The sequence below is a fragment of the Lupinus angustifolius genome, chromosome LG06 (assembly GCF_001865875.1).
Source record: "Lupinus angustifolius cultivar Tanjil chromosome LG06, LupAngTanjil_v1.0, whole genome shotgun sequence".
In the NCBI taxonomy this organism is placed as follows: Eukaryota; Viridiplantae; Streptophyta; class Magnoliopsida; order Fabales; family Fabaceae; genus Lupinus; species Lupinus angustifolius.
The window spans coordinates 22,335,907-22,407,995 of NC_032014.1; the positions used below are offsets into that span (position 1 = coordinate 22,335,907).

Genomic DNA, 72,089 nt, shown 5'->3' on the forward strand with positions numbered 1-72,089 from the left:
AAAATATCATCATTCACATAACAAAGATAAGTTTGATTGATATTTTAGGATCACATGTCCCTAACCCTGTCTCATTCCCTATCTCAGGCTTATCACATTTTGTCATATGAATAAAAGAAAAATTCTAAAAACAAAAAATAAAAAAAAGTTACAATTTAATTGATTTGAGACATAAAATGAGACATGACAGGTGTCCGTTTTCCCACGTAATCACGTGAATCAATCATTAACTAAGAAGCCATAAGCATCAAAGTCTCATTAATAATTTGTGGGTTTTTATGGAAATAGAATGGTCACATATTGTGTTCCAAAATGTGAGTAAGTTAATGAATCTTATCATAAAATAGCATTATTTGCTAAGATAAGCAAATAATAATGATGCTAATCTTAACACAAGTCTTATCCTATCAAGCTTTAACTATGACCCCATGTATTCATAAAGATTATATATGCAAACAAAATGGATAGTCCCATTTGAGAATAGGGTATCAAATCATATATACATATAACCACACATTTCAAAAGTTGATTTCAAAAAGCTTTTATGGTGTGGTTAATTAAAGATATCTTTTTAAGTATGTGTACGGAAGAGTGAGGCCAATTATATGTGTTGTCTCTCTTGTATGCATTGTTGTTTTAACCTCATTTCCTATTTTGTAAACACATCACTATCAATTATTTGTCATAAAATAATGAGTTCAATAAATATGGCAAATATATTTTGAATTTGAGAACTAGACAAGAAGATTATAAGACAAAAGGACACACCAAATCGAGATGTTTTGCTCAATAACGTTAGGGATGATATTCCTTTTCATGTGGTGGATTCATCAATAATGTGGAAAGATACTCCAAAACCTAAATCGGGAGCACATCTGTTATCCCAAAAAGTGTGTTACTTCTTGTGATTGGTTAGATTACATTTTTCGAGACAAAATCTCGATTTATACCTAGCAAGAGAATAGAGACGATTAAAGGCAACAAAATAGACAACTCTTGGTTCGAGTAAACTTATTTTAAGCTTGTAGCTTGAATCAAATAAGTGCTAAAGATGTATTAGCATGATCGTGAAGCAACTATTTGAGTTAGGTGTATGTATATCTTATTGAGATGTTCAAAAGTTGATGGATTCTTTTATGGGTCAAGGCATGTTCTAGAAGAGAAGGAAGAAGAATGGTTATTTTTATACTTGAGTAAAAATGTCTTTACATTTATATCTAAATGATAAAAGTATTATAATACTATTTTTTTTCTTTATTGGAGAAGATTTCCATCCATTCTAGATAAACTAATAAATTTCCTTCTATACAGAATAACACACCAAAAATATAATTAGAAATACATTCTCTCTATTTTCAACCGAAACTATATATGCATTTAATCTTTCTGGAGTCTATTTCTTTCAACATTGAAATCAACATTCTAATTTTTTTAATGAAAATTGGCCAATAAGTAATTGAAACTTGACAAAACTAATAAAATTGGAACTAGATTATGTGTCCCTAAATGACTATGTTCTCATATCTCTACTCAATTAACTTTCTAATATAAAATTATAATTGTATTTTTAGAATTTTTATTTTCAATTAAATGACCATTTTTTATTAGATCAAAACTAGAAATTGAGATATGAATGAAAATATGCTATTCATAATTTTATTGATTCCACACAATAACTAGTGGAGAATGTAGTGGCTCCATTTCTTTTTTATCCCTTCTCTACATTTTTTATGTATATTATTAAAAAGAAGACAAACCTCCTTCTCATTTTGTCTTTGTTTCCTTTTAGGTGATATCATCATTATCTCCAATCGAATATAAGTAAAAAATGTTCAGTAATTATTCAATGCACATTAATTTACAGTGCAAAATTTTTACAGTAAACATATAACAAGATTCTTTTACAATGATTAACCACATGAAAAGCATGCTACCCCGATCGACACTACATCTTCTATTCCAAAAACTGATTGAAAAAAATATATTTAAGTTAAAAATTTAATAATTAAGTATATTTCTGACTAATCACAACACATGAAATATCACAATTTGTCTGGATAAAAAATGTACTCTTCTCCATGCCATGTTTTTTTTTGTTTCCCACAGGTATCCTCGCACTGGATGCAATCCTGTCCGAATCGGGAACATCCACAGGTACGTGGGGCTAACTCTTCATGTCATGTTGATAAAACTAGGCCCTGACTCATATACCACTTTTGTCATTTTCAATAATAAAACCCTATGCAATTGAAGGTGAAGCAAGCTCATTAGTGTTTCATTGAAAATGACACATTTTTGTTAGCATAAGTAAGATAATAAAACCATATATATATTTTTCTTCCATGGTGATCCTTAAGCTTGTGCAACATATGTAGTGGTATTTTCCACATCAAAGCTACACATGAACCTAAAACATTGTAGTTTGAGTGAGAGATTGGGGAAGAGAGAGAAAATGGGAAACATGAGAATTAGAATGTGACTCATATCCCTTCAACATTTTAATCAACATATATAATTCACAATGCTTGATCTTAATATACCTCATGCTCTATTATAGTTATAGTTGGGGAATAACATTTCCTTAATCATAGTTTGTGTCACAAACTTTTCATTAATAAAAAATATTAAATCATTAAATATCTGAGCAATATTTTTTAGGGTTAGTCTTGATGCAATAAGAAGATTGTTTGTCTTATAACATGAAGTTGAAATACTTTTTTCGCTTACTGAGGGTAAGATTATATACATTTATTCTCTCTGTATTCTATTAGGTAGGAGCCTCATACACTCAGTACCCATTTAAAAACATTTAATTCTATATCAATCATAATTCTTTTAGATATAGACAAACTATAGAATGATGGATGTTAATTTTTTAGTTATGAATTGATTATTGCTATATATATATATATATAGATATAGATATATAAGTCATATATATTGGCTTGACGTAAATAATTTTTCTCATTCTATCAATTCCAGAATATTGAGATTTTCAAAAATATTCCTTCTTCTTCTTCGTGCATTCGTGCTCTATCATGTATTTGGAAACAATTCTGATTATGACACAATCAAATAATTTAGTCAATCTTTATAAACCAAAATATCTGCAAAATGACGCCAATATTCCAAGCCACACACTCAAGATCCATAAAGATTCAATGTTTATCCACATGAATCTTGAACTTTATATTTATTGATTATGCTAATGTTGAAAAATAAACAAATAAAAAGTGAAAGTTATAGTGATAATAATAGCACTCACCTTGTATGCGTAGCATAATCAATTGCTAAGTTTTCCAAATGCTATAAGGTGCATTAGGAGCATAAAAATGAAAAAAATGATATTAATGATAAATATAATGTTAGTAATAGTGTTACTCACCTTCTATGTGTACCATACACAATTTGAATTGGCTTCTGGATTTTGAACAATTTCCAAATGATATTAATAAGGTGTTGCTATCAAGATGGCGAAGAAGGGCACATGAAGGACTAACTACACCTACAATTCATTACGTCAGAAATCGGATTTAAAACACTCATTCAACAATGATTACATGTTGAACGCTGCTAAACACAAAATAAAATGTACGACTCTCTTGGTTCGTAAGAGTTAGTATTGCACGTGCCCTGCTTCTCCATCTTGTTCAAACATTCACCTTCTCATGCTACACTAGCTAGTAGTTTAGGACTCTCACAAGAAAAAGAAGATAGAAGAGTAAGGAGCATAAGAATAAGAACAACTTGTTCAAGAAGAGTGTATTTATTTTGGTACTCCAATCTGCATCTTAGGTGCTCCAAACCTACTCATCTATATTACAAAAAGAGGAAAATGAGAGTGTTTTTAAAAGTTAAATGGGAGCAAATGAAATGAGCAAAAAAAAAATGTATATACTTATAATATATGTATTTTTTACGTTATCACTTTATCATTTATTATATTTAATTATACTAAATTTTCAAAAATAAAAATAAATAAATAGTAAATAATGTATTGATTGTATATAAACGTTTCTATTAATCGTGCATAAATATTAAATTCTTAAAAGGAAAGACTTAGTTGAGTGTGGGACCCTTTGAGTTTTTAACCTAAACAACTTATCAAAAGTCACAATAAATAGGACCACTTAGTCATCACTTAGCATACAGATTAAATTACTTATATACCCCCTATACGTTGTACCCATATTTAGGGTAAGCAACTTAATTTATATTATACTCCAAAACAAAATCTAACTTATACTTAATTGCTTATACCACTTGAATCATACCTGGACATTAAGTATTATATTATTAAAACATGTTGAGCATGTTGCTTTGGATTAGGAAGAAAACTAATTAAAAGAATAATATAACCCACTATTATATTATTAAAGGAAAAGTTTGGATCGCATATATATTTCTATAGTTTACAATTTTATATTTGGTTAGAGATTGATTTTACAACTCAAACCTATGATCTCCATTTACATGACAACACTCTATTTTAACTTAATAGTATTGACTCAATAAAATTAACGACTATTAGAGTATTTATGAAAATATATGAAATATCATGTCATATTCGTCCTAAATATAGAAATGACAAACTTGCGTGATACCACTATACAATTAAAAAATTACATCAAATTAAACAAAATTAAAAAATAATCTTATGTCATTATTACATATTTAAAACTACACATAACAATATATTAGTTCAAATAATTTAATATCAATATCCTCCAAGGCCAATAAAAAATCAAATCATAACACTTAATAATTAAGATCGTAATATTCACAAGCAGCTTGCCCTACTTGTTAGAAAAACTCTCGGCTAAAGCGGATATTTTGGGCTATTGAACAAATTTTTCATGTCTCGTCTTCCAAATAAGTGCAAGTTCCATGGATATAGCCCAAATTGCCTATTACAATGGTTAGAAACATAACATGCTCCAAGTGTGTGTCAATATCAGAAAGGTTGTCGTTTGAAGTTTGGAGACATTTTCATTCGTGAAAATAGTTTAGTTCAACGGTTGAAGCTTTTAAAATCACTTATGAAGACACAAAACGTGGTTTAGAATCTTGGCACCAACATGCATGCTTGACAATTTTATAACAAAATCATTTTGCATCAAAACCATGGTTTGAACTGAAGTGACAAAATAAATCTCTTGCATTAACTTGAAACTTTTACACACTAAAACTTGAGTCTAGAATAAAAACTTTCAAGTGTAAAACACTCAGCTTTAAATTCAATTGTAACTTAAATCAATTTCACAAAATTAATTAATTCAATATATCATGTTTCTCAAATGCTCACCCAACACTTATTAAGTGAGAAGAAAAACATGAAGTGGCAGAGTAACAAACCCACTTGTGATGCGGTTGCAGCAATCATTACAACCGTAATATTGCAGCCGTAAATCAGTGTGACATACTTAAATGTGCTTTCTGATTTCTAGGTCGCTGTATATTTCTATTATTGTCATAAGTTCTAGAAAATGGTTTGATTTAGATAAGAGTTTGTGCTATTCCACAACAACATGCATATATGTTAAGGGTTACACATATGTTATTTTATAGATTGTGCCACTCTATATATCATATATTTGTGATTGATCAGAAAAAATATATTTAAGTTAAAATTTAATTATTAAATATTTTTTTGACCAATCACAAACTTATGACACAATTTATAGGACATTAGATGTGTTCCCGATGTTAAGATTGTAGCTACTACAGCCATTATTCTTTTGGCTTCAAGAAAGAGCTATTGTGAGTGTAAAAGGCATTAAGGTGGGACATGTTCCCCATCATAAAAATAATCATAGAGGGCATGTGTGAATATTCATACTTAGCTGAGTGTTCATAAATATTCATACTTATGGGTCCTGCATTATTGCATGCTCTTACCAATAAATACATATTAAAATAAGACATTATTTGTATTTCTATCTAAATATTTCTTATTTACCTTTTTACCGTCTCTATGTAAATATAATGTAAAAATATAGAACAACAATCAAACTTTTATCTCATTGGACGGAGTCAACTAAAAAATGGCGATCCAATGCACGAGACTTTCACTTAGTGAGATATAAGAATGGTGGATTTATGTGATATACCCTACGAGCAGAAAGACTATTTCCAAGAAATTTACCATATCGAAGAAGGGGAATATACCCAGATTCTCTTAAAATCTCCCTTATTCTTCGATTTTCTCACTCGCACTTCTTTCACATTTTTGCAAATACACTAATACATGAGTATTTACAAGTGCTTTGGATACCTTATGATATATGCACTACGAGAATTATTGGAAAAATGGATGGCGAATTATAGAGGCTTGGACAAAAATTCCATTAAAAATATAAAAATAAAATGACATTTATAATTCTCCATTATTAATTTAGTATTTGGATGGTTACTACTTACTAATGGCATTTACAAATGGATTTTTAAACCAACCGAGTTGTATTATTGCTAATGGTATTTACATATGAATGGTTACTAATGTTGAATTCCTCGAATTTAGACGATCAACGCATGATGTGCGTTGAGCATGACTTTTCATGCGCTAAGTGCAACTATTAGATCTTGTCAAATTCTCATAGCGTGAATCCGGCGCTGAGCGTGGCTAAGCTAGGTTCATCAACTTGGATTTTTATGCTCTTTTGTCTAGTTTAAGTCTACAAAACTACTTAGTAGTAAACTTAGCAAATAAATCAAACTTTTAATCATGTATGAGTATTTTTCCAATAATTTGGATTGATTAAGTTGTAAAGTACCATAATTTATTTATAAATCAAATTAGCACTTAAGAATTATTGGTTTGTTATATAAACAAATAATCAACACACTCATCACATGACCACCACTAATCACGTCCAACAAAATTGTGACCACCCCAAATTGGCATGAATTTCTAAAAATATGAACACCATTTCAAACCGTCGGTGGTCAAAATCTATCGACCACTCTACCATTATTAGCAAACCACCCTAATGGTGGCTTGACTCTCATAACCCCGCAATTTATGTTACAAAATGTTGAGTATTCCAAGTGTGAATGAAGAAGTCTCACATTGGTTAAGAATGGATGAGTTAAAGAGTATGTAAGTGGATGAACACATAGATCTAATACCTTAAGGTTTTGGGTCAAGATGTGGTATCAAACTCACTTCTATGATTCTTTCACTTAACCCATAGAAAAATGTTATAACCCATGGATGAAGATCTCCCAACACAAAATGCCCACACGAGTGTAATTATTTGATTCTCAATTTCATTTCCCTTTCCTTGGTGTATTCACATGTGTTTCATGCATTTTGATTTTGATTTTGATTTCTACATCTTTTGTTGCACAATAGTCTACATTGTTTGTAGACACTCATAGATTGTTAAAGGCTAAAGGTAAAGATATGCTTAGAGGATAAAAAAGTATCATGGAACATACTCAAACCATCAATGATGATGTTATTGTGAGGACCAATTGATTTCATAAAAAATGTACTTTGGAGTGAAAATTGAATTGAATTTGAAGCTTACATTTAAATATATGTTTATTAGTTAAATTCTTCTATTTTAACAAATTATCGAATAGTAGTACTAACGGGCGTTGGTTCAAGTGGTATATGCTTGATTCCCAATCGAGTAGTCAATTTCCCTCATTCAACTTTGGAATTCTTGTACCATATAGTAGTTATTTATTACTCTATCACCACCTAAAATTTAAGATTTCTAGATTTACAACCGAATGTGAAAATACATGCATAGGAAAAATAACACAAATCTAAGAAAAATACATAAACATTAATTAATTAAGTAAATGTATCAACTTTAAATTTTTAACAAGAGCTACATGAAATACTGCTTTAGCATATTTTGATAGAAGTGTTAGTAACCCTTAATTGGGGTACATTGTCATTTATTAGGGAGAAAAGATGAAGTATTACATCTTTAAACTTCGACATGACTTTGGTTAAGATACATGAAATGAGAGTGTTGTGGTAGAAACACTAAAAGTGACTTACAACACATTCTCTCTCTTATTAAAAATGTTTATATTTAAAACATTTATCACTGAATTCAGACATTTTGGATTTTTGGAACCAACCAAGGCATATCATTTGTCAAATTCAATAATGAAGTCCAACCAGAGTGAATGGAGTATCATTACCACAATATTTTGTTATGACCAAGTTGGTTAGAATTATAGCTATCAATAAACTGAACTAATCTGATATTCATTCGAAACTTGATTCGTTATTTAGCTCAATAAACTTAGTTCATGAATCAAATGAGCTGAACTTGAGCTGGAAATTGAGCTCCATAAATAAATGAGTCGGACTTGAGTTGGATATAGTTCGACTCGTTAGGTTCATGAGTTAACTCGGTATATTTATATATTTATATATATATATATATATATATATATATATTTATATTTATATGTTTATTATGACTCATATATTATTTTTTATATTTATTGTAATTATATATATATATATATAAAAGATTATATTTTATATAAAACACTTTGTATTATTTTCAAAATTTAATTAATTATTTGAGTTGTCCAAATGAATCATTCGAACTGAATCAAATAGCTCACGAACTTTAACTGAGCGGGACTCGAGCTAAAAAAATAACTCGTATCAAACTCGAGTCGAGTTTTAAGTTGAGTCAATCTTTATCGAGCTGAACCGAGGTGACAAATATCTAGTCCTAGTTAGGATCTCTCTAATAATGAAGAGACAAATATCTAAAAACCAACATGAATAAAAATAATGCAATATGACACATTTATCCTTTAAATATAATGATATGGAAGAGAAAACTCTTTTCCCACCAAGCTATAATATAAATCATGAGTGACTTACCCATTATTATGTTAATTATATCCATATAGTTAAAAGTTTCAAGGTCCAACCATGTGAACTGCTTTTTAGGGTGGATGGTCCTAAAGTGTCACATGATTAATTATATATGTTGGTTGTTGGATGCAACTCTTTGATTTGGCATTCCACTCCACTATTAGGACCATTGATAATGATGTTAGTAGAAGACAATATTAACCAAATATATTATAATATAAAAGAATGGGAATATATATGAAAAGGAAGATACATTTTAGAACCCTTTTTAGGATTTACTAATATAAAATCTCACACACGTCTATTTTGTAAGCTACACTTGACATCACATGGTAAAAGAAATAGTTAATTAACTAAAAAATGAAATTAGTGGTTTATGTGGTGTTTATCAAAATGGGGGTTGGCCAAGGAAGCGTAGAATAATTGAGCCAATAATCCACCTTGTGTTATAGCTTTATTTTCTTATGGAACTTCAACAATAACCAACCTTCAATCTAGATTTGTAATAAAAAAATTATGGCTTAGTACATCATAATATAATTAGTTTATATATATATATAAAAAATTTGCTGATATGACTTGAGTATTTTTCATAAAGGATCATGTTAGCATTGTGTATCCAAATATTTGGACAAAAAACTAAAATTTTCAGACAATTTATATTATTTTTTAATACAGTATTATTTCTCTTCACATATGGTCCCACTTATTAACTACTTAACTTTTCTTCTTCATATATTATTCATCTTCTTCCCTAAATAACAAATGCACCATGTAAAATATTTGTAAAAACATGTCCATGAATATAAACAAGCATACGGGTATGAATGATTTGAGCTATTCATTAATTTACTTAAATAAATAAGATTAAGGTTTAGGGATAGCAACCGGCGCGAGCGGATGTGGGTAGTACTTTCCCGTTCTCAAATCCAAAATATTTGTGGGCATATACACGGGTAATGGATATTTGCAAGTACACAATGAGTTTTTAAATTTAATTATATATTTATCTATTTTGTAATAATCATTATATAAAAATAATTATTACATGAATAATATGATATTTATATGATAAAATTTGTATCATAGTTAAATATGTGTAAATTATTATGAAATAATAATAAAGTATATGATATATAATCTTAAAATAATAAAAAAAAAATTATTATATATACACAAATTTAATTATAAATTTGCGGGTCAAGATGAGTATCATAAAATTTGTTATCACCCATAAATTATTTTTACGAATACAAGTTACAAATATTTTAACGTGTACCCGCGACAGAGGTTTTTTGCCATCCTACTAAGGTTAAACCTGATTCAAGCTCAGCAAATTACTGATTGATTAGTTAGAAACGCCCAAAATCAATTATGGAAGATAACTATTAGTAGTTTTTAATTCCCCATAATTGATTTTTGTGTTTCCAACCTTTAAACCGATAATCTAGTATCTCAATTGAGTCAATGTAATTGAGTTGCGAGTAAATATCAATTGATACAATCATATCATTATTGTAGGGCAAGATCAAAGTCATGAAATCTACAATTATTTCTCAACATTGATGCCTTGCTGGACTATATTGATTAGAGACTAAGTTTAACCTCTATGTAGCTTTAATAGGGTAGGGGCATGATACATTTTCCTAGTGAAATGCATGATTGTTAATTTTGTCCAATCAAAGGGAGGAAACAAAAGTAGGAAAAGACTATTCAAATATCTTATTTCCCTTATCATGTCCCTAAGGAGATATTTAAATGTAAATTAGAATTATATATTATATGACATCATGAAGACATTGGTCTAGTGGTATAAGGCTTCGTTAAATCCTAAAAAGACTAAAAGATTAATAATTCGATTTTTTAGAATAATATTTATTTCTTAGTTTCTTACCGATAAAACTTTTGGAATTGGAAACCATTATATACATAAGGTATAAAATTGCTAAAGGTTTAATTGCATAATTCAATCAATACCTATCAATGTTGGAATGGTAAAAGGGGATACCTTTTAGAGTGAATTTGATGTTTGACCAAATTTTGCATAGGGCTTGGAAACTTGAGATTATTCTTTTTGACACGTTACATGGTGAATAATATTACTTTGAATTCAAAGTGAGAACTTCAATCATTTTATGTTCAATAAGAAATGCAAATGTGAGTACATTAATCAACTTTGTAATAATGAAATGGAACCCTCCATTCTTTTATTTGAAAGTGGAGCTTTGAATCAAATTCTCTAGTTTCTTGTTATAAAAAAGAAGAAAAAGAAAGCAAATCTTATACAAGGGAGAATCTTGGATTGCAAGCTCCCAACCCAAAATCGCATAAGCAATCCAATGGAGCCCATGTTTTTAGAATAAGGATCATCTTCAATATTGAATCGAGAAATTCTTGTTTTTATGTTTGATTTTAAGGATAAAAACATCATTTTATAGTAAATAAAAAAATAAAAAGTGCCATAACATATTACTTTTTATTTATATTTGATAACATTCCTCTGTCTAGTACTTTGTATAACAAATGATAAATCCCATTAGAGAATCTTTATCATCTTCATGACTGTAATTTCGGGATATACATCTTTTGTCTCACACTTTATGTTACTCCATATGTCATGAACTTGTGATTGGTCAGAAAAATATATTTAAGTTAAAATTTAATTATTAAGTATTTTTTTGACCAATCACAAACCCATAACACATAAAGTGACACAAACTGTGGGATAGCAGATGTGCTCCCTATCTCAGTAATGGTTGATAAGTCCTACTTTGCATGTGCAATGTTGTGCGTGGCCAAAATCAACATCTAAATTATCATCACTAGTGGTGACCACATTGATTTGTTTTTCTTCCATATTTAAAAGCTGGATATACATAATTCATATATGCATATACATAGGACATAAAATTTGTGGTCTTGCTTGATTACTTAATTAGTAGTGATCCATTTATTTCAAAGATTATGTCTTATTATGATTTTGATATAACACTTTAAAGTTGTACGTACAAAATTAAAATTATATGTCAAGCTTGGGTTTCTTTTTGTAACAAAGAATTGTAAACTTTGTATTTATTTCTATATACTATCACTTAGTTCCCAATATAAATAGAGTTTACGGGGTAACTAAGACTCATGGACCTTTCATTTGAAGGTATGACTCAATTCAAGTCTCTCATTTTCGAGTTCAACTCCTCTCCAATACCGGAGAATCGGTACTGGAATATCAGGATGAGAAATCGGTACGTTAAAAAAAAATATGGCACATGTTATCATCCTATCCAGCAGTGGACTCTCGAGTACTATAGAGGATCTTTTCCCTCATTTTCATGAAATTCTCTCAAGTTTAGAACACAAAAATTTGTATAAATAAAAGACTATAACATAAATATTGTGCGTTATGTAAGTTGGTTACAAAATATTCATGTTTTTTAATCATAATTAGAGATGATTAATAGTTGGGATTTTTTCCAGAATAAAAAATTGATTATCAAAATGCCTTTAGCCCAACATTCAGGTTAACCTATAGTGTCCCAATTTTGCATGTAGTGGTGTATTGTTAATTGGTGAATAAAAAATATCAAATCAAATTGTTACAAACAAGTATAAATAGTTATCATATTTACATGAATTTGAACGATATTAGATCGTTTAGCAACAATTATGGTCTTAAGCTAAGAGGTTCATGTTAATGATAATTCTCTTTATATATCTTGTATTCTCTTCGCAATCATAAGTAAGTAGTATTTTTTGTTTCTATGATGGGTACGTATCTGCTGTCCCACAAGTTGTGTCACTGCATGTGCCATCAACTATGATCGATCAAGAAAATAATTAACTATTAATATTTTAACTTCAATATATTTTTTCAACCAATGACAGACTAATGACATATGTAGTAGCATAATTTGTGGGACAACAAATGTGCTCCCTTACGTGATAGGGTTATGCCCTTTAATTTGGTCAATAATGATTAGTTATCATATTTTATTTCATTGAAAGTTGTGGTTTGGGTATTAATGAGATTATTGGTGTGAGTTCATTGGCCATAAATTTGCATCTCATGGATATATTGGGAAAATACTAGAAGAATCCGATTACTAAACCTAAAATAATCATTTTTAAATCTAATTTATAAGAGTAGTCTTTTGATTCTCATGAATTCTATTGGACTGTCATAGATCGATTGACAAGAAAACACAAGTAAAAGGTTCAAATGAATCTTTTATTATAAGAGTGAGTGCAGACTTTAATCGAAAACGAACTTTATGTCTTCAGAAAAAACAAACATTAACTACAATTGGGTGGCTTACCTTCCCAATTTATAGAACAACATTTTAACTAGGATTTGTGAAAGCTAACATAATAACTTATATCCTAAAAACATTTTCCATGTTTAGTTAAATTCATTTAATTAATTTTTTGTTTCACATTGATAGAAGATGGCATGTGTTACTTTTCTATGATATGAAGGGTTAATAGGCTAACTTTTAAGGAGGATATAACATTTTGAACCTAAAGATTTTCTTAATCTAAGAGGAAGTACCATGCCAACTTTATAGTGATCATTTTATTATTTTGTAGGAGAAGATTTAAGTTGACTTATAAATATAATATAATATTTTCATATATAAAAATGTATGTATATTAATAGTGAATATTTTGATATAAAAAATATTATAGACTTTTTAGGAATAATTAGATAATAAATTAGTTAGAAGTTTATAAGAATGTTACAAGCTTAAAAACTACCATTGCTTTCCAATTATTGGTTGAACATCGAATATACGACTTATTAGAATTGTCACCATATTTTTGTGGTCAATACATTGAAAAACTTTCTTATGGCCAAATATAGGAAAGTTTGATCTTTGAACTAGAACAAAATTTAAAAATTGATCATGAATCATGTAAGATTAAAGATATCCTCGAGCATAAAAATAAATATATCTAGAAGCTTTTTAAATCAAATAATTATTTATTAAAAATATTAATAAATAATATTATGACTTATCCTATTTAACTATTTTCATATAAGTTATTTCCTATAGCAACTAAAATTATGACTTATCATATTTAACTATTTTCTACAACAAAATTTCTAAAAACTAAAAAAAATAGGACATATATTATAATTTTAATGACTATAGAAGATAATAATTTATCTTTTGATATGAGGAGATAATATTTTATTCCCTTATAATTAATTATCTAGGCCATTGCTGATTGCAAGAACAAACAGCAGAACAAGGAGCTTCATTCAGATAGAAATTTAAGCCCACTTGCAAGATTTCTTCTTTCGAGGTTTTTTAGTATACCCAATGATATTCTCTCATCTTATGGATAAAGAATAAATCCCTTTTGGATTACTAATTATTCCTATTAGGATTGAATGAGGAATTTAAGAGCAAATATTTTAAGAAAAATAAATTAACTAATAAAAAAATCCAATTGGAAACACATTCAGTATAAGTAGTACCAATAGAAGATATGGGCTTGCTACTAATGGCCCAATTTATTAAAAACAAGTAAATATTAATCATTGAAAATAAATTGTGGCCCTTCCTCGTTATATAATCTTCAAATTTAATAGGAAAGTCGGTATCACTGTATCAAACTGAACATTATCTTTCCAATAATTGTTAAATCTGATCTTTGATTTAATACAATATTTAAGGATTTAGCGAAAACCTTGTATTACTGTATAAATTGTATTTACCATTTATTAATTAACACATTAATTATTTTATCCCTTTGCAGTTGAATAAGGTGATTTTTTGTTTCACATATGGCTAAACCAAACCTCAAGGGATTTAAGAATGGAGATATGTGTTTTTATTCATGTCTCGCTTGGTATTTCAAACCAATAAGAAAACACCATTCATTTAAAAAGAAAATTTATAAAATCAGAAATTAATATTTTAATATTATTTTGTAAAGTTTGATTGATTCGAGACACGAAGACAGGAAAATCATAGGACATGTAATCCTTGTACGCGATTTAAACCCATTAATGATAAAAAGAAATCCAATCCAATCAAATCAAATCTTACAAAATAATCCTACAAATCTTCCAAATTATAATCTTTTGAGGGCCTCAAAGTCTCTCCTATATAAGAAAGATTGAAATAATTAACTCTTATTACAACACACTCTCATATTCTCAGTCTCTTAAACTCTCTCTTTCACTCTCATTCACAATGTCCAACTTCATCACAAGAAGAACCATTCACCAAGTCATTGGAATTCAGCCTATGAATCCTATAGGAACTACAATAATAGATGATGTTTATGTCTTTGATTCCCTTTACATGAATCAAGTCAACAACAACAATAACAATAATAGTAGGGTCATTAGGGTGAACACTGCCTCTAAACATTCCATTGAAAATCTTGAAAGGTTCACAATTGAAGAAGCATCAAACTCATCAACTTCTTCATCTTTTTCTTCTATGGCTTTGTGTTCAATATGTCTTGATGTGCTTTTACTTGGATCACAAGCAACTCGCATGCCTTGTTCTACATTTATGAAGTGCAAGAGGTTGTGAGTTCGAGTCCCACCATCAACAAAAATGGGAGTTATAAGGGTGGTTTGATGATAGGGTGTAGAAGGTTGAGGGTGAAGTCTCACCCATAACAAAATACTAACATATTAACAACTAACATACTAACAATTGCCGATAAAAAAATAATAATCATTGTATCAATGAGTGGCTCAATAAATGTAACACATGCCCTTTGTGCAGAAGGGCAATATAGATTTTCTTGTAACACATTTTGTGTTTTTTATGTTTTCTTTTCTTGTTGTCCAAGAATGTTTTTCTTGTATAAAAATATTGGTTAGTGATTAGTTTCACTTGTATGTGTTCTTTATGTTTTCTTTTCTTGCTGTCCAAGGAATTTTTCTTTTGTAAGAAAATAAAATTGATTATAGTTTAGTATGTTAGTGAAAGAATTAATCCTTATCTTGTTATATTCTTGAACTTGGCAATTTCCTCTGTGTTCTTTCTGCTTGTATATTTTGGTTCTTTTTTCTGCTTGACTTAAAGTTTTTTTTTTCTCAGCTTTTAAAATATGTGAGTTCTTTAAGGAAAAATAAGTATTTTTTATCCTTTTTCATAAAGTCTAAAACTCTAGTGAACTTGTCAAATTTTCTTCTTTGCTGAATAAGCATAGTGAACACTTTGTTTCATAGAATTAGAATATATTGTGTGTAAAACAATTTCTGATTCTTGTAGTTGAGATATTCAAATCTTTGGATTAGTGGATTCTTTGAAATCTATTTGATATGATGAGTTGATAAGATGGTTGGTAGATTAAAGCAAAACTTTTAAGTCATAAGTTATTTTAAATAATATATCAAATACAAGTTTTTAAATCAGTAGTTTATTAATAAGCACATTTATCAACTGTACTATATTTTATTAAATAATCCACCAGAATTTATCCATACATACATCTACTTCAATACAAAGATATTAAGGGTGAGAAGTAAATGAATTTCTATGGATTTGGATTCTAATGGATGGATGAAAAGTCATCCATCAATTTATATAAATTGATAAAATTATATTTTAAAATATTTAATTCATCCATATTCAATGGATTCCAATTCATTCATTCCATCAATGTATCAATTTTAATGGATTGGATGATATCCAATCCATTTATTTTTTTAATTTGAAGTAAATCATTTTTAATAAAGTGTTATTTTGGGAAAAAATCATTTTAAAAATTATTATTTAATAAACTATTTTTAAAAATTAATTAAAAAAATCTCAATATTTAAATTTACATGTAAAAGTTATGAAAGATAATAATGTAGATGAGGTCAGAGATACTGTATTATACAATCATGTATTTTTTTTTGCTCAATCATGTCAGAAAATGTTATACCAATCCATATTAAAACTTTGTGAAAGAACATTTTGATAAAAAATAGTATTGTTGAATGAATCATTTTGTTAGAAAGAGAGAAATTAATATTTTGCATGTTGGATTTGCATAACAAAGTTGGGTTTGCATGTTGTTTTATGGGAAAAAATATTTTTATTTTTTATTTTTTTGGATGGATACCCATGAATATACTCATGGATATCCATTGGATATAATAGAGAGATTGAAATTCATTCATTATTAACACTATACATTGAATTATATCTATTTAAATTATTAACTCTAAATAAATGTTGAGTCGTGCTTCATTAAACACGTGAGGAATCTGAAAATCACCATAGGGAACAAAGCATTTTTTTTTTGCATTTTACAAACAAGCAAAAATATATAAAGGAAAATAAGTGTTCATCTTTTAAATTTTTGTGATCCTTTTTTCAATTAACTAATCGTATGAATTTTTTAAAATAATTACTTGAAAAATCATTTTGTTGATCATACCATGAACCCGCATGTACATTAAGAGTGAGCAGGACCCGACCCTACCCGCTCACCCAGTATTGCTCGATAAGAATCAGATCCGAATAGAGTTAGATTTTATTAGGTCTATGACTGAGTTTGTATTCAAAACATAGACATAGTCAATATTTAGGATCAGGTAAGGAACAAGTAAGACTCGACCTGTCCACGATTAATCACTCATCATGTTTGTGTGTCTCTCTATTCAATTGTGTACAAAGTAATACACATCTTTGGTCAAAAGTATCATTGATTCTCTAAAAAAAATCATGATATGTATATGATGAATAATATATATACACATATCATTTCATAAGTCAAATTACAAAGACTTTATCTAAAATAGATATATATTATATGGACAGGTCCGAGTTCGAAGACTGACCCAATTGTAATTTAAGGTCAAGTTACCTTCAAGTCTAGGATCGGGTCTAGGTTTAAAAAATGACTTGACCAACATTTAGGGTTGGGTAAGGGACAAACCTTTAGCCGACCCAACCCATCCCATGTTCACCCTTATATGCACCAATATTAATTTGGGCCTCTAATGACAAAAAAAATACACTAGTTGGCAATAGCCAACCCTGTCTAACAAATATGGGATTCCTACATATTCATAATTGTCTTTATCAGCCTATACTAGCTAATTCTCTGCAAGTGAAGGCAATTGATTTTTTTCACTCCCTTTTATGGCAATTGGTTTTTTTCACCTCTCATTTCTTTTCACACCTCCCCATTTTTTGGAAACATGACATGTTTAAAAAATAGTTTCTGGAATTATGTTTTGGGAGCTATTCAAACATACTTCTAAAAACATATTTGAGAACTATGTGGTGATTTGAAAAAAGAATAAAAAAAGTCTCAATACAACATTGACAATTTGGGTTGCTCTATACTCTTATAATGTTCACCTAAACTAGGACATGCATGGATATATTCTTTGTAAAATGGGCATGAAATATCAAGTTTTACCTGATCTAAATATAGATTGAGTGGGCTTGTGTTTCACCTCCTATAAAAACAGAAAATAGAAAAATTACAAACAAAAAAAACAATAAATAATATTATGTTTTTGCCGCATTATTAAAATCACACATAACTTTGTATTGAAATAAAAAAAAACAATGATAAACAAATCCAAAAATCAACATTACATATCCTAAGTTTAATGACAAATCAAAACCTAATACTTTGTAATTAAGATCCTAAGTTTATATAAGTCCAAAACCATCAAAACTAACATTGTATACTATAAAATCATTTTAATTTTCATGAGACTTCTCCACTTGACTTATAAGATATTGATTATGTATTTCCAATTCCTATAAAATTTGATAGCAAACAAATGAAAAATAGATAAACTTACATCAAACGTCATTTTTTTATGGGAACTTGGCATGCTTAGAATTTGAGTTCTCCTAGTTATATGCTTGTAGGCATTATATGCTTGTAGGCATCCCGTTAGAAAATGGTGAAACATTTATTTTGGACTAATAAATAGATTTTTCCTACCTTGTTCACTCAAAAATTATAATTAGACCTTACGAACTAAAAAATTATTAATGAATAATACCTCTTTTCTTATTATCAAATGGAAAGCCAAATGCTCGATATAGTCTTGGATGACAAGATACCCGCCAACTAACGGCTATATCACCCAACTAACCAGATACTTGATTATATAATGAATAATCGATTATCGTATAAAACTGAATTGACAAACCTACTAACTAACCAGATAATTGATTAACCGTTGACTAATCGATTATCGAATAAAAAACTGCAGAACCCAACAAACCTACTATCTAACCAGATAATCGATTAACTGTTGATTAATCAATTATCGTATATGAGATTGCAGGACATAAAAAACAACAAGACACCAGAACTTGAACAAATATCTTGATCTTCAATATTCCCTCTCAAGTTGGAGAATGAATGTTAAGAATTTGTAGCTTGGCCAGCAAATGATGAAAATGTGTAGGATCAAGGGGCTTTGTAAGAATATATGCATATTGATCAGTAGTAGAAACAGGAAGCAAATGGAAGACTTTACATTGGAGTCTTTCACGCACAACATGACAATTTATGTCTATATGCTTTGTCCTTTCATGAAAAATAACATTATTAGCAAGTCGCAAGTAAAAGCACTATCACAATAAAGAAGAGCAGGAGTAATAAAAGGAAAAAAGAAAGAATCAAGAAGAAAACTTATCCATTAAATTTCACATGATGTTGCAGCCAAGGCCCTATACTTAGCCTCAGAAGAAGATCTAGCAACAATTTTTTGCTTTTTACACCTCCAAGGAATAAGATAATCACCTAAAATATACACAATAGCCATATATGGATTTTCTAGAATCTACACAAGTACCCCAGTCAGAATCAGAAAAGGCCTTGAGTTGCATAATGGAAGTAGTAGGATAGAATAATCCATGTCCAGGTGGAGACTTGGGATACTTTAAAACCCTTGTTAAAGCTTTGTAATGAGTTTGAGTAGGACTAGCCATGAATTGACTAAGATGTTGAACAACATAGGTTATGTCAGGCCTAGTATTAGTTAGATACAACAACCTCCCAACTAGCCTCCTATAAAGAGGAGGGTCATGGTAAGGTTCCCCATCATGTTGGTGAAGCCTTATGGTTTTGACCATATGAGTGGAAAGAGGTTTGGAAGAAAGAAATCCAGTATCAGATAAGATGTCAAGGGCATATTTTCTTTGACAAAGACTAATCCCTTTATGTGTTCTACAAATTTCTAGGCCAAGGAAATACTTCAAAGGTCCAAGGTCTTTTATCTTAAGAAGTTTATGTAGATGATTTGAGACATGAGTGATTTCGACATAATCAGTTCCTCCTAGAATAAGGTCATCAACATAGACCAAAAGAATAGTATATTTGTCTCCATTTTTCTTGGTGAAGAGAGAATGGTCATGAGGGTATTGCTTGTAGTTTAAGTCAAAATGGGTGGATGATAGCTTAGTGTACCATTGCCTAATGGCCTATTTTAAGCCGTAGACGGGCTTATGTAACCTACAAACTTGATTGGGCTCGGAAGGAACCACACCAGGTGGGAATTCCATATAGACTTCTTCATGGACGTCATCATGAAGAAAAACATTATTCAAATCTAGTTGATGCAATGACAAGAAAGAGCCTCACAATGGTTAACTTGACAGCACAAGCAAATGTATTAAAGTAATCTAAGCCATTTGTTTGGGTATACACTTTGGCCATCAATTTGGCCTTATATCTCTCTATGATTCCATCTGAGTTATACTTAATTTTGTAAACCCACTTAGCCCCTATGGTAGTTTTATCTTGTGGAACATCAACAATGGTCCATGTTTTGTTCAAGGTAAAAGCATTTAATTCATCTGTCATGGCCTAATCCAATGTTGGCATTTACTAGCTTGTTTGAAAGTCTTAGGCTCATTATTAATGACTATGGATAAATCCTAGTGTAATTGCTTGGGTGATAATTTGTGGTAGTCTAAAACATTAGAGAGAGGGTGTGTAGTACCTGGACATGACACATGATTAGTGGAATTCATAAGACTGCAATGAAAATCTTTCAAGTAAGTGGGAGCAGACCTGCTTCTAGTGGATCTTTTGAGTATATTAGTTGGAGTGAGGTCAGTGCCAACAGGACCAGCAGGTTGGATGACAATATCATGACTTGGTGGGTAAGAGATGACATACCCAATGTTGTGATCGTGGCTGCATTGGTGTGGGTTGGTGTGACAACCTGTGCTATATTCAAGGAAGGTAAGATCAGTGTTGCCCTCCATATCATCTTGTTGGCTGGTTGCTTTTTCAGCAGAGTAAGAATGACCTGCATTTGGTAGGGTATATGGCAAGATGTGCTCATGGAAGAGAATATTTCTTGAAATTAAGGTTTCTCTATTATGAAGGTCAAGGAGAAAAACCCCTTTGTTCCAGATTTGAAGCCTACAAAAACACATTTTCTGGCTCGAGGATCAAGTTTAGACCTATGTGGAGTAAGGCTAGAAGCAAAGCAAATACTTCCAAAGACTTTAAGGTCTTGAAGGTTAGGGTCTTGATTATATAGAAGGGAATAAGATGTCTTCCCAAGAGTAGTAGTGTTGGGCAATTTGTTTATCAGATATGCAGCATGCTTTGCTGCATAGCACCAAAAACTCTTAGCTATTTTTTATTGGGACAAAAGAGACCTAGTGAGATTCAACAAATGTTTATGCTTTCTCTCAACTATAGAGTTTTTTGAGGGGTTTCAACACAACATGTTTGGTGTATGATGTCAAACTCTTGATAAAAGGTAGGCATGAGAAATTCTGCACCATTATCACTTCTAATAACCTTGACTCTCTTTTGAAACTGAGTTTGTGCCATCTTTATAAAGCTAGGTATAACAGAATGAGTCTCAGACTTAGTTTTCATTAAGAATATCCATGTATATCTACTGAAGTCATCAACAATTGTAAGGAAATACTTATAACCATGGATAAATGTAATTGCAATGTGGCCCCAAATGTCCATATGCAACATGTCAAAGGGAGAATTACTTCTATGTTCACTGCTACTAAAAGGTAACTTAGTTTGCTTAGCCATATAACAGTAATCACATATCTTGTTAGAGTCAAAATTGACATAGGGAAAAAGCTTGCATACATTATGTAAAACAGAGTGTGAAGGATGTCCTAGTCTAAAGTGTCAAAGATCAAAGAAAGGTATACTAGGTTCTTTAGTTACAAGTAAAGTAGCAGTTTGGGATCTTAAACTTCCTAATTGAGGAGACATGTTGAGTGCATAGAGTCCATTGGATGCTTCAGCATGTCCAATCGTCCCCAAGGTAATCATATGCTGAATCAAACAATGTGAGCCATCAAAGATCAAACTTCAATTAAGAGATTTGGCAAGTTTTTTATAAGAAACAAGATTATATTTGAAGTTTGGCACAATTAGAACGTTATACAGAGTCAAATCTGTAAAAAAATTAATAGTTCCACAATGCTTAGCAGTTGTAGTTGACCCATTAAGCAACCTTATGGTGATAGGCTTAATAGACCTAAAATTAATAAAATTGGAAAGATATAGACTTACATGGTCAGTAGCCCCAATATCTTAGATCTGAGGCTGGTTTTTACCTGAGATGTGATCATGGTTGTCTTTATCATTGTTATCTCCATCACTAGAATTATCCATAGTGGCCAAGCTCAGTTGATTCATAGTGTGTGTAGGTGGTGTAACCTCAACATGTTGAAGGATAGATGTGAGTTGAGCATATTGCTCATAATTCAAGTGGATTCCAGATTGCTTGATTTTCATGCTAGCCTTGGTAGTTTCCCTCTCATTGATGACACATTCTCTACAAATGTTATTGATTGCCTCAGTGGAAGACTTGGAGTTGTTATAATGTGGGAGGATGCATATTTGAAGTAACAAGTCTCAATGGTGCGTCTTTCTTTTCTATAGTGGGTGCAAATCTTCACATAACCATTCCTTGATATTGGAGGTCCATTTTTCTTGTTGAACCTCCCTTTGTTTGTCTTATTGGTGTAATTCATTCTGGTCATTCCAGATCTCATGTTTTGGTTTTGTTCATTGAAGTTAAGCAGCAATTTTGATTCACCAGCAGCCACACTAGTAACTTGTCCTTCAGCTTGGGCCACAAGGGAAAAAACCTTATTGATGGAAGGCAATGGTTCCATCAATAAAATTTGAGACCTTGTAGTTTGGTAATTATCATTTAGCCCCTTTAAGAAGCATATCACATACTTGGTTTCCTTGTAATTTTTCATAGTTTATATCAAGTCACATATACACCGAACTTCACATTTGTAGCAAGGTGTTGGTCTTAGGGATTCCAATTCAACGCATAGAGTTTTCAAAACAGTGAACTAATCACTTATATCTCTCTCACCTTGTCTAATTGAGTGAATTTCTTGCAAAAGATCAGAGAATCTAAAGTAATCACCCTTGGTGAATCTCTCCTTTAAGTCTTGCCACAAATCTTGGGCATTATCTATATAAATGGTGTTTTGGATAATTTTTGGGGAAAGGGATCTTGTGATCCAAGAAACAACCATGTTGTTACATCTTTCTCAAATATCATAGCTAGGGTCATTAAGCTTTGGGATAGCAATAGAGCCATCAACAAATTTGAATTTATTCTTGGATGAAATAACTCTCCTCATAGCCTTACTCCAAGAATGGTAATTCCTTCCTTCAAGAGGAGGGGATACAAGAACTGCTCCTAGACTTTCATCAGGATGCAAATAATAGATGCTAGAAGGGTTTTGAACATCACCTCTTAAAATCAATGCCCCTTGATTTTCTAAATCATTGTCAGCCATTTAAAGTTGTTTTGTAGAAAATAAGTTGAGAATATGATGGAATTGTTAACTACAAGGGTGTTTAAAGAGCATAGCGGAACCTCCAATGGAGTTTTAGTATTTGAATGAATTTCATGAAGAATAAGAGTATAATTGAAGAGTTTCTCAATTGATTGCTCTTGATACCATAAAATGATTATTATTGAATAACACTTCTTTTCTTATTATCAAATGGAAAGTCAAAGGCTCAATATATACAAGATTTGGATGACAAGATACTTGCCAACTAACGGCTATATCACCCAACTAATAAAACTGAATTAACAAACCTACTAACTAATCAGATAATCGATTAACTATTGACTAATAGATTATCGAATACAAACTGTAGAACCCAACAAACCTATCATCTAACCAGATAATCGATTAACTTTTGATTAATCGATTATCGTATATGAGACTACAGAACATAAAAAAACAAGACATCAGAACTTGAACAAATATTTTGATCTTCAATATGGATATTACCCAAATTGTCAATGGTACATTCAAGTGAATCGAGAGAGGTCTATGACAAATGTTTTGTACATCCTGATTCATTCATCTTCACATTTGCTTTTGAAAAGGTTAACTATTTTTATTTTTGTGAAAATTAGACTATCTCCTCTATATTTTAGCTTAATAAGTAAACTAAGTACACTTTGTTTCAAAAGTCATACTCACCTTCACTTAAGAGGGGTTAATATAATTATAGTCTATTATAAAAAAATGTGAGTTAAGTGTAACTTTTTAAATAATTGATTATAATTGAATCTTTTCCTTCATTTTGTTAAAGTTTCTGCCTATATATGGTCTTTTTTATAATATATAGTCTTTTTGGGTTTTACATATTAATGATTAAAGAGGGTAGAGATTGACAGGACTTTCATTTATAATAAGATATTTCTTGCATTCATTTTTAAGATCATGCATTTAAATTTCTTGAGTAGGTTATAGTTTTCTCATTTGTACTGATTACAAGTTAAGTAATTTTGTCCTATTTAAGAAGCTGTTGAAGAGTGCAAATGAAGAAATAATCGCATGTTTACCTTCTCATGCTTTATATGCTTTATAATTAGAAGGAATAATTTTGTACCCAATCATTTATATGCTCTCTATTCAGTAGTGATTAATACACTGGCTAAGTTAAAATAATATTAGTGATTACTTCAAATATCAAATACTCAAATATATTAACTTATATACTTGTTTTATTGTTCCCAAGTTCAAACAAACTTAATCTATTTTTGGTTTTTTACTTGTTTCAAAATATGGACCACACTGCGAAATCTTAGTTATGATAATGAAAACATGTCATGTCAATTAAAAAAAATTGAATATTTATTATTTTTCTGATTTTGCTTTAATATTGGTGTGAGATATATTTTTCTGATTTTACTATTACAGGGAATACAAATCCTAAAAAACACATAGCAAGAGTAGTTCTTCTGGTGGGGCCCAAAAATGCCAAACCTAGTCCTAGGCAGGTGAAAAAACCATATTTAAGGTCACCAACCAAAGATCTTTGGGACACAATGGACAAAAAATGTTGTTGGCTCTACAACCGAATCCACTAAAAAAACTAGCTGTTAGGAGAAACTTATCAAACAAAAGATAGTGTTTGAATTACAAAGTACAAATTAAATGGACTTCCAACTTCACATTTATGCATTAATAAACTAACTTGCTGTCTAGTTAGTTAAAGAACAAATATCTCATATGATATCTCACGCCAATAAAAATATAATATATTAATTAAACTTTATCAATTATATTGTTTTATTATCATTTATGCAGAACAATGTCTAAAATATGATATAAGACACTCTAACTCAATTCACTAGTTAGTGCCTACAATGTTTATTGAATAGAGATCACATGTTCTAAACGGTATCTCACTTCATGTCTCAAGCCAATCAGAGTGTTCCATTTTATTAATTTTTGTTTTTAAAAATTTTATTTTATCCACGTGTCAATATATGATTGATTTGAGACAGAAAATTGGACATCGTTGAGGACAAGAGATCGATATCCGTGATCTTAGTATTGTTTGGGAATTGAAAAAAGTTTCTACATTGCTTACAACCACTTCCAAAAGCAATTCCCAAAGCTTTCAAGTAACGTTTGCATCATTGTATGCATTTTTATAAACGCTCATACAAACCACCCACAAAATAACATCATTTTATTCTTCACATTCTTTTTAGAAAATAGATATTATAATTGTTTTAAGTGTAATTAAAACAATTATATTATCTTTGTGTTTATTAGAATAATAATAGTCTAACTTCACCTCAAAAGTTAGATTATAAACAAGGGTTTCCTAGCCATTTTAAATAATTCAATATTAATATACTAAACTGTTATGCAACTAAAATAGAGTTTTCAATACTAGAATAGACTTTGATACTACAATAAATAATTAAAATAAATATATCTAATTGTATTCTCTGATTAGGTATTATGATATTAGGTTACTCACATTCACATATTTCCCATTCTATAAATTTCATATATATATTTTGGATGTTGAATCTTGAACATAATATTGATAAAGTCTCACTTCATATATTTGAGTAACAACCCATCTATGATGATTGTACAACTATCTATGCTTTTAATGTAAAATTGCAACATACTATATATTATAATAGTTTCACTTGTAATATATCTAATATATGTGTAGAATGAAAGAGCAAAGGATATGCAAAGACAAAGTGGAGTCATTGATGCTATATATCTTCTTGATTTTGTTGAGTTTTAGTGATTAATTTTATTTTTGGGTAAAGACCTAGTTTGGTTTTCCAAAATTGTGTTTGTCAATTTGGTTCCAGAAAAATTGAAATATTCAAAATAGTCACCAAAAATATTAAATATGGTCAAATTATTTTTTTAGTATTTTTATGACCCTTTCTAGAAACTATTTTGACTTACATTTGTGATATTGAAATACTAATTTGAATTTTTATTTTTTGGGTCAAATTAGTACATGTAAAAATTTATTTATAAGGACCAAAATGATTAATAACTCTTTATTTTAGAAAGATGGGGTAACTTCTCTCCCATGATTAAGGTTATACTCTAAACCTATTATTAATATTTTGATAGAGTACCACAAAATGTTTACCTATCTTCTCTTTATTTTTGTAAGGAAAAAAAATGTGCATTCAAAATAGAGCAAGTTGACTTTTCCATTTTACAAAGTAATAAATTAATGATTATCTAATATGTTTTAACTATATATATATATATAAGCTTTAATTTATGTGATGGAGAATTGAGAAGTAAAAAGAAAGAATAGCATGAAAAGTTGAAAAGGGAAGGTAGCTGAAAATGCAAGTCCATAGTTCACTTATAGTATTTGGAAAGTGCTTCTCACTTTCAATTTCAATTTCAATTTCACATGTACCTAGAAAATTGAATATTTCCCTGCGCATGAATAACAAAACAATAGAGTTTAATATTGTATATAAGACTATATTCAATAGCGTTTTTTGAAGCGCTGTACAAAGTAGACATTTAAAAGTGCTCACCGTAAGCGCTGTTAAATGTCTATTTTCTAAATAAGATAATATTTCTCCCAAACATTCTATTAAACACATGACAAACATGTCCAACTCCACCACATTTACAATAGATTTGTTAAATCACCAACGACTCCAGCCACATTTACAATAGATTTGTTAAATCACGAACGACTCCAGCCACATTTACAATAGATTTGTTAAATCACCAACGACTCCAGCCACATTCAACCTTGACATATTCCAATTTTATAAAATAACATATGAGTAATAAGATCTTATGCAAAAAAATTATTCTTTCTCCTCCAATGTACAAGTCCTTACAGAGTGTTCTTGTGTTCCTCGATGATCAATGCAAGCTGCAAAAACAAATAAAAAAATGACATCTCTAAACAAATTGCAAAAGTTATGAAAAAAAATACAAAATTAGCATCAATTGAGAAAGAAAATTTACCATTGTACTCAAATCATGTGTTCAAAATCAGTGAACCATGACCAAAAACCTAGAACACCATAGTTGCATAACTTCGTAACAAATCAAGATCACACTGTTAGGGAAGAGAGAAATAAATGAGTTAAAATAAGATAATGATTTACCTTATGCTTGAAGAGAGAAAGTAAAAACAAAAGAGAAAAAAATGTAACTCATGAAGAAGAAGAAAAGTAAGAAAAATAATAAACTGAGTGATATGTGGATTATTCTGTGAGATTTTGTTTTTGAGTTTGAAAAAATTCCGCTCACTAAAATAAGCGTTTAACAACACTTATTGAAGAAATATTGTTAAACATAAGAAGACCTTTAACAACATTTTCTTCAATAAGCGTTGTTAACTTATTGAAGAAGTATTGTTAAATATATGAAGTATGACATTTAAGAGTGCTTTCTTCAATAAGCGATATTAAAGATAACACATTTAAGAGTTTTCTTCAATAAGCATTGTTAAAGATAACATCTTTAACAACAGTAATTGAAGAAGTATTTTTAAATATATGAAGTATGACATTTAACAACATTTGCTTCAATAAACATTGTTAAAGATAACACCTTTAACAACGCTTGTTTCATTAAGTGTTGTCAACTCTCTTCTGCCTTTAACGGCGTTCAACACATAAACATTGTTGAATGGACGTTATTAAATATCAATTTCAGTGTAGTGTTTGTGTTACTTTTTTTGTGATTTAAAATGCTCAATGAGTGAATAATTGATTTAATATTTATGCACCCATATTTTTTATATTATCAATATATTATTCACAATTTATATGTTAATTATTATATTAATTATTATTAACTCTTAAACAAAAATATATATGATATTAAATGTGAATTTATATATGAGTATCAAATTCATATATAACAACTAATTCAAGTCTTTAAACGTGTACATGTGTTAACAATTTTTAGGTAGAGTTTTGTCTTCTATAATAGTCCCTACAACCTATGCCTCATCATACATTCATGTCATTTGAAGGGCATGGATGTTTTTTTCCTCCCAAAATGTAATGATAATTCATTGAAGAGGAGTGTTTTAACCGAGGCATGGATGTTGCTACATGTAACATATTAAATATGAAAATAACAAAATATCATACATTTATCTATTACCAAATAATAACCAAACCTAATGTCACATAGCTAGTGTTCTTTGGTACGATGGAGGAATAACCCGATTGTTGAACTTGGGTAAGAGTTAATATGGAACCTCCTTAATTGTATTTGTAAAGGCATTCCGACACTCAAAAATTATAAAATCTAAACTTAACTAAAATATCGTACACCTTGGAAATACATACAACAATGTCCACTTTAGTAAATATTATGTCCCATATTTTTTAATGTCTAATTCTCTTTACTAGCTCCTCTATAAAAGAGTTTGTTCTCCTTCAACATAAGTCTTATCCTTAACTATGTCACCAAGAGTTCAACTCTTCTTCAAAGTTCAAGTGCAACTTCTTCAAACTCGTACCTCTGTCCAATAAAAAACATCGCATAACCATTCGTGGAAGTCTTTCGACACACTAGAAACCCATACGCTAGAGTTCACCAACAAATCGCTCTCTTCAACACTTAACCATGCAGAAATTTGGAGCTTCCTTAAAAAATATTAACCGCTACCGTCATTGTCTATTCAATCAATCTTAGTTCAAAAGAACTATCATACTCTACCTTAAGGATAATACCAACAACATACACTTTGTGTCAATGTTAACCAATGTTTGCGTTACATCCTTGCATCCAAGCCAATGCATGTGCCATCCCCTGCATCTCTACCAATGTCTGTATTATACTTGTATCCTAGTCAATGTTTGTGTCATATCTAACATCACAGTCAACATACTTTGGTGTAATTTTATGGATATGCTAGTAATTGGCACCATTCTCTATGACGCTACAAAAATACGATAAAAATACATCATTTCTCATTTCAAATGAGATCATCTTCTCTAAAAACTAATAAAAATATTACAATCACATGTCTTAGTGTCTAATGTTCCACATGACTCTCGATCTAATACATGGATTTCTGGATCCAACAAGATTATGGTCCATATTGTGATTCTTCCATGTTTCTTTCTCCTTCAAGTCATCTGGTTTATTCTCGTATAATACATTTGATAGACATTGTCCATCCAACACATTATTCACCCCTCTTTTACCACAATATGAAGTTCTATTGAAATTCTCCATCATGCATTTGGCTCTCGAGTTAAGAGTCTTCTACCAATTTGTTATAATATCAATTGTTGGTGCAACATAATGGATTGTTGTGCAGAGTGGTCACAAACAATCAAATAAAACACAAAGAATAAATAGAATATAAGAATTTGTTAACATAGTTCAACTAATTGAGCCTATGTTCTTGGTATACCAATATATTATAGGAATTAGAATTACAAACTCTAGCACACCTTCAAAATCATCTCATAAATATATTTCATAACTTTCAACATTCTCTTATTTTCTTTTTCCCCTTCAAAGTAGCTCACAAACAACTTATCATAGTCATTTCTCTCTTCACTGAGTTGATCCAACCTTTGCTCATAAGAAATATACATGCAAAAAAACAAGAGTAAGAAACATATATATATATATATATATATATATATTATCCCTATAAAAACTTATATAGATATCATCAACATATCATCTATTATTCATTTGTACCACTTTTATTTAAGATTCAATAATAATTAAATATTAATGATAGATATTAGAATACAATGTAAAAACTCTTACTTTATCATTACATTCATTCTTTCTCTCTCTATATATAGAGGAAATAATTAGAAAGACAAGAAAGAATCACAACATTAATCAACTTCATCTCATATATGTAAACATGTGATGTAACACCACTTCTATAACTCACTCCTTTATGAAATTGGATCCGATCTAACTCAGATCTTAACTTTGAGTGAGCATCTTCTCTCCCAAAAAGTGACACACAAGAAATATACTCCCCTTAACTTTTAAGGTTACGTATCCACCATTGCAATCCAACAATACTCTCAATTCTACCTGTTACATGAATAAGGATTAATGTATTAAAAAATTTATTTTCATATTTTAAACCAATTAAAGTTCCCCTAATTTGAGGTTTTTTGGAGATAAAATGTCAAAATAGCTAAATATGTTTAGTAATAATATATAATTACATATTATTGTCCATTTGTCATTGTTAATTACATTTTTAAGGAAAAATAAAAAATATTCTTACATTATCATTGGTTTATCCTTCTTCGTCTAAATTTCATACTCCCAACCAAGGGAGAAAATTTCCTACTTTTTCCCTTCCCTTCCTAAACCTTTGATCTCTCTCCTTCCCTTTCCCTCCTACTCTCAAACAAAGTCGACTTAGATAATGATGTTCACTAATCTTGTTTGCATCACCACGAAGGTGCATATTATTGCCATAACTTTGGGCACCTCCCCTATGTTATGCATTCCCCAACACCACTTTCAAGTAGGCCAAATATAGAAATAAACACACAACTTTTAAGGCAAAATAATGTTATATTCTATTGAAAATATACAATATAAAAAAGCTTTAATATAATAATTCACAAATATTAAACTCTTAATAATTCACAAAGCCTTACACAACGAGACCAACTTCTCGTTGGTATTTGTTATTCTTATTTAAGAAGGAATAATTTCACACTATAAACTATAAGAGAAAAAAGATGCATGCATAACGTATGAGTTTTATATACTATCATTTGTCATTGTATAATTTTTCATTTATATTTAATTATTGTTGACTTTTTAAAAAATTCAAATAAATGATACATAATAAAGTACATGAGAATAAATCTTTACCTTGAGTACATATATTTTACAATCAAACTATAAAGAGTGGTAGAAGTAATGAACGTTGGTTCAAGTGATACATATTTGATTCCTCGATTCCTCTTAAGCAAGGTCTCAGATTCAAGTCTTGTGGATAAAATAAATGTCCTTAGCTCCACATACTTATGAATGTTCTCAGCAGCTCGTACATGATTGTCTTGAAAAACAAAAAAATGGTAGAAGTTAGAAGATTGATATATAAAGTATATAAAAAGAAGAGAGATACTATCTCCACGTCTCTGACACCTTCTGACTCGCACGTACATGTACCACACTTCCCTATATATACACTCCCCTTTTTATTTATTCTTTCCATTTTCATTTTCTCTTTTCCACAACCAAAAAACACTAAAAGCTCTCTTCTTCTTCTTTCTCCATTGCATGGTGTAAACATATACACAACGAGACTCTAAATTAGGGTTCATGAATTTCAAATAACAATGCCGATTTCAAGATACCACATTCGAAGCGAGTTTACTCTTTCGGATCCAGAGCTATACCGTAGACCAGAATATGATGTTCCTGAATCACTCCTACAAGGTGTTTCCATGGCTGCACTCGTCGGATTCTTGCGTCAGCTCGGTGATCTTTCTCAGTTAATCATTTTCTTATTCTCTCTCTCTATATATATATATATACTCACTCTTCTAATGGTTTAAGTGGTTTTGAAGAAATGAGTGTTGAGTTTTTTGGTTTCAAATTTGTTATGAAATTAAATAAATTGAATTTTAATTTTTTATGGAAATATGGAATAAACTGGGGACAATTTAGGTATTTGCGCCAAAATTTAATTTAATGCAATATTTGAATTTTTTGTTTGAGATGTTACTGGAGTGAGGTTTGATATTGCATGGTTAAACGAAATTGAACCTGATCCTCTGTTCCAAAAATTTCCTGTCCATATGTCTTAAACCAATCACATGTTATCAAATAGTGTAAAAATGTTATGGTATATATTTTTTTATTTTTCTTGTCATGTAAGTGTCAACCTTCAATTGGCTCCGAACACAATGGGACATGAAAAAATGGGACAACTGATCCCCATTCCACTAAATTGATATTTTTATTTATACTTTTTTGGTTTAATTGATATTTTTATTTTGAACTAAATCGGGTGCGTATTTTTTCTCGAAGATAATTTGGATATTTATGCTATAATTTAATTTAATGCAATATTTGGATTTTCGTTTATTGTTGTTATTATTTGAGTTATTAATGAATTGAGTTGTTTTGTTTGGATGGACGAAACAGTTTGATTGATTGAGTTCGGAGTTAAAAGAAAATGGCTTTTTGGTTTGTTAGTTAAGTTGAGCTTTTCACGATATTCTGATTACTATTTTTCATAGATTGATTTAAATTATGGGTTGATGAGAAGATGTTGGGTGGCTTTCTATGTACATGGATATTTGATTGATTGTTTGGTTTGAATTCAATTGAAGGATAAAAGAAGAGCGGGCCAGTGCGCATGAGGTTACCACCTAGTAGGGTCATAGGGATGATAAATGTACGCAGCCATATCCTCGTAAGCGAGGAGATTATTTACAGGATTTAAACCTATGACCTCCGGGTCAAAAGGCAAGCAACCTTACCGTTGCGCCAATGTTCAACCTCTTAATTCAATTCGAGGATGCATGGGCTTCTTAAACTAAGTTTTTGAGCAGACATTGTTGATTTGGATAGTTGGGATAGATATTGGTTTGAATATGATTTAACTGTTGCTGAAGTATGATATAATTTTGTTGAGTATTACTGATTACTGATATTTTAAATTTATAAATCAGAAATGAGAAAATGCAATTAATTAGACCATTTTATAACTGAGTGATATTACAGATATTGTGAAATCTGGTTGTGGTGGTTATCGAGTATTTAAGGGTTAAAATCAGGACATACTACACAAACTTCTCATCAATCACCTGGGTTAGCCTAGGTTGTTTAAATTTTGGAATTTGATTCAAATGTTTCTCGTAGGAACTTTTTGTACCTCGCAAAGGTTGCAATGATCCTAGCATTTTGTTCCATGCAATATTGCAGTTAACTATTCAGAAATTAGTTACATTTGTGGAGTTCCCAGTATCAGTATTTAAATTTCAATTTATAGTTTATAACAGTCTCTCGCTGCTGTTAAGTTCTCTGCATTTAACTATATCATTTGGGTTAGGTTTGCTGCTGAGATCTTCCATGACTTACATGAAGAAGTAATAGCTACCACTCAAAGAGGCCACAGTCTTATGACACGTGTTCAACAGCTTGAGGCTGAAGTTCCTGCAATTGAGAAAGCTTTTTTGTCGCAAACTCATCATTCATCATTTTTTACAAATGCAGGTTAAATTACAGAATATTGTCCTTGACAATCACATCGTGTTTATGATTTGTGTTTGTAATTTGTGACCCACTAGGTGATAATGTATGTCTCTATGACAAATCATAACACACTTATTGTCTTGCAGGGATTGACTGGCATGCCAATTTTCGATCTGAACAGAATCTTGTTACTCGAGGAGAGTTGCCTCGATTTATAATGGATTCATATGAAGAATGCCGCGGCCCTCCAAGACTATTCCTTCTGGACAAGTATGGTGACCTGATTTATAGAACAAGAGTAAATTTAACACAATTACACAAATAAAAATTGTATCATGTTATAGATTTTTTTTTAAAATTGGCTCTTGATTTCTAAAAGGTTTGATGTGGCTGGGCCTGGGGCATGTTTGAAGCGTTATACTGATCCATCATTCTTTAAAGTGGATTCAGATTCCTCTGAAACAGCAACACTGGAAGTTCACAGGGAAGATAAATTTCATAAAGTCAAGGTACTAAAATGTCAATTCTACCACTTAATGACATGATTTTCCCAGAAAATTACTTGCATAGAGAACAACTCTATGCAATGGAAAATTCAATATTCGCAATTCTGAATATATGTGTATATATATATACATTTTTTTATATTTATAATTTCCAGCAGAAGAAAGGAGCTCAACCAAGGAACAGCGAAACCCCTGAAAAAGTACCATCGCCTGCAAAGTGAGCTTCAATAATTTATTTGTGTTGCATTGATTTATTCTAGTTTTTAAAATGCAAAAGGTCAATAAATGGTTTATTGTTGATTCAATTCATTTTCCATTATTGCAGGCTATATCAGTTGTTTCTTGAAGAGCGCATTGAAAATGCTCACAGTGATCCTCCACAGCTTGTGAAGTTGAAGAAAACGCAATTGAATGAATCTGAAGTTGAAGTGAAGTCAGAGACAAGTTACATGGAACAGATTTTGGAAATTCCCTCTCCTCCTGATCAGAAAATTGTTGGTGAAACTTCAACTACCCCACTTCCTGTGAAAATGATTTCTGATGATACTAGTGAAACTGGGGTTAAAATACTTGAAATCAGTAATATTGCCCCTGTGAGAAGGTCATTGAGAAATGAAAGTGCATTGCCACAATCCTGGTCACGACAGGGATTGTGGCACTCTTCTTCACCAAATATGCATGAATCAGAACTGAAACCATACCTAGATATGGATAGTTGGTCAAATGCAGATCTTGTGAAGGTGCATCAACAAGTCTCTGCTGAGGTGACAAATGAAATATCTTCTCGTCACCCCATGGTAGTTGATGAACAAAAGGAAATGGAATACATCTTTAACGGCTACCATTCTGATGATGTGACTAGCGAGGTTGAATATATGGATGCTTTAGCTACCATAGAGTCAGACTTGGAATCAGATGATGACTGTATACCTAAGAAAAGCTTATTGAAAATTCAGCAGGTAACTACTTCAGAAGGCAAAGAAGAAGATCAAATGCGAACTCGATTTTCAGATTCTCGATCTTTTGGAGATTCCTCAACATCTGATGAAATTAGCTCATTCAGAAATGATAGAAATGGCATACATACTCAACTGCAGGCTCAATTTTCAGATTTTCAATCTATTGGGAACTATATGCCATTCGACCAGCTTCCCCAAACTGTTAAAGAGTTTATCAAGTGTGATGATGCACATGTTCAGGGGCAAGCGATTTCGAATTACAGACAAGTCTCTTCTGGTTTGTCTGTGATGGATTCAGGGCATTTATTGTTGTCTCCAGATCTTGGACCCTTCTCACCAATGTCCCTACCTGCAGAAACTCAATCAGGTGAAATATCATCTGACCCTATTGAACTTCATTTAAGATTAGAAGATGAAGAGGACAGGAAGAGACTTGCTGAGTCTGTAGGTGCGATACCTGATCCATACGCTGCTGGTTCTTTTGATGACAATTCTTGGAACAATTTGGATATGTGTGTTCCATATGTTTATTCCAATGCTCTGTCACAAGTTTCAGATGATTTAAACTTAACTGATGAAGATAAATGTAGTGATCATTCTGAGATGAAAGTGTTGCAGGAAGAATCTCCTAATGAATACTCTTCAGAAATTTTGGCCAGTGGAGATATAGGTTCACAAGGAGAGGGTGGTATTAAAGCAAACGAACTTAAATCAGAAGACTTGTCTCTTGTGATGGAGGCTCCACCATCGAGTAGCTTCACAGAGGAGCTATGCTGTGATTTTACTCTAAAAAATCCACCGGATGATCCAGATTCAGAAGAAATTGAAGTTTTGCATTCTGATCCGCAATCAAAATATGAAGAAGTGCTTAGGATGATTCACAGTCATGGAAGAAGTGGATCCATATGCAGTGTGGATCAAGTTAAAGATGATGATCACATTGAACATCCATCTTCTCCTGATTACACAAGTCAGGATAATCATGATATGGTAAATGATATGTTCACTCAAAAAGTTCAGTCAGAAGCCCATCCCTCTGTCGGCGATGATAAAACTGATACTTCTTCTCGATCAAGGAATCTTGCAAATTTGCATGAACCTTTCCCGGGCTCTTCAGATTCCCTTGTGATGGACGTCAATGAGGCAGCTGCTCGAGAATCTTTGACAGAATTAGAAGCGCAGGAGGTAGTGGATCAACCACAAACTGCTTCTGCTGATGTACAGTCAAACTTTAGCACATCAGTACCTTGCAATTCTTCTGATTATGAAATATATAGTAATATTCAAGATTCTTATCTTAAGGATAAAATCAAATATGATTCTTATATCAATGACATGAAAATGTTGCCCATATGTTCAATTGGAGAAAATAAAGAAAATTATACCTCTGATAAGTTTCAGCCTCAACAGATGCAAATATCAAATCAATTGGAGCGAGAAAGAATCTCCCATTCTGCCTCTGAATTCACTCCTGAAACTCATTGTGATGAACCTTCATCATGTGTTTCCTCATCAAAGTCATCCGACCTGGAGATTAATCAAACAAAACATGGCATGGATCCATCAAAACCTTTTCTTCCTGGTCTCTTTCCCAAGGCAACTAAAACCAATATTGAGGAGATGCCACCTCTGCCCCCTTTACCGCCAAAGCAATGGAGGATGGGGAAGTCTCAACATCCTTCCCTAGTTTCACAGAGAGAAGAAATAGAAGCAAGTCAAGCTGCATTTCAACCAATGCGCCCAGTTAAACCTGATGATAAGTCTCAAATTCGTTTATCAACTTCTGAGAGAGAGACCTTGCTGTATCAGAACCCATTTTTCTCTATCATTGATGTGGAAAATAATGAGCACAAACATTCTCCCGGGTTTTCAACGGGTGTTTTGGAGCATCCTGTTCCTGTTGCTATTCCTTTTAAATTTCCTATCATGGTGAATGAAGCAGATGGTCAACATGATTACCTAGCTCTGGAGAGAAGCCAAATCCAGAATCCTTCCTTAACGATACCTGTGGTATCTACTGGCTGGCTTCCACATGAATTTGTTATTGCTTCAGAGAGAGAAATGGTACAGAATTCAAATCCATTCCCACCCATACCACCTGCTGAATGTGCTGCTTCCAGAGCCAATCCCATCTCTCCACAAGAAAAAGCGACTCAATCTCCAAGTTACTCAAAGGACGAGACTATTTTACAAGTTATAAATAATAGACCTGAACATGCTGAATCTGCTGCTTCTGGAGGTGATCCCATCTCTCCACAAGAAAACCCGTCTCAATCTCCAAGTCAATCAATGGACGAGACTAGTTTAGAAGTTGAAAGGGATATTCTTAGAGATTCGCATTTGGTGCAACCTGCTGAATTTGCTGTTTCTGGAGATAATCTCGTATCTTCAAACCAAAAACTGACTCAATCTCCAACCCTGTTCATGAAAGTGACTAGTTTAAAAGTTGAAACACATCAGCAGTGTTCGATTGATTTGGAAAAAGAACAAGAAGATCCTTCTATCTCATCTGTGTCACCACCATGTATAGAAATTGTGCAGCCCAATCACAGTCTGCTACCTTCTGGGGTGGAAATGGCATTGTCTTTGGAAAAACCTGCTCAAACACCAACACTTGATAGTGAAATGGAAAATGGAAAGAATAAGCCTCCTCCTCCTCCCCGGAATCCTTTACTTGATGCTTTTGACAGAAGCAAGGTAATAACAGTTTTCTAGTTCTCCTAGAATGTACACTTTATGTGCTCTTCATTCTTGCATAACACACTGTCTTTGAACCCCTGCAGTTAAGGAAGGTTACTGATCGAATTAGGCCTCAATTAGCACCAAAGATAGATGAAAGAGATTCACTATTAGAACAGATAAGGACAAAGGTTTGAGCCTGGAACTTTTTTCTTGTTCTTTATTCTGTTTGTATCCTTTTGTATCAAGTAACTTATATTTAAAAATACTTTCTTTTCTGGCAGTCTTTCAACTTGAAGCCTGCTGTGGCTACATCTACACGACGAAGCATTCAGGGTCCAAGAACTAACTTGACCGTTGCTGCAATGTTGGAGAAAGCAAATGCAATTCGACAGGTCTATCACTCTTTGTTAAGTTTATTGTAGTTTTAATTTAATACTCTATATGTCACTGAACTTTAGAAGTTTATAATTGGGTCCCTAAACTTGTACCGGAGTCCCTCCTACACATTTCATTAGGGTTTCTTTCTGTTAAGTGATCTATCCACTCATTTATTTGTCTGTCTCTGGACTTTCTAGAATGATTCAATTAGGTCCCATTACTTTTGGGGAAAAATCAACTAGATCCGTGTACTTTTTGTAGGAAGTAGGAACCCTAACAAAAATGTGTATGCTGGGCTCAATTACAAAAAATTAAGATTAGGAATATAATTGCGAACTCTTAGGTTTTGTTTCCGAGTTGGGTTTCGGAAGGAAAGAAAGGGAAAAGGAAGGCTTGCAAGAAATGAAATACGCTGGTGAAATGACTCCGAAGTCTTTCCTTTCATTCCCCTGAAAAACTTAACTCGCAAACAGACCCTTGAAGTTCAAAGACCAATTTGAATTTCACCAAAAAGTCCAGTGACTTAGAATAATTAAACCTTTGTTATAATGGGTGTGTGCTCTCCCATCCATTCAGATTAAAACTAGAGAAAAAAATATATACACCGACAGTATATGAGTTTGATATACTGTCAATGCATCATCTACCATTCATGTTTTATTATCACCGACTCTTCAAAAAAAAAAAAGTAATACAAATGAATGGTGGATGATATAATGATTGTGTATAAATCTTTACGCCAACATTGCATAAATATTAAAATCTTAAAACTAATGTCCAGGCATTTGCTGGAAGTGATGAAGATGATGATGCAGATAGTTGGAGTGATTGTTGAGTTTACCATGCAAAGGAAACAAGGCCTATAAACTCATTGTCTTCTTCAATCAATATGAAATCTACTTGATACACAAGATTCTTTATCCTAATCCTACGTCCATATATTGGTAATTACTCACAGATGCATGAACATTAGAACAAGCATGCAGTGCAGTAATCAATCCATAAAAAGAAATGTATATTTGTGGTGTTGTTATTGTCATAATTTCTGTTATGTATAGGTATGAGTCCAATTTTGTAACTCTTGAAGTAGTGGTTTTCTGATAGGTGCCTTGCCTCATGTATTATGTAGCTCATATGTTTGTGTCCTATACAACAGTATATAAATATAAATATATATACCCATGTGAGTAATATACTTTGAATGTACAGTTTCCATCACATTTGTTCATTGTTAGAAAACAGTATTTAGGGATGTTAATAAGGTTAACTATTTGTAAACTATTTTGAGTTTAATTCATTAGACATTTGATTAAGCTCATTAAAAGCACCCACAATGGTAACAAAAAAACCATTCTTAGCGAAATAAGAACGTTTTTCCCGGAGATTAGTCGTTCTTGTTCTTATTTCACAACGGTAAGTTAAATAAACAACCTTCTTAAATTTGTGAGAAAATTGTTATAAGAGAGAGAAATATAAATGTGAGTATGTTTGTGGGGTCCAGATAAAAATGAAATAGAGTTGTACCATTGGATGTGATTTTGGTTTGAGTTGCTGAAGTTGTTGGAAAGTGTAAACAAACATGAAATAATCAGTGAGACCCATTTAAGAACAAAAAAAGGTTTTATTGGCTTGACACTAGTAATATCTTGTATATGTGTTTTACCTTGAGAGTTGTGATTTTGTTTTATGTATAACATTTATTTGGAGAAATTAGATTTTGAATACTATATTAATTTATTTCTATTTTTATTCCATCTTCTATATTAAATTAAATTCATAAAATGTAAAATAATTCAAGAGAAATAATCAAACTTCATGTTTTTTAACAAGGCAAACTCACTATAAATATGTTTCTTTTAAATAAATGATCTTGAACAATTTTTTCAAGCATGAACTTTAACTATAAATTTTGAAATGTAAACTTAGTCCTTGATAAATACAATGATAAGTTAGTCATTGAAAGAAAATAACAAGTATGTTCTGTAGGTTTAAAATGATCACCATATTGATCCTTCTCTAGACATAATTGGTACATTTCTAATCTTCCACTGATTTGATTTACATTATATGATAGCTATTTTAAACTTTCAATAATTTACTTTTTACTAATCACTTTCTTTAGAAGAGGAACTTGACATTCATTAGAAATATTTTTTGAAGTTTTAAAATAAACCACAATTTTTTTAACAATCCAAGTTTATATCATGTTAAATAAACATGTTAAACAAATTGAAATGTCATGTAAAAAATATTAAGAGATTATTGTTATTTATCTTCTTTGTATATCACATTCCCTATTTTAATAACATTTAAATAAAACGTAAATCTGATATTTTTTAAACCGCAAATATCTTTTACAATAGAAACTCTATTGTAAATTAGACATTTACTGTCCCAAAACAATATATTATTATAATTTTAATTTAAATACGTTTTTTCAACCAATAATAATCATTGATACATTAAGTAACACATATTGTGGAAAACTAGGGACACAGATCACCTGTCCCCATTCCTGTCCCATTTCCTGTCCCGGTCCAATAAAAAATTGACACTTCATTAAAAAAAGGAATTTTAAAAACTTAAAGTAACATATGTGCATTACTTGAAAAAACCCTATTGGCTTGGGACATGAGACACATTAATTTTGGAACTGGTGATCTCCATTCGAAAAATAGATGTGCTCTCATAAATACATGAGGCAACAAAGTTTCCCTTAGAGCATTTAATGCAGCTACTAATGCTTTAACTATAATTAATTTAATATGAAATATAAATATTCGAGTCAAATATGAAAAAGTAATTTTCCCATAAAATATAAAAACAATTCGAGTTGTTATTTGCATGTCTAATATAAAGAATAAATTATCTTATCTAACTAATAAAATCATAACAATGTGTCATATTTAATTATTTTCTACAAAAATATTTATGAAACTAAACAAAAAAATATATAGTCATATTTTTACTGGTTGAAAAAGATAAATTATTTCCTGAAATAAGGAGATACTTTATTCTCATATATTAAATTCAAACTTTAATGGTGGATGTCATGTTCATCTAATGCAAGAATGGAACATATTTTGTTTTCTACCTATTTCTTTATTTTGTTTTTAATGCATTCATTTATTATATCTTATATTGTTTTCTTGTGTCTACTTGCAATATTAACATATGCACTATATTCAACTTATTATATTGTTTAAATTTTTTAAACTCAATTCCATACAACTTGTGGGAATTTTTTTAAGAGTATAATATTGATGCATTGTTAAAGAATTATGCAAAAGCAATACATCATCTAATATTCATTTGGATTACTTTTTGTGAAAAATCAAACATAATTAAAAAATGAATAGTAGATAACAAAGTAACAGTGTGAAAAACTCTTACCCTCTCGGTGTATACATTTTTTCTCTTTTTTTTTTAAATAATTGGAGTCTCAAAAACTTCGAAAACTTTTATTTGCCTCTTGCATATGTAGCTCCTTGAATTTTCTAGCGAAAGTCAAATTGGTCTGCACTGCAATATTTGGAAAAATTCAAATTATTACTTATACTTAAATAACTTTTTTTAGAAAGACCAAAATGTTAAAAGCTCAATTTTTATGAGTCATACTTATTAGAAGAGACAACTATTCATCCCAAAAGATCGAATAATGAAATTAGCTCCTTAACATAAGATGATGAATATTCTTGGTAGTATAAAAAAATGATTTCCGTATAATAAGGGCTCAATTACAAATTTTGAAATTTTATAGCATAGTTTTTTTTTTAATTTTCCCAAAAATTCAGGACCAAATAGTAATTAACTTTTTTGTGATTATTTTTCATTCATTCTATGAAAATTACATCTTTTTCCCCTTCAATGTATATAACCAGAAACCCTTTCTTCAGTGTCTGAATATATTAACAAAGAAAAAATTGAGAAAACCCCATTGAAGTTCATCAAGGTTGTGGTTTATGGAGAGTAGTAGTAGTAGTAGAGGGATAGAGAAAAATGGTCGTGTGACACTGTCAGAAGTGGTGGCAGATTGTGTGAAACGGTGGTTCAGAGATACTCTGAAAGAGGCCAAAGCAGGTGATATAAACATGCAGGTTTTGGTTTCTCAGATGTATTACAATGGCTATGGTGTTCCTAGAGATGTTCAACAGGTATTGGTTTCTTTTCATTCAACTTTCATTTTGGTACATCAACTTTTTGGGAAATTTCAAATTGGTCCCTATAGAAGTAAAAAAAGGTGGCCCAGTGCACGAGGCTTCCGGCTTCCGTTTAGTGGGGTTATGAGGAGAGAATAGATGTAGGCAGTCTTACTGTGGTAAGTGGAGAGACTGTTTCGAGAGATGAGTTTATGTAGTAAGTAAAAATAATTTAATTGGATTTAATGAAAAAACTTGTAATTAAGTCCGTCGTACATATATGTTAAGCGTGTTTAGACGAGGGTGGTAGTAGGATGGACGATCTCTTAGGGAATTTTTTATGTTGTTGTCTTGAGGTCACCAGTTCAAATTCGAGAAATAACCTCTTTGCTTGCAGGGGCAAGACGGTGTATATTTACTCTTTCTATACCCCACGTGGTGAGAGACTTGTGTTTCTATATGCATATCTGTGTTAGGGTTCGGCTAATTTTCTCTAAGTTTATGAATTTCTCGAAAAAGTTCGAGGATTGTTAATGTGAATGTTTAAAAAGGACTCAATTACAGAGTTTCATAAGTAGAGGAGCTCAATTAAATTCTTTTAGCATAGAAATCTTTTTGACTTAGGTGTTGATTTTGGAGAAGTTCTACCATTCTCTTAGAGCATTCACTAGTTCTACAAAAAATGTAACATATAGCTTGTAGCATAATGCATAGAGGTTGTTGAATTAATTGATTTTGGGTTCAAAACAATTTATGCTTAAAAGCTTACTTAGAGATTTTTTTGAGGGGGAAAAACAGTGATTGTTCTTCCGAATATCCAAATTCCAAATCAAATATGTTAGTAATGACTTGAAGCTTACTTTTAGCTTGAATTTCTAATGTCAGATTTTGCTATCATCATAGAGCTCATCGATCTGGTGTTTTCAAAGTCATCGTTTTGGGTTTCATTTTTAACTTATGCAAAAAGTCTAGCTTCATTTTTAACACATTTCTAGCTTCCAATTTAATTTATCTCCCAAGTCTCTCACTAAGACAATATCATCCACAAAAAACATGAATTGTAGCACCGATTCTTGGATATTCTCAGTAAGCACATCCGTAACCAATGTAAAAAGTAGGAGCTCAACCTCTACTCAGTTATCCTCTCTCATATCTTCATATTATGGTTCATTTGCTTAACCTCTATAGTTTGCACAATTTTGTATGTCGCCCTTATTCTTATAAATGGGGATTAAAATGTTTCTCCTCCACTCGTCTGACATCTTAGACATCAGGATCTCATTAAACAACTTTCTGAGCTAACTAATGTTGTGCTCACCTAGAACCTTCCAGACCATAATAGGTATATTATTTGATCCAACTGCTTTGTCATTCTCCATCATTTTCAAAGTTTCTTTCTCCTTCAACTCTCGAGTTTTACGACAAAATGAATAATTTTGATCCTCAATTTCCATGTTTTGTCTATCATAAAGCAAGAAATTATGTCTCTCATTGAAAAGTTTGTGAAAATAGTTCTTCCATCTTTACTTAATATATTTGTCATTCACCAAGACTTTTCTATATTCATCTTTAATGTATTTTACTTGGTTCAAGTCTTTTGTTTTTCTTTCCATACCCTTTGCAAGCTTGTAGACACTTATTTCTCCTCCCTTGATACCTAGATATTTGTATAACTCATGATACACTTTATCTTTCGCTTCATTCACCGCTTTCCTGATCTCTTTCTTAGCTACCTTATATTTTCCAACTTTCAATATTTTTATACAAAGAACATGATTTAATAACATTCCCTTTTGACCTTAACTTTATCTGTGACACTTTTGTCCCACTACTATAATTTTTTACCCTTTGGTCCAAAGCCTCTAGATATGCCTAGTATCTCCTTTGCTATCTTCCTAACTCTTTTGGCCATCTCACACATATCATTAGCACTTCCTTGTCCATCCGAGAGTCCTTCTTCCAAAACCCTTTTATCGAAACTCCTACTTTCCTCTCCCTCCAATTTCCACCATTTAATTCTTGAGACTCTATATTGTCATTTTCTCTTCACTCTTCTCTTAACCTTTATATCTATAACCAAAACCCTATATTGGGTCATTAAGCTCTCTCTAGTCATTAAGCGGGGTTTTCCAAATGGCCCATGGAGTTCTACCTGGAACCGCCACCGCTTTCTGCCATGACCGCCATTTGACAACACTGACATCCAAGCAGCGGCGTGACGACCATTGCTCTTTTAACATTATACCCACCACCCGGGAAATACAATGCGTTGCTTCAGGGCAAACCTAGCATTAACATTATCATATTCATTAATTCATATCATAGAGATTCGACAAAGTTTTACGTTGACCGCCTAATACAACCTTCACCTTTTATTCGGGCTTAGTACCGGCTATGAATAATGTGTGGAATCTGGATGTACTTGTCTGCCATTTTCTTTGGATTACCAAGGCTGATTTTATTGTTTGGAATGAAGGGAAGAGTTTGGTTAACTAAAGCATCAAGGGTTAGGTCTTCAGTTTGGAAAGTTGGTGAGAAGCGTCCAGGTATTGTTTCCTAGCAGCATATCATCTTTCCTTTCCTTTGAAATTTAGTGTATTTGGAATAACTGCGAAAATAAGATTATTTCAATAATCAATTATATCATATGTAGAATCAATTATTTTTATAATCAATCATAACCTGAATCTGCTTATGTTTGATATGTTTGCTGAAAAGCGATTTTCCAAATACACTATCTTATCCCAAAAACTGCTATTTTACTCGAAAAGCTAAAACCATTATCAATCTATCTAAAACTATCTTTACCAAACACACACACAATGTCACTAATTTTGATTTGGTGCATATTTGTTAGGTTATAATGCAAGTGATTCTGATTCTGACGAATTGGAGGAGGATTCTTAACCATACTGAGTTTGGTTTCATGCCGAAGCTACAATTCTGAAAGGTGAGTTTATCCCAATCACTGAATGCTGCCTTATTGACTTAATGTTTTTGTGCCACATTCATATCTATTGGGAAAAAAACAATAAATTTAAGGGTTGAACTTTTGGAGATCTATGGCTTATTATTCTTACTTTGGTCATCATTATGGTTTTGTTTACTAACATTCTAAGAAGTCTGATTTATTTCCGATGTGGCGACGTTTACTCTATTTTCTTGTTTATTGTATTGATACCATACTTTGAGATTGATGGGTTTTATATGTTAATTCAATTGCGATTCTAGTTCAACATTATCTTTTAAGCAACATGATGTTAATGAGTTTTGTTCTTGAGATACTGAAATGTGTTAGACATAATTAAGCATGCTACTTCTTCATGTAAGAGTGGAATATTTTACACCTAGTCTATATGGGAGTGAGATTTCAGGTATTATAGATGGTTAGTATTTTGTTTGTATTATACTATCAACAATACCAATAAGGCATTGGTTTAGTGATGTAAGGTCCTACTGGATCCCTAGATTGACCAAAAATACCAAGGTTTCGATTCCTATGAGCGACAATTGTTGGGATGGGTTTCGATTTTTGGGAGCGACATTTATTGGGAGAGGTTGTCATGCGCCCCGAAAGGGATTAGTTCATTACTCATAAGATGAACGGATACCTTTGGTTATACCAAAAAGAAAATACTATCAACAATCCTACCATTATCCCTTGGAATTGAAAGGTTAACATTGAATACATGTTCACTTTAGTTTTGTTTTCTGCTTCCATTACTTGTGTCATACTTATAAAGTTAGAGGTAAGTGTCAAGAACAAACCCTATCCTTTGGACTCTAAGCATGGAAATGCACAAGCCAACCCACCTTTGTGTTGAAATTCAACTTCAAAGTGTTTCAAAGAAAGTCTGCTGAATATTTTGTAGTATTTGATCTTATTTGCACAGCAGTGAAAAGCAATATTATATCTTTGTCCTTCAACTTAAATTAAAGCATACCAAGTGTAATAGCTTATGAATGAAAATTTAAAATGTTACGCAAAGTGTTTTAAATTGCGGTTGCGATTGTGGTAACGGTTATTATGATTGCAGTCATTGCGGCCCTTATGATGTGGATTGTGACCATTGTAGTGTGAATTATTTTGTGATTAAAAAAAATATTTTTGAATTCGATGCGGCATGATGTAGCCTGATGCGGTTGCGTTGCGATCACATCATTGTGATTCGGAGTCATACTGCAATTGCGGTGTGATGCGGTTGTGACGGTCACAACTACTGCAATATTGTGGCCCAATCAGGTGATGCGGTCCGCAATTTAAATCACTGATTACAATTGTTATATTTTTCTTGGAGAACGCCATCATAAGCATCCAAATAACAAAAATCTAAGTTTTTTTCCTTAACCTGAAGCACTTTTGTGCTTCACATTCATAACAAACCATCCTTGATTCTAACATTTTAAACCCTTTCATGTAGATTGATCTTTTGTACCCTCTTTTTTTTGTAGGTATACCTAGCATCTTGATTCTTCACAGCCACCATGGATGGTCCTGTCACTTGCAATTTTATATTTGGTTTCTGATCTATGTATGATATGCTACACTATTTTTTTTGAACTAAGGAAAAAAGGGAAATTTTATTACTTAATTTAGGGCCTCTAAGCCTCTTTTCTCTTCATTGATATATCATACCAAAAAGAAGAGGACATTTATAACATGCTTTTTAAAGGTTGAGTGCACATTATTCAAAGTGCTAGAACATTTAGGTGGTCTTTGGTGTGTATGGACAGAATCTAATGAAATATTGTTCTTTTGTTCTCTCATTAGGAACCAAAATGTTTCATTCTTTATTCATTCTTTTTAAAGGTTTTCTCTTGTTCTGTTTTAATACTTCTAGTTTAGGCTTCTAAATGATGTCACACTCCTGTTCCGTTAGGCTTAGAAGTATCCCAAACAAGATACCCTTCAAATCCCACCACTTCCTTCATCAACTCAGCAATTCCTTAATAGTGATCTCTTTCCCACTCCCTACATTCAAATGCTCCAATCCACTGTACTTCTCCATCATGAACATTGAATATGACCATATCGATGAGATCGTCACATGCAAAAACTCCCTCAATGGACTAATCGGACCCCACACCACGACCTCCTTTGCTTCGGCCACCTTCGCCTCATGAAACCTTCTTACCAAAGCAGATAAAACATGAGAAGTTTGTCAGTATTCTTGATGCCACTGTGATATGTAGAATCAATGATATTGGTCTGAATTTTGAGGTTGATGGCAATGAAATCAGCCGGGTGAGTGTTGTAGGCATGGATGCCACCAGCTTTGGCCATAGCTAGAATGACAAACTCAGGCTTTTCGGAGGCGAAGAAGGCTTCAACTTCATATTGGCAACTAAGATCGAGCTCAACTTGAGGGCATAAGATCAGATTCGTGGCCGAGCCAACCTAACCCTGTAACCAATAACGAAAACCTTAGCAGATTTGTCAGCTAGAAATGAATCTAATGTCAATACTGTTAGTCTGGTACAAATATGCAAAAAGAGAGAATTCCAAATTTATATACACAATATATATATAGATCATAAATAAAGTGAGAAGAATTGATTATTGTGAGAGTGAGAAGAACAAACTATAACCATTGTGACTGTGGACAAATATTTATATTAGACAATTTTAAATACTTCTAACCATATTCTATAACATTTTATATTTCCTTCGTCGTATCTATAACCATATCGCATCGTATTTGTCATATCCTTGCCTCCTTGTATAGTAAAGATTGTTAAGTCAGAAACCAATCCTTTGATGGGAAAGTAACTTCAAATCTTGACCATATATGTGCATGCATACAAACCAGAATGAAAGCCATCAACTTTTTTTTTTGGGTGTGTACCATTAATTACCTAGGAAGCACAAATACGAGACAAGGATATGACACAAAATAATTAAGAGATATATAGACGAAAGTAGCTACAACGTATCGAAGTATCAGATACATATTGAGATACTGGTACGACAACCATTTTGAAGCATGAGTGCTTTGTAGGTCCTCATGTACACAAGAATTAAGATGAATAGAATAAGCATTGGTGTATCAGTACAGTAACCATTTTCAATGCTTAATTTTATTAACAATGAAACAGAGAAAAAACATGAATAGAAGAAGAATCATAGTCCTGGCTTTCCATGTTGAGCAAGATTTGTTGCTTGACACAGTTGAGCTATTCCTGCATTTTTTTTCTCATGTTGAAATCAAAATCCAAATTGAATCAACAACAAAATGAACAAGTCAAATCACAGAAAAAAGGGAAAAAATACATTTTCTTTAAAAACAAGGAGTGAGTAGATGATTAATGACTAGAAAGTAGGTGTAAAAAATGGTATAGGAAAAAAAGGGTTGAAGATATCATTTCCAAAAAAAATTCATCAAAAATTTTCAATCAAATTTTGAAGAAAAAAAATGTATGAACCATTAGTTATGAAAATGACAATTTGCAAAGTGCATAAAATAATGTTGAGCATTTACAGGTTATTTAATTCTATATCATTACAGATATGCTACTTATGAAATTTCTTGGATAGCACTATCCCTCAAATTTGATCATATTTGTAAGCTGAAATTGACCAAAAAAGTTCAATTGAATTTCAGTAAGCAACAATACTAGTTCCAATAGTAACACCACAAATTTTAAATGCTGCAAAAGAACAGTAAATCATGCTCCCTTGCATTTGAAAGGAAATTGAGTTAGGCTAAGCATCAAGCAAAGCAGTGGAATAGGTCAACTTGAGAATACATTCTACTTGTTCTATGCTACGAAGCGCGGATACAACACAGATACGATACTAACACAAATACGAGGACACGACACTAACTTTTAAACATTTGAAGAAAAAAATAAGCAGCGCAGAGAATGTTGTTAAAAATAATGTTGGTCGATGTCGCGAGTTAGTAGAGCAAGGGACTAGTTTTCTTTTAATGTCACAAGCACATGCATTTTACCTTCCCAAGAAAATATAAAGAGAGGAACTTCACTGTGAGGCAGATAGAGAAATCAGCTTCACATAAATTCTCTATAATGTCACAACTACAGGCATTTATACCAATTGAAATGCATTTCAACAGATTAGTGTCACAAGTACATTTATACCAATTGAAATACATTTCGACAGATTAGTATTTTTTCGAGTGAAGATTTTTGTGTTTCGATCAGCAAATTGACTCATTAGATTCTGTTTCAGCCTCATCATCTCATTATCTAACCAATAGGATTGAGCTATTCTAAGATTGCATTTGTTTGAGCAGAGCCAGCATGAGCATAATGTTAAGTTTATTTCTTTTCCTCCTAGAGTATAAAGACTCATGTTAGATTAAACCAACTACAGAACAAGAATAAATTAAGAGGCCAGATTAAGAAACTAAACTGATATCAGAAATGGTGTGTAAACATAAAAAATAGTAGCCAAAAAACATGGATGATGAGTGTCCAAATCCTAGAGTAATATAAACAAGTAAATGGTGAAAATGTTAACTTACGAAAATGACTAACACTCTAACAGTACAAAACAACTTGTCATTTCTCCTATTATAGTTTCAAGTTCAGCTGCTTCAGCACCAAGAAGAATTTATTGAAACCAATTTCTATGACAATTAATGAACCATCTTCAAGTGCAGGTTCAACCCATCTAGCAAATGATAGACAGGGAACAAATCTCGGTGAGAGTCACATCCTGCAAAGAATCTATACATGGACCCACCTAAATCAACACAACTCTCTCCAGCCACCTTCTTCATCCCTCCATCTCTCATATCCCTTCTCACATTTGCCGCTTCTTCCCACATACCAACTTCAGCATACATGTTTGCAACAATAACCAAATTCCCTCCCCTCCTCGGTTCCAACAAAAGCAACTTCTTCCTTACTTTATCCCCTATCTCTGTATGATCATGAGCATCATGAACGGTGCACGCACTAAGCAGTGTTCGCCATATGATAGGGTCAGGTTCGATAGGCATGCTCAGTACGAAGTCATAAGCTTCGCTAAGAAGGTTGGCACGGCCCAAGATATCAACCATGGCTCCATAATGTATCATCATAGGTTTGATCCCATGAACATGTTCCATATCATGAAAATATCGGTAACCTTCATCCACCATCCCAGCATGGCTGCAAGCACATAGAACACCAAGATATGTTACATAATTTGGGCATATGTTACTATTGTTTTCCATAGAGAAAGCTGGTGCTACAAAGCTCCTGCTATCCACAGAATCCAGCGAAGGGTTGGACCCATAACGTGGGTCTTTAGCAGGCAATCTTACCATGCCTTTGCTATTATTGTGACTCATCGTCGCGAATAATTCAAGCGCTTCATCGGCAAACCCATGTTGGGCTAACCCCAATATCATTGCACTCCATGTCCATACATTTCTCTTCTCCATTCTCCCAAAAACAAGCTTACCATAACCTACAGATCCTGATTTGGAGTACATGTCAACTAGAGCAGTACCTAACTGAACACTCAAAACCATCCCTCTCAAAACAATTTGAGAATGAACCCATCTTCCCAAACTCAAGTACCCTAACTCAGCACAAACATTCAGCAACAATACCATCGTTGTCTCATCTGGCTCAAATCCATAATCCCTCATCATCAGGAAATACCAAATTCCATCTTTAAACCAAAGACTCTCAACAGAAGCAGTTATAATCGAGTTCCACGAAACAACACTTCTCTCAGGCATTCCATCAAACACCTTCTTAGCATCCAAAGTCTTCTTACAACAACCATAAAAATTAACCAAATTGTTCCCAACATAAACATCAGTGTCCAAACCACACTTCACAGCATCCCCATGCACCTGTTTCCCTTCAAAAAGTGCTTTTTCCACAGCACAACACTTGAAAACAAAGGGAAACGTGAGCTTATTGGGTTTTATCCCATTTTTACGCATTTCATCGAACACCCAGATGGCATTTTTGGGGGAATCGCTTATGGAGTAACCCCTGATGAGAATGTTCCATGAAATTGGTGATGGGTTGTTGCAAAAGCGAACTAGTTTTTGTGCATGGTTGAGGTTTTTGAAGGGTTTAAGGGAGAAAGAGTAAATGAGTTGTGTGAGTAAAAAAGTGTCATGGTGAAGATCAGAAATGTGGATTTGTGATTGGATTTGATGAAGTTGTTTGATTGAAGAACATAAGTTCAATAGAGAGAGACATAACTGCTTTTTCGAGATTGGAAGAAGAACCATGCATTTGTCTTTCAAGTTTCTAACAATGTTATTTGCTGTTAACATAGGTTTTAAGGGGACACATCTGTTTGTCCCATTTTGTGTACGATTTTATATACCATCAACTCTGATTGATTGAAAAAAATTATTTAAGTTAAAATTATAATTATTAAATATTTTTCTGACCAATCACATATCTCCTGACACATAAAATGGCACAAAGCTGTGGGACAGCATATATGCTCCCGGTTTTAAGGTTATTTTTTTTTTTTTTTTCTAGTTGCATTTACCAATCACACATTCACACTTGTTGATTTCTAAGTGCATGATCCTTAGTAGAAAAGTTGCATACACATATTTGTAAAGTTTTACCTATAGTCACCTTATAAGTGTCTTTGATATGAGTATGTAATACATTATCTTGTCAAATATTGATAGGTTAGGAAAGTATCAAAGTACGGTTTTCAAAGCTTTAGTGTTGTTGATTGTTGGTTTGAATCAACTTTTGTTTCATCATAGAAGAAATGTCTCATGATAATTCATCATGTAGTTCAATGCATATTATCAATTACTTTTTTTTCTTTAACTTAAAACGTGAGTGAAAATCTGGTTCATTCCTCATAGGAAAGAAAGAATCAATTAGCAAAAGAACAACTAAATACAAATTGGTATGTATGAACTAATTTGCGATTCTCTACCAAATAATTGTTTTCAACAGTTTTTACCTATAATGCAATTTTTACATATTACCAATTGGTGCTGGTATCCATAATTGTGCTTCAAAATAAAACTTTCATTTTGGACATTAGGGGCATTTTCTTTACGAAACAAGATTGTTTTAAATTGCGCTCCACAACCATATAATTTTAGAGTTTGAGGATTGTCTAGGATAGCATTGTGAAGGCAAAAGTTAGAGGAGGCATTTTCTTTACTATCCTATTGTTAGGACTAGGATTTGAGTTGGTTGGATGTTACAGTTATAAGACCTCTTTTTTGTGTGAAATTTTGCAGGATTTGTGTTCATTTTTCCAAGAAAAAGAAAAGAAGAAATATGCAAATGCAGGTTTAAAGTGTTGTAATATAGGTTGATTAAAGCATAATAGTATTTTGTATTGACTCTTATTAATGAATTATTCGCTTATAAAAAATATTATAGGCAATTGTATCATTTATTTATATGTTAATCATTATTGACTTTTAAACATAAAATAATATAAATGCAATGAATGAAGAAAAAGGTGAATTTTGTTGTTCTTGGATGCATACAAAATAAATGTGTTTGCATAGGAACGTTTGGATGAATGGTTGATTATAAGTAATGGAGAAGTATGTAATAAGAGATATCCTAGGGAGAAGAATATTAATGAATAAAAATAGTTATATAACATTATTATCTACATAAACATGGCAATAAGAAATGATGTCTTTTATTTTTTATTAGTTTTTTATGTATGCTTATGTATAAGTTTGGTTATTTTAAGATGGGTGTGAATTATAAGGAAGTTTAAAATGAATTAGGAGAGTTGAAATTTGATTAAACCCTTAATCACAATACCAATAAGCTATTGGTCTAATAGTGTAAGATATACTAGATCTCGAGGTGATCAAAAAGTTAAGAGTTCGATTTCTGGGAGCGATACTTTTTGAAAGGGTCAATCATGCACTCCGAAAAAGATTAGTTCCTTAACCAAAAAATGTAAGATAATAGTTTATAAAGTACTAAAAAACCCCTAATCACAATCTCAATCAAGCTTATGAAGTACTAAACACTTTCTTCACTAATAGTTTATTCGATTGAGAGGATAATATTGTATATATCGACTCTTTCCATATCCATGAACCTTGTACACCAACCACCTTATATATAACCACCTTATATATAACTATGAGTTATCATTTAATAAGAGTGATGGCATAATAGATAAGTACTAAACACTTTCTTTATTTATAAAAGTCAAAGTTGATTACATAATACTCTAATAATCTAAATTTCTAAGCACATAGCAGCATAGTCAAAGTCAACTTGCAAGCTTTAGCTTCATAAGAAATTGAAATGGAATCATCATTAGTTGCACTATTAGTTTCAATAGAAATCATGGAGTGAATATATGGATTTTTTCATGTGTTCATATGTAAGAGAGATTTTAAGGTTAGAGTGATTTCAATTTAATACTTTTTTTGGTGATGAATAAACCAGATTTTAGAATCAAACTTTTGTGTAACACATTTAATTCTAATTTTTTTTATGAAAACCAATTTTAAAATATTGTCTATATGAATTAAGGACGAACATGAGCATGAGCATGAGCAGGATTAGGTCGAGACTGTCAGGTAAGGCTTGTTCTTTACCGATCTTAAATGTTGGTCGAATTATTTTTTTGTAAACTCGAATTTGGCCATAGACACGAAGCTAACTCGACCCCAAATGTCGATCGAGTCAACCTTTGAACCTGAATCCGACCGTATACTCGATTAAATATAATGTATAACTTTTTTATATAAGGTCTTCTCAATATTAATTATTATTATGTATATGTAATTTGACATATGAAATAATACAGGTATATATATTGTTAATCATGTATATATGGAAATTTTTTAGAAAATCAATGATATTTTGGACCAAATAGAAGTCATGACCTTGTACACAATTGAATAGACACATATACAAACATGATGAATGGACGACATGAGGCGGGTCAAGTCGGATCATGCTTCTTCCTTACCTGGCCCTGAATATTGTCTGAATCTAATTTTGAACCTTAACCTAGATCCGATAAAACCCGACCATCTTTGGGTCTGATCATGATCCGACAAAACCGACTAAGCAGGTAAGGTTGGATCCTACTCACCCCTAATATGAAAATTGAATAGCACTATGTCAGCTAACTTCAACTCCAAGGCATGTAGGTTCACACACACCACTCACACACTCAAACTCATAATTATCAATTACCAAATAGACTGATTTATAGTTAACTTTGAACATCAAATTTTTGTAACATACACATTTTCATTAGCTTCTATTGTCTAGCTAAATGAACCTTTCTCCATACTTTTCCTCCTATGCAATTTGTTGCAAATGCATGCATTTTGTAGTTATTCTCTTCTCTGCTACCATACTATGTTTGCACCCTAAGAACACTGCTAGTGCCTTAGGAAATGACACTGATCAATTATCATTGCTAAGGTTCAAAGAATCCATAGAAGACGACCCGTTCGATATCTTGAGTTCTTGGAACACTTCTACTTACTTTTGCAACTGGCGTGGAGTCTCATGCAGCATGAGGCATCAAAGGGTCACTGCCCTGAACCTACAAGGGTATGCCTTACATGGACTAATATCACCATATATTGGCAACCTTAGCTTTTTGAGGTATGTCAACCTTCAAAACAACAGCTTCTATGGCGAAATCCCGAAGGAAATCGGTCGTTTGTTCCGGCTGCAGCAGCTATATCTTACCAATAACACATTAGGGGGTCAAATTCCTACCAACTTGTCTGGCTGCTCTGAACTCAAAAGCTTGAGCCTATCAGGAAACAATTTTTTTGGCGAAATACCTATGGAGCTTAGTTTTCTAACTAAGCTTGAACAGCTATATATTTCTATGAACAATTTGATAGGTGAAATCCCTGCATCTATAGGAAATCTTTCATCTCTTATTGTTCTTTCTTTCGGAATTAATAACTTGGAGGGAAAGGTACCACAAGAGATTTTCCGTCTTAAAAACTTAACTCACGTATCTATTGCTTCTAACAAACTATCCGGTATGCTTCCTTCGACGCTCTACAATATGTCATCTCTTACATTCTTCTCAGCTGGACTCAACAAATTTAATGGCTCTCTACCTGCAAATATGTTCCTTACACTGCCAAATCTCGAACAATTTGGAATCGGGATGAATAATATCTCAGGTCCTATCCCCACGTCCATCTCCAACGCGACTCGTTTGCTGTTATTTAACATCCCTAGGAATAACTTTGTAGGCCAAATTCCTACCGGAATAGGAAATCTTCGAGACGTATGGTCGATCGCTATGGAATACAATCATCTGGGGACTAATTCATCTAATGACCTGGATTTCTTGACATCTTTGACAAACTGCACCAAATTGCAAGTCTTAGATTTAAATCTAAACAACTTTGGAGGTTCTTTGCCAAGCTCTGTAGCCAACTTTTCCAATCAGCTAAACCAGTTTTATATCGGCGGAAATCAGATTACTGGAACTATTCCTGAAGGATTAGGAAATCTCATCAACTTGATTGGTTTTGACTTGGAGTTCAACCTTCTCAAAGGGTCCATTCCGGCATCTTTCGGCAAGTTTCAAAAGATGCAATCATTGACCTTAAATGTAAATAAACTTTCAGGCCAAATTCCATCATCCATTGGAAACCTTACTCAGTTGTTTCAACTCGACTTATCACAGAACATGCTAGAAGGAAGCATTCCAACTAGTATTGGAAATTGCCAAACTTTACAGTACCTAGACCTTTCACATAACAACCTTATCGGAACCATTCCTTTGCAGGTCATTAGTCTTTCTTCCCTGTCGTTGTTACTGAACTTATCCCGGAACTCGTTAAATGGTGTCCTACCCTTTGAGATTGGCAACCTCAAAAGCATCAATAAGTTGGATGTTTCTAAAAATGATCTGTCGGGTCAAATTCCTGCAACAATTGGACAATGCATAAGTTTGGAATTCCTTAACTTACAAGGGAATTCCTTCGATGGAGCCATACCATTATCGTTTGCTTCATTGAAAGGCCTTCGATATTTAGATTTGTCACAAAACAACTTGTCCGGAGAAATTCCAGAAGGCCTAGGGGGCATTCCGATTCTAGAGTACTTAAATGTTTCTTTTAACAGTTTGGATGGCGAAGTTCCAACTGAAGGTGTCTTTAAAAATTCAAGCGCGATATCCGTAAAAGGCAACAAGGACCTCTGTGGGGGTATCACAGAGCTACATCTACCTCCATGCCCTGTGGAAGTTAGGACACACAAAAAGCATCACCCTTGGAAGGTAGTAGTAATAATAATTTCTGTGGTTCTCTTTCTCCTACTTTTATCATACTCCATTTCTATCTATTGGAAGAGAAAGAAAAACTTCGGAATATCTACTTCAACACCAACAATGGATCATCTTTCCAAGGTTTCTTACCAGACACTCCACCAAGCAACAAATGGATTTTCACCGAATAATTTGATAGGATCTGGTGCTTTCGGCTTTGTGTATAAAGGAATTATTGAGCCTGCAGAAAGAATTGTTGCTATAAAAGTCTTAAACCTTCTAAAGAAGGGAGCTGAGAAGAGTTTCATTGCGGAGTGTAATGCGCTCAGAAGTATCCGCCACAGGAATCTGATTAAGATTATAACATGTTGCTCTAGTATCGATTACAATAGAAATGAATTTAAAGCTCTAGTTTTCGAGTACATAGAAAATGGCAGCTTAGAAGAATGGTTGCATTCAGAGTCAAAACTTAAAGATCAATCAAGTTTCGACCTTCTTCAAAGACTAAACATTCTCATACATGTTGGTTCTGCGTTGTGCTATCTTCACTATGAATGTGAGCAGCCGATTGTTCACTGCGATTTAAAACCGAGCAATATCCTTCTTGACAATGACATGGTTGCTCATGTGAGTGATTTTGGATTAGCGAGACTTCTCTGTACCATTAACGATATCTCTCATAAACAAACCAGCACAATCGGAATAAAGGGAACGGTTGGTTATGCTCCACCAGGTACAGTTTATACTATTGATGTTCTAAACTTCTAAATTCTGAACATTTTGGAGGTTAATAATAACTTTGTTACTATTGATTATGTTAAATTACATAACTTTCAGAGTATGGAATAGGATCTCAAGTTTCAACAATGGGTGATGTATATAGCTTTGGAATCCTTGTACTGGAAATATTGACAGGAAGAAAACCCACTGATGAAATGTTTGTAAATGGAATCAATCTGAATAACTTTGTCAAGGTTTCGTTGCCGGATAAATTCCTACAGATAGTGGATTCAGCACTTCTTCCAGAGTTGAAACAAACAGCTGCATCATCAGAAGAAGAAAGTGAGATAAATGAGGACATGAGCCAGATGCATCCTAATGATATGCAGAAATGCTTGCTTGAACTGTTTTGCATTGGACTTGCTTGTTCGGCGGAGTCGCCGAAAGAAAGAATTACAATGAGGGATGTCAACAGGGAACTAGAACAAATCAAAAATGTGTTTTTTGGTGGCAGATCAAAGGAGATTGACTGACACTATGCATCAAAGTGCTGCAGTATTGTTTTCTTATTTCATGAAGTTGATGTTTACTATTTTAATTTAGCATTAGTTCAGCTAATAAGTTTCATCTATGCTTACAAGTTTGGGGAAATTACACTGGACTTATATGATGTTTGACTTAAATTATATTTGGTACTTCTCTTGTTTCAAAAATTATGCCAACCCATTTTGAGAGTTATGTTGTTATTACCCTTGCTGCGACCCTATTTTCGGTTGGAAACCGGTTTTGCGACTCCTTCCTTTAAGGGTGATAACTGAAATGACACTAATATCCTCTCAGGTGAGGTGAGAGTGTGAGACTAACTTTTATAAACAAGAGTGCTTAGTGTAATTAAGTTGAACCATTAAGGAGATATCCCTGCAAGTTTCTAAACTGACTTTACTACTTGAAGTTTTCCCTTTCATATTTTATTCATGCTTATGCCTATAGAAGCAAAGTTCTACTTGTTTCAATAATATTGGTACATATTAATGTATTAAACTCAAATTTAGAAAGTTAGAACTGATTGCTTCTACATGAGTTTCTGGCTTGTGAAACTTGTGATTGTGATATATTGAAGCTCAAATCAAATACAAACTATATTAGAATTCAATGATTAATTGCAGATTTTTGTAGAAAAAGCTGAAAGTTATTTTACTAAGCAAAGTTATGAGATAATCATGTAGGTGACTTTCAAGATAATATAATATGTTTGCCAAGCAGCTGGTAGGTTTATTTTGTCTTAATCAAGTATACCTCCAGAAGCGACAAGCTTTTATTTGAACCGACCTTACAACAACAACCAAACCTTTATCACATTAGGTGGAGTCGACTTTAAATCGGCCTCAATAGTAGTATAAATAGGCAGCAAGTGTTTAATGTTATGTATCAATCAAGGGAGGAAGTAATTGTATAAGCAAGTTTGTGCTTAATAGCTTCATGTGTGAGAGAAATAAAGTGAGATTAAATAGGTTTTGCTCATCAATTCTAGTTTGTTGTAATAATAGTTTAGTTTCTACAATGTAGTGATAGTCAAATCTAGAGTGTCATTTAGATATTTGATTGTTAGCTTAGCCATAAACTCAAATATACAACAATTGTGCTTCACTGCTTTTTTTATCGACAAAAAAGAGGGGCAACACGGGGACTTCCTACAAGGTTTGTGCTTCACTGCTTGTGCACAAGTTATAAATTTTCTAGGCAACAAAATAAAATCTATGGAAAGCAAACTTGTCAATTTGCTTCTATTTTTACTAAGCATACAGTAATAACAATAACTAACACTTACAAAAGCGGCTACCAAGCGCCATTACGGGGAATTTTGAGGAGACACGCTTCTACAAGACTCTTTATCAGTGCACCAAATTCGACTACGGATTGGCGTAGCAGTTGTAGAGGTGGCTTCGGCTTCAATAGACGAATGTTCTAAATCAGATGTACTACCACAACTAGAATCACAATGCTGGCTATCTGTCTTGTTCATCTTATCGATTAATGAACGCCTGATCCGTGAATCAACCACCAAAGCTTGAGAAAGATTTATCCAAGGAGAGGAAGTTGTAGCCACAGGTGAATTCGGATTGCTTAAAGAATCCTCCAGCAATATATCTCCTAATCTAGACAGTATGCTGAAGGCTAAACTTCCAAGAACTCTGGAATATGCTTCCAAAATGGAATGGCCGATATCCTACAGAAATAGAAAGAAAGAAACTAATATTATCATGCAATGTTTGCTAGAAACTAACATGGCCGATGCGCTGAAGCTCACCTTATTTCGCTTAGAACTACTATGAAATGTATTAGCGTAAAACTTACCTTGCCATATTGAACTTTCGCAGCGTCCAGAAATGTTTGAGGAAGGTTTGGGAATCTGGTTTTAAGCAGCTTTAGAATTGTTTCTGCACGGTCCAACAATATTTCCATCTTATCCATACCTGACATAGGGTCCTTCATGAATGACCATGGGATCCGAACCGAGGACTTTCCACTATCTTCTTGAATGATTCTCTCTTTCCATGAAAGTGTAGCAGCTTCCAATCTATTGATGGTCTCTAGAACACTATGTTCAGATTTCAAATTGAGATATTTAAGCATTTCTTCTCCAGAACTCGATTCGACCATCAAAGCCTTGTGCAGTTCCTCTCCGAGGCTTGCCTTTCCGGACTACAGCATTGAAACATATCTAGTTAATGATTCAACCAAGAGTGCAAACAAAAAGTCGAAACTAAGAGTTTGTCTGCTTCCGGGATAAGGCTACGTAAACCTACCATCCCCAAACCCTACTAGATAGGAACCTCATACACTGGGCTGCCTAGCATTGTAATTGCTATATTTCTTTATCCAAGAATGGAAACATCCTCATTATCAAGGTTATCACAAAAGACTAATTTGTCTTGTGCGGGAAACTAAGCTCGGTTTAAAGTGTCAATAATATTCCTTACTCTATATCAACATTTCTTATATCATACTTTACACATTTAACCTCACTTAACTTCATACATGGATAGACTACATTTGAACTCTTTTGTATTTATCATCATACTTCAAACTGTTAAAGCCACCCTACTTTCTTGCTATCCTTTTGCTTGCTACTGCAATAACCATCATTTGGGCCAACTTCGCTTGCGAGGGTAAGGTTGGCTACATCTACCCTCTACAGACTCTAGAAGGTGGGAGCCTCGTGCACTGGGCCACCCTTCTACGACTGATGTTATTCAGCCCTAAAAAAATGATTACCTTCAGAAGCGCATCCTTAATAACCGTTGGCACAGGCATTTCGAGCAACACACTATCATTGATAGATTTGGCAGCCTTGCATACTTGATGTACCACCCTTCCCTGATGAAGCAGCCTCTTTCTTTCGGCATCAGAAAGACCATTTCTTGGCACTTGGGGTGATGGAAGCCACAACCTTTGTTTTTGTCTTCCACTTGTGTTACTCTCTTCTCCCTTGCTTCCTCCCTCTGCATACCAAAACTCGGTATTCATCATTGAGTCTAGTGTCTCCTGTTAAACCAGAACACCAAAAAAGATGAAACATTCTACTAAGTTATTAAGCATAAAGTTCTAAGATCATCAATGAGAATGAAAAAATGACCTACAATAAGCATAGAGTCCAACTTCTGAAGTGCTGGAAGATTCATTTCGATATCTGCACGAGCTTTTGGGGTCATTATCTGTTCAAAGAAGATGAATATGATGTTATTCTACTTCAATGTGATACTTAGAAAATACTCTAACTTTTCTTTACCACCTCAAAGATTCCACCATTTGCACCATTTTGCTTAGCAGGAACTAACTCAACCATGTAGTTTGTAGGAGACAGCAACCACTCCATTTCTCTACACCACTTGCTCTTCCTTTCTTCAGATAGTGGTTCCAATTTCCATAACTCGCCGAAAACCGTTACTGCATTTTTTCATCTTACACTTAGATTGGCTTAAGAATATAACTAGAAGAAGAACAGAAATGAGCTACATCACACATTCCCTTGGAAGTTAAATTCTGTGGTTGTGTCATATTCATATATAGGATCAGTGATTCAAACTATGGACCGCATCGCGTAATGCGGCCGCAATATTGTGGTGACCACCACAACTGCATCACACCGCAATTGTGGTGTGACACCGAATCACAATGATTTAGTCGTATTGGACCACATTTGGGCCGTATCAAATTCAAAAATAATTTTTTAATCATCCAATAATTCATCCCGCATAGGCCACAATCCACATCAAAGTGGCCGCAATCCGCATTACAACAGCCGCAATGATCACAGTCGCAGTAACCATGACCGCAACCATAATTTAAAACGTTGTATAGGATATAAAAGGTAGGCCAGTCATTTTTACATAAACAAGGTAGGCCATTCATTTTTCCAGCAATAAAATAATGAATGTGATGGCAAAATGGATTAGAGAAAACCTGCTAGGTTTGTGATGGCATTGGACAGCACTAAAGCTGTACTGAGAGCCTTAGTTCCTCCCGTAACATCGTCACCAAGCAACAACTTTGCGAATTTTTCTTTCATGGCTTCTAAATCTGAACATTGTATGGCATAAGGAGGTTTCTCTTTGACATAAAAATGTTGAGGACTTTCTGGAAGTTCCCATTCTTCGAATTCTTGTTCATCTCTTTTCATTGTCATACATTTTGAAGAGAATGATCCGAAAGCGTCTTTACTAGACGAACAACTCGAGTCATCATCATTAAACGAATCGGTTATACATCCATCTCCTCTACTAGTCCTGTTTTCATCAGATTGATTATCAAGAATGCAACTCTGAATGCCATTGTATGTCACAATACCTGAAACATTCCATTATAAATTCATGAATATTATGATTTCCTCCACTTGCTAACTATGCTTAAATTTAGCAATATAACCAAATCCTCAAGAACAAAATGAAATCCCTAAAAATTGAATATGTAAGATAATCATTTTCCAATAATATATTGTCATTGCCATTGTACTAATAAATCAAAGCAAAGATGCAATGCAACTAAAGCAGCATATGAAGGAAAGAAATTGAAACTGGAAATATGTATGTTAGATCCGACCACGATCGGGGAGCCTACAGCCACAGGAGAGTTCCGTTGATACCAAAGCATGGAAAGATTGGAGAGCAATGAGTGAGACGTCGTGTCTTGAACCAAAACCTTAAGGCAATGGTTATGTGGCCCTTTTTTCACTTAAAAACTCTTTCACTCCTCGTCTCATATCCAATGTGAGACTTCACATTTGAATAAACACAACAATGTAAAAACTCAAAACCATGTTTATAGTTGAAGCTCAATCATAAAAATGACCTTACTACAAGATTGCAATTAGTTTATAGTACTATTCAAGGTAAAACATAAACAATGAGAAACACAAGCTACTTCAGAAAAAAATGAACTATAAAGAAGTAATTGGAAACCTTCTTTAATTCCATATCTAAAAATGTGATTCATAAATACTCAACAATTTCATTGCCATTCAGCATCAATAATATTTTGTTAAGATTCTACTAGTTCTCTTTTATAGATACTCAACACTAATAATAACAACAATCAAACCTTTATTACATTAGATGGCGTCGATTACATAGATCGGACGATAACATAATATCGTGATAAATTTTAAAATTTCCTCCACATGGTCAAACATGTGTGCTTTCTTGCTACAAAGTCAAACATCTCCACTGGTTGTCTAAATTTTTATAGATTATAGATATAGTACCAGTAATCACATGCAATGAATGTGTAATCACCAAATTTGTTTTTTTTTATTCTTTGAATGTGTTGTCAACAAAAGTACATTTTGGAAATACTTTTTATTTATTATTATTAGTTGAATTTTATTTCTACCTATTAAATTAGATATTAGGTAGTAATAAGGTTCTGGTCTAGTGATGTAAGACTGTATTAGATGTCTACATCAACAAAAAAGGAAAATTCAAATCTTGAGAACGACACTTATCAGAAGGGGTAGCCAAAGATAGAGTATATCTTTCATTAAAGAAATACTTTTTTTCAAGGCAAATACTTTTCAAAATGTGAAAACTATATCTTTTCCTTTTTTTCTATTCCTTAAACAAATACTTTTTTGGACAGAAGCAATTGGTTGTGTTGTTTACATTTTGAACACGTGTTCTTGTTGTAGCAACACTTTTTTAGAAATTTTGAAAGCTAAGATAAACATAGAAACAAATTGGTAGCATCACTTGTTACTATTCAACCTTGACAAAAGTTATTCTAGACTCACCAACATTATAATAATAAAAAAAGAATAAAATATCTTTTGGTATTAGGATATAAATTATTTTCTGTAATGACTAAAATCATGATATGTATTGTATTTAATCACTTTGTATAAAAATATTTTTAAAACTAAATAAAATAGTACACATTTCATTTTTTATTAACTATACAAAATAAGTTAACTTTTGATACGTGGAGATACTTTATTCTCAATAAAAAATCTACATCTTCTCTTGTACCAGTAGATCTAGTACTCGATACAAATAGTGATATATGGCAGATAATTTTTTAACAATTTAGATTTTACATTATTTTTAAATAAATTAATTTACAAAAAAGATAAAATTTCTTATTTATCTTATATTTCAGCCTTATAATAAATGCTTGGTTTGTTTTTTGGAATTTTGTTATCAAGCATGGTTTGTGGCCAAGTAAAAAAAGTATTTTATTTTGAAAGTTGTAGGCAATATAATGTAGGGGAACAATGAGTAGATGGGTCATCTAAAATTCTAAATATTAAATTGAGTAATTATCAGAATGGAAAACAAAAACATATAAATGAGTAAATGGAAACAAGAAACAAATAAGAGAAACCCACATAAGGGTCCCATGAAATTGAAAGAAAATATTTGAAATTTTAGAGTCAAAAGTCTAAGTTACAACTAATAATGAACACTTCTCTCATGTTACACCAAACATGTTTGGTCACACTTCAAATTTCATATATAAAATTGTCTATCATTCCCTATGAGTTAAATTGTTAAAAGAGTATAATATTTATGTATTATCAGTGTAAAGATTTATATATAATCAGTATATCATCTATAATTTATTTATATTTTTTGAAGAGTTAATGATAATTAAAATGAATATAAATAATGAACAGAGAATGTATAAAACTATTACTCTGTCTGTGCATACATTTTTTTTATATTAAAAACAACACTCATAAAATTGTATATATTTACTTTTCACAGAACTGTGAAGTAGGCCAAATTTTATTAGGTTGTTAAACTCGAATTTAAAAATCATATCTTTAATGTATATATTTTATCCATAAGAAATATTTAACATTTCAACTCTCTAACAAAGCCATAGAAAGTTGTTTTAGTACCCTACTCATCAACTCATGAATCAAAGGTGTAACTTGTAACCATGATTGGGGTGGTTAGATATTAGTCACAAGGATGAAAGCATGGTTTTAAGTATGGTATTTTTAATGATAAAGAATTAAGAGAAAATTAGAGGATGGGGAAATTTTAGACTTTTAGCATAATTAAATTCACATTTTTCTAATGATTTTTTTTGTATAACTAAAAGTTACGGTAAGAAACAAATTCATTTTGGGTACATAATGATCTATTGGCACAAATGTCATTTTCAGAAATTGAATTTTTAACTTTTTTGTCTATCTAAAAATTTATTTTCTTATACCACTATACAAATGTCTTATTGGTTTGCAAAACATTTACTAAAAGCAGTTTATAAATTTTAGGGAAATGAAAATTTAGGAAACATTTTCATATGGTTTGGTATTTACTGTTTTTATAAAGAGAAAAAAAAAAATGTATGTACTGGTAGTATAAGAATTTTGTATACTCCAGTATTTATCATTTATTTTTAATTATTATTGATTCTTTAATAAAATAATACAAATGAATGACGAATGAATAAATCTTTACCATAACAGTGCATAAATATTAAACTCATTTAGAAAATGAAAATAATGATAATGCACTTGGATTAATCATTTCCAATCAACTTTTCTATGTTTATCTTAATAAAAAAAATACATTATCATGTATTAAAAATATAAAATATTTTACATCATGTCTAAAAATGTTTATATTTTTATTATTTAATTAACTTATAATTAAAATTTCACACATCCCACAATGCACGTATATTTTCAATTTTGTTTTTTATTCAAAATTAAAATAGGAAATGGCCAATAGGCCCTTAATTTTTCTGGGATTTCATTCTAACCCTTTCCAACTTAGAGATTAAACTAATAAAACAATAGTTTCCTCCTAAAACAAATAGAATTTTTAATGAAGGAAAAAAAATAAAGGTAACTACAAAAAATGAAAATAGAATCTAATGAAAAATAAAAAAATAGGATTATGTACTTACTATTTTCTTGCCCATCAAAATCAATGCTAATTTTGGTTTTTCTTGCACAACAAGCTAGTCTTTTTCTCATTACCATCATCATTCTTTTCTCTTTAATTTGTTCTCAAATTCACTTCAGGCTTGTCACTGTTTCTTCAATAACTCACTTTGCCCTGCACCTACAATATCCCAAAAATGTTATCCCAAAGTTGTTATTTAAATGCTTTCAACAATCATACCCTCACAATAGAAATATTTTTAATTTTTTACCCATTAGAGCACCATATATATCATAACATCCCTAGCATTAAATTTCACATACCAAGTCAAAGCCAAAATTTTCATGACTTTTTTTTTGGGTACTACTAAATATATTTTCTCAACTTATGGATAAGAAATTAATATTTTCAAGGTATGTGGTTGTTTATTCCAATAAGTATTGATTCTAAGAATCAAACTCTTGACCTTTTGATCTTTATGGGATCTAGCGAGACCTCACATCACTACATCAATGCTCTATTAGTAAATTTTCATGACTTTAAATAAATAAAAAATGGGTTTTGTTTTGTTAGATACAAAATTGAAAATTTTGAAAGCATGTATTGTATTTCTACAATTCTATTGTAATAAATGCTTTCTTTGTTAATAAATTTTTCTACTTTTGCATTTCTATTTTCAGCATTTAGAACATAGGTTAAAAGAATCACAAAAAAGAACATTCTAAACTAAGAAACTTTGCTCACTAAATCACCAATTGTTCTGAAATACATACATATGTACAAACAAAACACAAAACAAGACTTTCTGAAATACATACATATTTAGAAAAAAAATATATAAAACTAAACTTACTTTAATAATCTTTAGATTCAAAGGATTAGTTTTTTTGTTATCAAAATATTTAACCAAATTATACATGTGAGTATAGTATACATGTCATATATTATACACAAAAGTATACATGTCACGTGCTATGTTGAGCTGCAATATTGGTAAATTATATTATTCAATAATAAGAGGGAGAACATGGAAAAAGAAAGAGCAAAAAAAAAAGTAAAAAGAAAAGAACACTGTTTTAGCAAAAGGTAATACTTATGGTAACTTTTTGAAAGATACCAAGGAATTAAAGGGGTCTGAAGAAGCATGTGTCTATCAGATTTTAACCTTTTTTGTTCCAATTTTTTAATATAATTGCTTTTTGCATGATGATATTTTTTTCTTCTTTTCAGAAATTTTCAATGGAAACTACTAGGATACAATCGTATAAATCAAAAAAAATTATTTGGGTTTCACAAATAAAAATTTATAGGGAAGAAAAGATTATAAACAACCTTTATTATAGGTAGTAGTGTGAGATTCGACTGAATAACAAAATTATTTGTCTTTTGGCCAAAAAATATGATTTGAAACCTTGAAAACAACTTTATTTATGAAATTACGACTTATGCATATCTATCTTTCTCGTATTTTTGGATGAGAGCCTCATGCACTCGGTTGTGATATTTGTTAACTTTTAGTCTAGCTCAAACTAAGTTGAAGTCATAAAGATGATGGTTCTTGACAAATTGAAGAAAGTAGAAATTAGAAAGAAAAAAAATACCTGAGTTAGTTGAAATGGTGGATCTACTAAAATGTTGCAAAAGAGAGAAACATTGTTTGTTTGTTTGTTAAAACTTAAAAGGTTGAATGGGAAAGTGGAAGTTGTTAAAATTATGTTTGGGACATAGTTATTGGAGAGAGGAGAAATGAAGAATGGAGTAATGGTGAAGTTGGTCTGCATTAAATAGAGAGTGAGTGAGTGGGGAACACTATATACAAGGAAGGGGACTTTCAAGTTTTAACCTCTAACTCCTAGTTAAGAGAAAAACTTGCACGAATATACATACTCCACGTCATATTTAGATATAAGTGTATTTATGTTTTTTTATGTTATTATTTATGACTAAATTTTAATTAAAATTAATAATAGTAATATAAATAAATGAATTAACTGTTTTTTGTTTTATATTCTTATATATTAATTACTTAAACTATTTTTTTAAAACTGATTATGATATTTATAATTTCAAAATACATTATTAGTGATATTCTTGTCAAAATATATCAATTTATACTACTTAATAAAGAGAAAACACAAAATAATACAATAATGATGTAATTTGTGATTCCTTATTTTGCCTTTATTATCTTTTTGTTTCTACAAAAAAACCATATAACATTATCTTCTTATTTTACTCTTATTATCTTCTTATTTTAAAATTGTATTTAACAAATTTGAACATTGCACCAATTGAATAAATTTAACTGCAAATTACAAATATTAACACAAAATATTATATTTGTCATTTATAACATACAAACTACACATTACAAATGATAGGAAAGCGGGTTGACAGACACGGCAATGACAATCAACATGCTAATATATATTATACTAATTAACACCTTCAATTATTATCTTAATATGTATTGATTACCTTATAACGATAATTAAAATGATATAAGAATATGAGTGGATATTCTAATTTACTATTTTCTTTACTTTTTATATTTTTTATACGTATATGAAAAACATATCATGCATAAAGCATTAGTTTAAATTTAAATACTCTTTATCCTTATTAAGTGCCTTTGTTTAAGGTTTACCGTTACATTTTCCTAAAAGAAATGGAATGAGATGACATAACTTACTCATAACTTTTTATGTAGCATATAAAATTATTCAAATCATGTTATAATACCTTCACTATGTTGCATTTTATCAAAATTTAAATCATTTCGATATTTATAGGTATGTAATCTAATAGTCGGCATTTACTTATATTTTAAATAACATGTTATATTTTCAATTTAATGATTGAATTGATAAAATTTAGTTTTAACAAATTATTAGAAGGTGTAACTGTTGAAAACTTACACCTAGCTAGGGATGGAAATAAGGCTATGTACGTGTTTATATTGATAACTTGTGTTCATATTCATACCTATTTGTGATATCTATGTGGGAAGTGATTATCTCATTATCCATATATATCTAAAAAGGTTTGATTATATATTTATATTTTATAATAATTAATATATATATATATATATAATTATTATATAAATAATAACATGTGTATATTTCTCATTATAATTCAATCACTAAAGTTTATTATCATATAATAATAAAATACATTATATAATCTAATAAAAAGATTAATTCATGAATATGCTGGTACCATAGTCAAGATGAATATTATAATACTCATCCTCAATCTTCACTCATAAACTATTGTTAGTATTAATTGAAAATGGATCCTCTCCATTACAGGAGGGTCCAGTACCACATAGGATTATGACATGTGGTTTTAGAAAAACTTAAATGGTGTAGATTTCAAAGTATTTTTTAACAAAAAATATTATATATGATGAAATTAAATATGGGCCTCACATTCCAGTACTGGACCCTCCAGTACTGGAGAGGATCCCAGCCCGTATTAATTACGGGTACCAACTATTATAAATATTTTTGTCATCCTTAACTAATGTCTACATATCCTATCTAATTTTTTGGGTACTTATTAAGTTAAAATACAAGCAAAAGATGCAAACACTCATCCTATACACAATAAGCAAACCCTAAAATTTTCATCATTCTTTGCTAACAACTTTGCATATTAATTCCCTTCACAATGTGGGTGCAATGGAGAAACATTACAATTTTGGGACATCAAAGTGTTTTATCTTAGTATTATAATATTCATATATGTGGAATATCATAAGGTTGTTTTTTAAACATGTTAATTGTTTGTTATGACATGAGTTTTGGAAGGAAATGAATGGAATACTTCAAAATTAGATTATAGGTGTGTTTCTTAACTCTTAAATCTTTATTTCCTTTTACTATTTTGAAAAACCAATTGGAAAAGGAACTTTGGGTTAACAAATTAAATTAGTAATGTTGAGACTTCTAGCTAGTCTGAGGCCATCACCTTAAAACTAGTTGTAACACCAAAATTGGCAGAGGAATGAAATAAATAAGGATATATTATCTCAAAACATATATAAATTTTGTTCTATATTGATAAAAATGCGTCATGTTAATTAAAAAATTAAACATTTATTATTTTCTTGTTTTTACATCATTATCATTGACACAAGACATGATTCATAATATAATTTGGGAAAACAAGATATCTATAACCCATCTTGAGAACTAATCTAGCCAGCAAAGCCAAAGCACCTGGATAGCTAAATCACAAATCTTATCTAATTTGAGAATGTTATCATCAGAAATATAATTCCTTATCATTTTACATTAGCAAATTATACCGACACCTCCTAAGTTTTAGTAAAATTATATAAATCATTCACCCTCTATTTTTTACACATACAAAAAATCCCTTAAGTTTTATATATATATTAGACTGATTATCTCTACATGAGAAATAAGTGTAATTTTGTAAACAAAAATGACTATAAGTGTAATAAAGTTAAACAAAATATGATATATTATAGAGACAAGTCCAAAAAGTATACGAATCAATACATTTTCATTATTTTTGGTTCATTATAAGATGCACTAATAATTCTAAGATATATTGTCTAAATCACTCTTATATTATATTGTAACAATAAAAAAAAATAATGAAAATATATTGAACTCATATACTATTTGTACTTGTTTCCATGATATCATATTTTGTTTAACTTAATTACACTTATTACTATTTTTGTTTAAAAAATCACATTTATTTTTCACAGAGGGGTAGTCACTATAATGATCTATAAAATTATAGGATTTTTTGTAGGCATAGAGGGCTAGGAACTCTTTCGATATATGGAACCTCTACACAAAAGTTCACCAACAATCGTCATCTTCAATACTCATTCAATTTGAACCTTGAAGCTTCCTTGGAAAGCATCAATCGCTCTTACCATTGTCTACTCTGACAATCCTAGTTCAACAGAACTATCATACTCCATCATAAGGAGTATACCCACAACACACATCTTGCATCAATGCTAGCTAATGTATGTCCCACATCCTTGCATCCAGGCCAATACCCATATCACACATTTGCATATCTACCAATTCTCGTGTTACACCTTGCATCAAAGTCAATGTCCATGTCACACCTTATATCAAAGTCATTCAACGCCTCTGTGCTTTTGTGAACCTGTTAACAATTAGCATCCTTCACTATGACGTTTCAGACATACCATTGCGATATTCCACTTCACATCTCAAATGAGATCATTCACTCAACATCATGAGAGATATTGTCAGCATTTGTCTCAATGTCAAACTCAATACCTGAGTCCCTATTTCACCTTGCTTCTAATACAATACATGAACTTCTGAAATTCTTGATCAACACATACATCGCCCCACCACAGTTCTGCCATATTTTCTTATTCTTCAACTCATATACTTTATACTTGCACAATACATTTGGCACACCTTATCTAGCCATCACGACTTCATCCTCTTTAGTCATTATTTGACGCCTAGGCTAAGAATCATCTATCAATTGACTCTGATATCAATTATTGGTGCAGCAGAAATGATCGTCACACATCACCAACGTGCGTTTGGTTTGTGAGTATGAACCTTTTTTCTTTCTAACTTGCTCGAGTCCTTTTCATTTATTTATGCCGTTTTTTTATTTTCATTGTCATTCTTATGGTGACTTGTGATTGTAGAGTAATTATTTTTTGTATTTTTTTATCTCGTTATTTGTTTCTGGTCATTGCATTTCAAAACTTAGATATTGTCATGGGTAATATTAGGATATCAGCATAAAGGGTAGTCTTGTCTTTTGTATTTTCCTAACTTCCTATATGTATTGGCCTTTTGGCCTTATCTCTTATCATTAATTCCATATTGCATTTCTCTCCATTCTCTCTTCTTCTTCTCCTCTCCCTTCTCTCTTCCTATGCAGTTGATCTAACATGGTATCAAGAGCAAGGTTTGCAGTGGTAGATCAGCCTCCGCATTTTGGAGATCACAGTTTCAGATTCGCAGTTCAAATTCGCAGATCGCAGTTTTTTTTTTCGCTGAGCGAGTATCAATTTCGCTGGGCAAATTTGTCAGGTTTTCTATTTCTCTTTCCCTTTGAATTTCGATTTCCCTGCTGTTGTGCTTGTTAGTTATGGAAACTGAAAGAGATGATTCTTTGCAATCCATTAGTGTGCAACTAAATGGTTCATCCAATTATGCATATTGGAGTTATTTGATGAGAAATTTTTTGATTGGTAAACGAATGTGGGGATATATTTCTCGAACTTTTGTTAAACCTACAAATAGTGCTATTGAAAATTATGCAAAGGA

The 72,089-nt window shown here is 31.7% G+C and overlaps 5 protein-coding genes and 2 long non-coding RNA genes across 8 annotated transcripts; 3 read left to right on the forward strand and 4 right to left on the reverse strand.

Moving 5' to 3' along the window:
• LOC109350942 lies at positions 3,044-3,828 on the reverse strand. The gene is made up of 2 exons (XR_002108156.1): positions 3,386-3,828; positions 3,044-3,306 (listed from the first exon to the last, which is right to left on the reverse strand). It is a non-coding gene; the product is annotated as an uncharacterized LOC109350942 (long non-coding RNA).
• Positions 31,825-39,513, forward strand: LOC109350214 (protein SCAR2-like). 2 transcript variants are annotated; one of them, XM_019591390.1, is made up of 10 exons: positions 31,825-32,095; positions 33,662-33,825; positions 33,951-34,074; positions 34,184-34,313; positions 34,466-34,527; positions 34,636-37,966; positions 38,053-38,139; positions 38,233-38,343; positions 39,111-39,170; positions 39,267-39,513. In XM_019591390.1, the coding sequence occupies exons 1-9, from the start codon at positions 31,941-31,943 to the stop codon at positions 39,162-39,164; spliced, it is 4,218 nt and encodes a 1,405-aa protein (XP_019446935.1). In that variant the 5' UTR covers positions 31,825-31,940; the 3' UTR covers positions 39,165-39,170; positions 39,267-39,513. The 2 variants fall into 2 exon arrangements, with proteins under 2 accessions (XP_019446935.1, XP_019446936.1); XM_019591391.1 differs by having other exon boundaries at positions 34,469-34,527.
• Positions 42,226-47,047, forward strand: LOC109350215. The gene is made up of 4 exons (XM_019591392.1): positions 42,226-42,483; positions 44,945-45,014; positions 45,326-45,418; positions 46,921-47,047. The coding sequence occupies exons 1-3, from the start codon at positions 42,292-42,294 to the stop codon at positions 45,373-45,375; spliced, it is 312 nt and encodes a 103-aa protein (XP_019446937.1). The 5' UTR covers positions 42,226-42,291; the 3' UTR covers positions 45,376-45,418; positions 46,921-47,047.
• LOC109350217 lies at positions 47,028-47,268 on the reverse strand. Its single transcript, XR_002108089.1, has 2 exons — positions 47,173-47,268; positions 47,028-47,131 (listed from the first exon to the last, which is right to left on the reverse strand). It is a non-coding gene; the product is annotated as an uncharacterized LOC109350217 (long non-coding RNA).
• On the reverse strand, positions 49,828-51,709 carry LOC109350218 (pentatricopeptide repeat-containing protein At2g36730). Its single transcript, XM_019591393.1, has one exon. It carries the CDS (start codon positions 51,669-51,671, stop codon positions 50,070-50,072), a length of 1,602 nt encoding a protein of 533 aa, XP_019446938.1. The 5' UTR covers positions 51,672-51,709; the 3' UTR covers positions 49,828-50,069.
• LOC109350529 (putative receptor-like protein kinase At3g47110) lies at positions 54,737-57,912 on the forward strand. Its single transcript, XM_019591760.1, has 2 exons — positions 54,737-57,392; positions 57,497-57,912. The coding sequence occupies exons 1-2, from the start codon at positions 54,737-54,739 to the stop codon at positions 57,910-57,912; spliced, it is 3,072 nt and encodes a 1,023-aa protein (XP_019447305.1).
• On the reverse strand, positions 59,099-67,532 carry LOC109350219 (rop guanine nucleotide exchange factor 14-like). Its single transcript, XM_019591394.1, has 8 exons — positions 67,374-67,532; positions 65,795-65,952; positions 61,844-62,227; positions 61,173-61,327; positions 61,021-61,095; positions 60,656-60,925; positions 59,735-60,082; positions 59,099-59,606 (listed from the first exon to the last, which is right to left on the reverse strand). Exons 2-8 carry the CDS (start codon positions 65,874-65,876, stop codon positions 59,229-59,231), a joined length of 1,692 nt encoding a protein of 563 aa, XP_019446939.1. The 5' UTR covers positions 65,877-65,952; positions 67,374-67,532; the 3' UTR covers positions 59,099-59,228.

Coding starts and splice junctions, on each gene's coding strand:
- LOC109350214 (XM_019591390.1), top strand. CDS start 31,941: ATGCCGATTTCAAGATACCACATTCGAAGCGAGTTTACTCTTTCGGAT. Junction 33,826..33,950: donor ATCATTTTTTACAAATGCAG/GTTAAATTACAG, acceptor ATTGTCTTGCAG/GGATTGACTGGCATGCCAAT. Junction 37,967..38,052: donor ATGCTTTTGACAGAAGCAAG/GTAATAACAGTT, acceptor GAACCCCTGCAG/TTAAGGAAGGTTACTGATCG.
- LOC109350219 (XM_019591394.1), bottom strand. CDS start 65,876: ATGATGATGGTAATGAGAAAAAGACTAGCTTGTTGTGCAAGAAAAACC. Junction 61,096..61,172: donor CAAATGGTGGAATCTTTGAG/GTGGTAAAGAAA, acceptor TTCTTTGAACAG/ATAATGACCCCAAAAGCTCG. Junction 60,083..60,655: donor TTAAGGATGCGCTTCTGAAG/GTAATCATTTTT, acceptor TCAATGCTGTAG/TCCGGAAAGGCAAGCCTCGG.
- LOC109350529 (XM_019591760.1), top strand. CDS start 54,737: ATGCATTTTGTAGTTATTCTCTTCTCTGCTACCATACTATGTTTGCAC. Junction 57,393..57,496: donor GGTTGGTTATGCTCCACCAG/GTACAGTTTATA, acceptor CATAACTTTCAG/AGTATGGAATAGGATCTCAA.
- LOC109350218 (XM_019591393.1), bottom strand. CDS start 51,671: ATGGTTCTTCTTCCAATCTCGAAAAAGCAGTTATGTCTCTCTCTATTG.
- LOC109350215 (XM_019591392.1), top strand. CDS start 42,292: ATGGAGAGTAGTAGTAGTAGTAGAGGGATAGAGAAAAATGGTCGTGTG. Junction 42,484..44,944: donor TTCCTAGAGATGTTCAACAG/GTATTGGTTTCT, acceptor TTTGGAATGAAG/GGAAGAGTTTGGTTAACTAA. Junction 45,015..45,325: donor AGTTGGTGAGAAGCGTCCAG/GTATTGTTTCCT, acceptor CATATTTGTTAG/GTTATAATGCAAGTGATTCT.